The following is a 72,089-nucleotide window of genomic DNA, read 5'->3' as shown; positions in this document are numbered from 1 at the left end:
AGGTAATTACTGTAATGTAATTACTGTAATGTAATAAGAAATGTAATTAATTAAATAAGTACGAGTTCCAACAACAAGTTCCAACAACAAGTTCCAACAACAAGTTCCAACAGCAAGTTCCAACAACAAGTTCCAACAAGTTCCAACAGCAGGTTCCAACAGCAAGTTCCAACAACAAGTTCCAACAAGTTCCAACAACAAGTTCCAACAGCAAGTTCCAACAACAAGTTCCAACAACAAGTTCCAACAGCAAGTTCCAACAGCAAGTTCCAACAACAAGTTCCAACAAGTTCCAACAGCAAGTTCCAACAGCAAGTTCCAACAACAAGTTCCAACAACAAGTTCCAACAGCAAGTTCCAACAGCAAGTTCCAACAACAAGTTCCAACAACAAGTTCCAACAAGTTCCAACAAGTGCCAACAGCAAGTTCCAACAACAAGTTCCAACAACAAGTTCCAACAGCAAGTTCCAACAACAAGTTCCAACAGCAAGTTCCAACAAGTTCCAACAAGTGCCAACAGCAAGTTCCAACAACAAGTTCCAACAACAAGTTCCAACAAGTTCCAACAGCAAGTTCCAACAACAAGTTCCAACAAGTTCCAACAGCAAGTTCCAACAACAAGTTCCAACAAGTTCCAACAGCAAGTTCCAACAGCAAGTTCCAACAACAAGTTCCAACAAGTTCCAACAGCAAGTTCCAACAGCAAGTTCCAACAACAAGTTCCAACAAGTTCCAACAACAAGTTCCAACAGCAAGTTCCAACAACAAGTTCCAACAACAAGTTCCAACAACAAGTTCCAACAGCAAGTTCCAACAGCAAGTTCCAACAACAAGTTCCAACAACAAGTTCCAACAAGTTCCAACAAGTGCCAACAGCAAGTTCCAACAACAAGTTCCAACAACAAGTTCCAACAACAAGTTCCAACAACAAGTTCCAACAAGTTCCAACAGCAAGTTCCAACAACAAGTTCCAACAGCAAGTTCCAACAACAAGTTCCAACAGCAAGTTCCAACAAGTTCCAACAAGTGCCAACAGCAAGTTCCAACAACAAGTTCCAACAACAAGTTCCAACAAGTTCCAACAGCAAGTTCCAACAACAAGTTCCAACAAGTTCCAACAGCAAGTTCCAACAACAAGTTCCAACAAGTTCCAACAGCAAGTTCCAACAGCAAGTTCCAACAACAACAAAACTTTGAAACCACGTGGCAGTAACGACCACAGAACCCCCCTTCTATTTACATGCATGGTTCGGTCCATCCGCAGAGCCAAAGCGAACGACCACAGAACACGGCGACCACACCCTGGGACCCACCCGTCCGATTAATTTCAAACCTTGAAAAGGCACATCCTCGGGTCCCCACCAATATACCTGGCAAGTTTCAAGTATATCGGACCGGTAGTTGTTGAGAAACAGCGGTCGCATACAGACAGACCGACACACACACCGAGATTACTGGAATTATAGATAGATAAAATCCGATCTCATTAAAACCTTCAGACAAACCACTAGCATATATTATTCCTAGGACTAAAATCACCAGGACCATTATCAAACATTTATCAAAATATTAGGACCATCATCAAACCAATGAATGACTCAATCCTTTAATGACTCCATCCAAACCCAGACATTTTGAGTTCCGTAACTTTAATACTTCAAATTTTCCATTCCTTCCCTTCCTTATCCTTCGATGTAGGGATGGGTTCTTTTTAGGATCATGTTGCATCGAGCATTATTTTTCAAACAGTGTGACTATTAAGCCCACGCCAAAACCTCTGACATCCCACCATTAACACCTATTTTAAGCGTGCCGAATCAGTAAGCATCACCCCTTCTATGAGCCTCGACCAGAGGGTGGTTGTCACCCACAAACACTCGTCGCGAGCTGTTCCATTGTCTGTTGATTCCCATTCTGCTGTTTTTGTCTCATAATCAAGATAAATTTGGAACAGCCCTTAAACTAACACCAAGCAGATCAATTTTTATATTTAAATATAAAATCATTTCCTCATTAATTCATAATCATAAATTCATAATCATGCATCTATCTATAATTCCACTAATCTCTGTTTGTACGTTTGTCTGTGACCGCTGTTTCTCGACAACCACGGGTCCGATATACTTTTAACTTGCCAGGTATATTGCTGGGGACCCGAGGATGTGCCTTTTCAAGGTTTCATATTAATCGGACAATTACTTACCGAGCTATGTCCAAAAAACGATTCAACCAATCAGAGAGCAGCGAACTATCGCGTGTGCCGAACGTGGCGGACACACTCTGCCTCGGATGGCACATTTGAGAGCGTATTCATTTATTTCACGTTTGCAAACTATGTTGGCGTTAAACTATGTTTTAAAACTAATAAAAACGAATTTGCGATTCATTCGCTTTCCTGCGCGTTTGTGCACGCGATGGCGATTTCTTTACCAAACTCCGGAAGCCGTTCGCTTTGGACCAAACCATTTCATGTAAATAGAGGGGGGGGATATAATTTTAGATATAGATATAGTACGGGCAATGCCCTAGTAATCATAAAATCATTTAATCCGTGTCACCCATGCTATTTATCTAGCAAATTTCGTCAAAAAAAAATCGAACGAGTTTTAGTTATGGCGGGAAAACTGAAAAAAAATTCTCTATTTAAAACGGGTGTACACGATTGTACACGTGTACGGACCTTACCGAACCTTACCGACCCGGCAAACAAATCGCCTCATGGTGCACTTCATGAGCCGACTTGCCCGCAGACCAGAGTAAGGCTCTTAACACCCAGCGTATACCGTACGCATATGCAAGCACACGAATAATAGAATCATTTAAACCGTTCCATCCGTGACTTTTACCTTGGACGGTCGTGACAAAAATACTTTTACACTCCTTGGATTACCTACGGAATGCAAGTCCCACACACCAAATCCTCCATCTTCAGAATTCATATTTCATAATGGACAGATCCCCAAGACGTCATGCTTACATGCTCACCTTGGCGACGTCCACTCGAAATTTCAGCGGTGCCTCCATATTGTGGAAGAATTTCGTGTATGACTCACAGGACTCCAATGACCGGACTCAGGTTTACAAAAGGTCTTTTTTATTATTCACTTCATTCCATTTACCAAATAATACCGCATTATTCAATGGCTGAGATTAACTCTTTTCCATGGTCCTTTTCGTTCGGCTGATGTTCCTCCGCCATGGTCCCGTTCGTCAGAGCTCCTCGCAGCAAGTCCTCTCGACTCCAGCCGCAGCTCCCGCTTATATGGACCAACTCGACTTAATCCTCTGTCCGCTGAACTCGTAATCTCTTCTCCGCTGACGTTACTGGTCGCCTTCCTGGCGCCAGCTAGCCCCCCCTGTTGTGAGTTCCATTTATCAAACAATAGGGGGGTGCTCCAGCCTGGGGCTGTGACCAGGTGTTTCAAGAGATTATCATGTTCGTGCACATTCCTAACTCATTTACAAACTCGTCCTTCACAGAGTTTGCATGTAAAATGTATTTGCTTTGTTACCAGGTTAATTAATAAGTTACCAGTGCCAATTAATAAGTTACGCTGAGTTACACTTCCACAGTTCTAACAACCAAATTCCCATTGACCAAACTGTGGTGCTTCTCAATTTGGGGTCTCACTCCCCCGATTCATCTCCCGGTGCCCTCGCACAATTTCTGGGCTGCGACGTGTAGCTCTCCCAGCAGGTCTACCCACCTGCACACCTCCACCACTGTAGTTGCCACCCGAGCTTACCTAGCTCCTCACCCTAACCTAACTAACTGGGGACAGCCCCTCCTGGCTCTGTCACCCCACTCGGTGCCCTCTGGCACTGGGCTACCCGGGTCCGTCCTCCGGATCCTCGGGCCCCATCCACAACAACTACTACCGGCTCCCAGAGCCCACCTGCGGCCTCACCTGGCCGACATCCTCACAGTGGTGGAGCGCCCAACCAACTACACACACTAACAGGCTACACGCCCAGCCATTTCCACAACACTAATGCACCCATCCATAGACCATTCTTTCACCCGCACCACAGATGCCAATATCCAACCACAATTTACCTATACCCTCTACCTAACACTTACACTACCCGCCCCGGGTATCCGTGATGGGGGTCCACTCTTCCCCCATTCACACCTTCGCACCATCCACTCCACTCCACAATTTCCACCATACTCACTCCACGACCATCCATTCCAATACTCCATACCATTTATTCCATACACCTGTCCTCCATTCACCTGTCGTTGCACACCTGTGCAATCATACCTGGTGCCACCTGCACCCTCCTCCTCTTCCTGGACCAGTTGGTCAACACAACACACATCACCATCACTCACTCATACACTGCTCCACACACCTGTTCAGTTGCACACCTGTGCAATCACACCTGTTCAATCACACCTGTTCAATCCTCACACACACGGCATCATCTCATCTAACTACTCCCCTCTGAAACTTGCGCTTCCCAGTCGCCCCTTTAAACTATTGCGCTCCCACGTCATTATCATCCACACTAATCTACCTGCGTCCCCACTACGTGTATCCTTGTCACTAACTAACCTTAACGTCACCTAATGTCATCTTCGCTAGATCCCTACACACGATATATCCTAACCCACCCGGGCTAGTTTTCACTGCCATCAACCCCATAAACTATAGCGCATTTGCCCCACGTCTGTGAGGGATGGTGGATTTGCCATCCCACCACATCGGGGGTCTCTCACTATAAATTTTGTTCGTCCAAATTCCAACCAATTCAAAAATTTTCCATTTACTGCCAATTCTACCCACTATTATAAATTTCGTATCAAATCACTACCATCATCATCACAGTCCGCTATATCCTAGCCTCGGTGCGTCATGACATCATTAAACTCGGCTTCGCAAAGCCGAGCAATGAATTCGGGTGGTTTGGTCGCCTGCAGGTTGAATCCGTCCGGCTTTCGGTTCAAGGGAGGTGGTTTGGTTGGACCGAGGTTCCACGCACCATCTCGGCACGGCACCTTGCGGTCCCGGGCCCGATGGCTCAATCTCCCCCGGTCGGAACCCCGTCCCTGCGAGGGGGCACCGTACCGCTTCCTCCCACTCGCCCTTGAACCGGACCGGTCGCCTCGCCCGCCAAGGCCCGGACTCGACCGTGCGGGGCGGGGCCAAGCCCGAATCGGCAACGACGCTTCGAAGAGAAGCGACGCAGCATCGATCCGCGCCGGGCCTCGCACCCAACAAAGCACACCGCGCCCCGAGTGCTCGCATCGGCTATCCGTCGCCCTAACCACTAACCCGGTTACCGTCGATGCTTCACTTGCATGCTCACACGCATACGCTACCCCTTTCACCCTCACAAAACCCGGCGTTCCAACGCCGTCCGTACATTCCACCAACGCTCTCCCTGTTACACACCACACCTCTCGTGCACACTCTTGCGCACACTTTGGTCCACACCTCTCCTCCGTTACGTCCTCCGTAACACTCACCATGGGCGTGCACTCTTGCATCCACCCACTAACGCGCTCACATGGGCTCTCCCACACCCGCGCTACCACCAACTCAGGTGTGCTTCCTCGCACACGTTCCACCACCACCTTACTCTCCGTGTCACACTTCGTACACCCCGACGTGCATTCTCGCTCGCACTTGGTTTCACACTCGCGCTCCGATGTGCCCTCTCGCACCTGCGCCATCACCAACTCACTATTCGTGTCACACTCCGTACACCCCGACGTGCATTCTCGCTCGCACTCGGTATCACACTCGCGCTTCGTAACACGCTCACCCCTTGACGCACACTTTTTTTTCACACACGTGCCATTTCCACTCACACGGGACCCTTCACCAACGCCCGGATGCTTCCTCGATCCCAAGCGCGCGACAATTCTTTTGTCGCTAAACATCCTCTTACAAAATCTCCCAGCACAATACACAACAGCACGTCTCACCTTCGGGGTTCTTCTTCCTCCCTGCACCAAAACCTGCAAACTTCCATTTGGATTAGCGAGTAGCTACATCATCATGATTTGAGCAGGGACTTTGTACATTTTCCATTTCTCCCTGCAATTCCCGGGCTACCTCCGTCATCTCTTCAATTTCAATGCCCACTTCCGCTTTTTCTTTACTCACCTCGACAACCGTTGGCTTTAATAAAATTCCCTCTACCTCATCGGTCGCCGGCTTTTCCAAACCCCGTGTCGCGATTTCTACCCACGTCATTGTACCCGCGCTTTCCTCCGCTTCGCTCAACCAGCGCTTCTCGACCCGCGTTACCTCGTCGTGCACCCCTGGGACCCTTTCGCCCAACTTGCGGTCATTGGTCTCCCCACATTTTTGCATGCGGTCACCCATTCTGTTCGTTATTGCTTCCATTTTGTTTAACAATCGCTCACTATCAGCCCTCCTTCTGTCTTCCATTTTTTCACTATCAGCCCTTATTCTGTTTTCCATTTGTTCCATACTGTCGTTTTCTTTCTGCATTTCCACCATGAACTGGGCCATGAAGGCTTGCATTTGGGCCACCGTTGGTAGCACAAAGGGTGCGGCCGCAGCTGCCCCAACCTCGTGCGCAAGAGCGCCATTTTGTGCGTCTGAAACCTCCGCAACCACATTGCCATTTTTCTCCTCCTCCCTTTCCTCCACATACATTTCCCCGAGGTCCTGGGTCGATTCCACCCTGTCTATCTCTCCCACCGACATCCGATCGCCTTGATTGTCCATGGCGCGATCTCAAAATTCGGGTTTTATAAAACAAAATAAATTTCGGCAGCTTGTAATTTTGAGCGCGTTAAGCGCGCTTCGGGTCCGATCTCACTCCTCGACACCAATTGTTACGGCCAATAGTACAATTGGTGTCCAAAATTTGGGCTAAATAAATTTAGTCCCAGGTTCGAATCCCAACTCCTGACTACCAATTGTTACAGACGCGGTTTAGATGTTATGATGGGCCGAGCGGATGGTCCAACCGCGACCGTTACAGGATCCCCAATTGGCCCGATTCCACCCGACGTTGACCAGATCGCACCACAGATATTCAATCGGGAAACCTCTAAAGCGACCGAAAGAGAAGGAAAAAGAGAAGAAGAGAGAGTACGGAGGAAGAACAGATTTATTATACACACACAAGCAAAAAGAAAGAGCGACCAAAATTATTTACAGCAATGGATGGAAGAAGCAGTCACACAGTGCATCGTTAGCTTATTCTATTCAATTTACTTAACCCCAGGACAACGATTAGGACAGACGACGTTCACACTTACACGGGGGATATTGCAGGCAGGTATGGCTTGAGGTGGATTGCTGGAGAGGGAGGCAGGGTCGGAGGCAGCAGCTCTCAATTCCTCGCGTTTTTGGCGGGAAAACCCTCCGTCGCGTATCCGCTGCCGATGCCGTAGACGTCACGCGCTGGCTCAGTCACACCTGCTCCTCTCCTTCTGGTGGAGCCATCTCCCTCCTTTCAGCGCGTCTCTCCAAAGCTGGTTTCCTCTCTGAGTACCTCTCCTCTTTGGCTTGGAGCGTCTCGCATCTCACCGCTCACCGCTCACTGCTCCTCTCGTATGTCACCTCTTCGCTCATCTCATCTCTCGGGGCGGAATCAAGCCGCCGGCTGCGAGGGCACGCCTACCGGGTCGCTAACCGCGGTGCTGGTTGGCTGTTAGGGCTGTCCGATTCCTCCTTTGCTCATGACGACGTGCCACGCCTGTGAGTTGGCGGCTCCTACCCCCCTTCTTCTCCGAGATGAGCACATGGGCAATGGCGGCTTGCGGGATTGAACACCACTCGCACCCCTTTTGAAAGGAACTTTGGAGAGCGGAGATGTTTGGGGAAATTGAAAGGGCCTACGCTTATTTTGTTTGATACAATGCAAAGTCAATCTAGTGGGAAACACATATTTAGCCTACATGGAATAAGGAAATAAACTATTTAAAAAGATATATCGTGGCCTGTGTGTAAGTTTCATGGAATTAACTAGGAGGACGGCTGCGACCATTATTTACATTACGAGGGTGTTACACACAACAAAACCATACTTTTCACATTCGTTACACTTCCTCCAAAATCGTTACACTTCTCAAAAACCGTTACACTTCTCAAATTCGTTACACTTCTCAAAACCGTTACAATATCTTTGCGATCGGTTCAGCAGTTTTTGCGGTACCTTCGAACAGACAGACGGACATTTGGTGAATTATAGTAAGATGAGGCGTTTCCAATGCAATGGCAGATCAAACACGAGCGGGGGGAGGGGCGAGTTATGGGGGGGAGGGAAGGGGGGTTTGGGGGAGAATGCCACGGCTGACCCGTCGGTCTGACGGTGTCTTCACCCTGAAAATCAACTCAACCCGACGCGGATGTAAAATGTACAAATAGAAATATTTATTACGCGATGGAAGAACTAAAACCTTGATTGGGATCCCACTCACAGACTTCAAATACAGCACAGGGGAATGAAGAATAAAATAAAACGTTGTGTCCGTGTTTGTGTTGGGCTTATCTCGGTCTGTGTCTCGGGTCGATCATGCTCCGTCCGACGTGGCTCCGGTCGGCACGAATCGCTTGGCTCGTCTGCTGGTGTTCCACCGGCCCTCGCAACGACTAGAACGAGTCGAGTGCAGCTCGCTCCTCCGGCTGTGCCCGGACTCGTCTAGCGGAGTCGCCCCCTTGTCCGGAACCAAGATGAGAGGTCCGCCAGCACAGGAACGCGCAAAGGGCAACAAAATAAGAAAGGAATGGTCTCCATTGCGGGAAGGCAGGAAGAGGCAGAGGCGAAGAGGGAAGCGAGAAGAGGAAAAAATATCCGTCTCCGTTTACCTCTATCAGACGTCTTCTGATGTCAGCTCTCTATCTCTGCCAATCAGTGCATCGTTTCCTTGCAGCTTTTTGCGCCTTCCTCACGTCCTGGTCTTTTTCCTCTAATCAGCGCGTCGTTTGTTGGAAGCTCGTCCGACCGTGCAACGGTCGCACGTCCTTGTGGTGTCCAATCAGTGTTGCGCGTCCTTCATCCTCCCTATTCTCCAACCGGTGCTCAGGTTGTTGCTCGCCCCTCCCCCTCCTGTCAATCACGAGTTCTCCGAGGCGTGACTCTCAGCCAGCCTGTGCGATGTCTGCTTGCCATGGCGCCGTAGTGTGCGGTCGCTTGCTGTCTGCTCTTCCAGTCAGTTTTATCGTCTTGTGTCGGAGGGGAATTTAATTAGTGTGTGCACCAATGGATCTAATTAATGTATGTGATGGGTTGCTGTCTGCTCTCCCGGTCAGTTTTATCGTCTTGTGCCGGAGGGGAATTTAATTAGTGTGTGCACTAATGGATCGAATTAATGCATGTGATGTGTTGCTGTCTGCTCTTCCGGTCAGTTTTATCATCTTGTGCCGGAGGGGAATTTAATTTGTGTGTGCACTAATGGATCTAACAACACATGTGATGTGTTGCCATAAGGGACACCGAATGATCACAGAGGTTTGACATACCGGGGAGTTAGCCTCATCCCTCTTCTACCTATCACCCGATCATCCTCGCATGATCACAGCTGCACACTTAATCCGACATTCGGGCTACAGAACTTATTACATCGAGATTCCCTTTCCCGACAGGCGAAGCACCGACCTATGCAGATCTACCTGGATCTATATATGCCTGACCCAACCAACATAACACATGTTTATTTATTCCATATACTTATTTTGACATTTTGATTGATTTAATTTTCTATTTATTAAATTTATTAATGTAATTTTATATGATTAATATTATTTTTATGTACATTTGTAAGTTTTATGAAACAGTTTTATTATTGTAAACTTGACAAATTTCAGTATTCGAACTGCCTTGCCCAGTGTTTAAATATTTCAATAAACCGAAATGAATGAATGAATGGACTATTTAACTTTTAAAATCGTTGATGTAATGAATACCGTCCCTTGGACCTATAAATTATATGATTTGAATGGGGAAGAAATCTTAGGTTCATTTTATTGACAAGAATTACAAAAGCCCCAAATAAGCAGATAATGCCCTTGAAAGCAATGGGTTGGCGCTTCACAATCCTCTACTATACACCGCTATGGACACTCGAGGGCCAAGTTCAGGGCGTATAGTAGGGGGCATCTGCTGAGGTATTAAAAATAATAAATAAACAATCCATGTAATGGGGGACGTTCGCAGATCTGTGAACCCCAAACACAGAATCCTCAACTGAATAATCAGTCAAGGCTTAACTTCGAATCTATTTGACCTTGCCGGACCCCCAACCGGTCCCCGAAGTTTCGTCCAAATCCATCCACAACTTTTTGAGATACCCTGCCATGTATCGTTTTTGGCCCCATCTCCCAATGGTGAAGAATCACTTTAAAATTCTAGTCGCCGAATCCAGATATTCACCAAAATCTAATCATTTCGTCCTTGACACAAACGCTACATCTCTGCCTGCGACCGTTCACTTGAACTAGATTCTTATATTCTGATGTGAAAAGCGAAATGTGCAACATTTAACAACTAAACGCGGACGTCGTAGGAAACACCGTTTAGATTTCCTGCCCGTTGTGTGTTTTCTCTTGAACTTCTCCCGCCGCTGGTCGGGTCTTTTGACCAAGCAGGAGTTAAATTAATTGAAATGATTTAATCTGAAAGCTCCGGTGAGTAATCCTCAAGCGATCTCTTGTTATTATCTTCCACTGATTTTAAAATAACATTTACCTCAGCTGAGGAAGAAGCCAGGACGAGCATTTCATGCGATCCACAGGTGCTTGGAGTGCTGACCACGCCCAAAAGGTGAATTATTGTGTTATAGAGAAGTAAAGTCGTCCTGGTTTTAACAATGTTTCATTTATAATTCAGCCATTCTGCACTCTGTCTGCGGAAATATTCACATTTCTTCTTTGACCAAGTTGCACTTTCACCCCTGATCGTTTGCCCGCCACTTCCGCCTCTGCCGTTGCCGAGCAACGGGTTTTGAGACAGATCTTCGAAGGAATGAGGGAGAAGAGTGAAGGATGAAAGAATGAGGTGAGCAGCAGGGACGTGTTCCATCAGCAAGCCGCTTGTAATGTCGATAATAACAGGTGTCGAACACTCCGCTCTGTTACCTTGGAGTGCTTACTTGAGCGCTTTGAATCAAGCGAGCCGCTTGGCGAGCGGTAAGCGAGCTGCTTGCTAACGGAACACCCTGGGAATTGAGGCCCACATGGTCCGCCGGCTGGTCGTGCACCCCCACCCCCTGTACTATACCTGGGTGGCACCTTTTGATTCCTTTGGATGTCCTGCGTGAGTAATACGATGTTAACATAAAATATATTGGGTTGGATATTTGTACTTCAGGTACCTTGTTGATAGGTGCCCATAGTCACGTGACGTGAACTTCATACTCTGAAATTTCGGGAATATGGTTGCTCAGCAACCTCCTGCCTCAATTTGAATAAACCTTTCGTTGATTGTTGCATATCATTTGAAAGGTTAAATCAATTGTCATCTGAATATTCATCCGAACAGTCATGAAATCACAATAATAAACGAGATCATCACAAGGAAGGGCACACATACCTCCACCTGACTGTTTATTTTTTATTATTATTTTTTGTATACAAGATCGAGGTTCGTGTAAGAGCTAACATTGATCACAAAAAAACAAACTGACACATAAAACGTATGATAAAGGGAGCAGGAGACGACATGGAGAGCAGGGATATCGGGAGATCTGTGGGAGGGTGAGGGCTTGGGGGGAGGAGGCATGGGAAGGGGGTGGGGGAGGGGGTGGGAGAGGTAATAAAAAACACATGGACACTGCTAGGTCTTCCAGGAAAGAAGTCGGTATTTCAAAAAAGTGGGTATGGGGTGAATTAATGGGGGTAGAAAAGTTCAAGGTTTTGGATGGGGGAAGATAAGAGATGGTGGTGAACAGCTGTTTTAAAGACCTGGAGGGAGGAGTGGGATTGAAGAGAGTGAGTGAGTTTGTTCCAGAGGCGGGAGAAAAGAGGAGTGAAGGAGTGAAGGTGAGCAGAGAGTCTTGATTTTGGCAGTTTCACCAGAAGAGGGTTGATGGCAGATCTTCTGCGACCTGCAGGAATATTTGGGGGACAGAGCCCAGAGAGAGCTGGGGGAGCAAGGCCCGAGAGGAGTCGGTAGAAGATGGAAAGACCACCAACCTGCCTGCGGTGAGTAACTGAAAGGCCCTCGGAGATAGCGTCATCGCGGGAGATTCCAATGATTCTAAACGCTTTGATTTCAACAGCGTGAAGACGAGCTTGGTGTGAGGCAGGAGCACCAGCCCAGAGGGGAGAGCAGTATTCCATTGAGCTGCGGATGAAAGCCTTGTATGTGGTGAGGAGCTCAGGTGTGCCAAGGAAGGACTTCACACGACGGAGGATGCCCAGTCGGCGACTGGCTTTGGAGGCCAGCTTGGAAATGTAGTTTTTCAGGAAAGATCATGGCAGATAGTGAGACCCAAAAGCTTGAGTGACAGAACTTCTTGGAGAGGATTATTCAGAAATTAGATGGGAGGGTTGTCCAGTCGGTCTTTTCGGAAAGACATCGTAAGAGTGTGAGATTTGTCAGGATTGAAAGACATGTTCCACTTGTTTGCCCAGTCTGTGATTTTGTCCAGGTCTGCAGAGAGTGAGGAGGCTGCAGACTGCCGATCTGAGGGATGAGGAATGGAGCGGCAGAGAGTGGAGTCATCAGCAAAGAGATAGAGAGGATTTTCAAGAGAGTCAGAGAGATCATTGATGAAGACCAGAAAAAGCACAGGGCCCAGAACACTGCCTTGGGGAACTCCAGCCTGAACAGGAAGAGGAGATGAGAGAAACCCATTCAGGGCCACACGTTGACTACGACGAGAGAGGAAGTACGCCAGCCATGCGTGGAGATTTCCATGGATACCAAAGGAGGAGAGTTTGGTGAGCAGAGCGGGGTGCCAGACCGTATCGAAGGCACGTGATATGTCGAGGGAGACAGCTCTAATTTCCTGTTTGGCATTGAGGACCTCCATCCATTGTTGAGACAGCAGAAGCAGCATGTCCAGAGTAGAGTGACCTGGTCTGAAACCAAATTGATGATCAGAGATCAAGCCATTGGAGATGAGGAAAGATTTCATATCCGAAGCAATGATGGATTCCATGACTTTGCTGATAATTGGGAGAAGGCTGATTAGTCTGTAGTTGCTAGGATCAGTTTTTTCACCTTTTTTGTGCAAAGCTGTGATGTTGGCTGATTTCCAAGCAGATGGCAGTTGACCTTGAGCAAAAGAGAGGGTGAAGAGAACAGAGAGAGGGAGTGAAAGAGTGGAAGAACAGGATTTTAGGACCCGTCGGCTGATGCCGTCAGGTCCAGTTGCAGAATCAGAGTCGAGGGTTGACAGAAACTTTTCCACCTTGTCAGGAGGAAAGGACACAGAGTCCAGGAGCAGCTGGGTTTGACTGGGAAAGGTAGGTACAGAGAGAGATGGGTTCGGGACACAATATTGTGAGGCAAACACAGAGTTGAGGCATTCAGCTTTTTCACGTGCGGAATCAGCTGTGTATCCGTTTGAGGTAAGGGAGGGGATGGAAGGGGAACAAACACCAGAAACAGATTTGACCAGACCCCACCAGCATTTGGAAGAGGGAGACAGGTTTGAGAGTTCAGTCTTGAGAGTGGAGAGATATTGTTTCCTTGCTCTCCTGAGGGTGGACACACACTTGTTCCGGGATTTGTGAAAGGAAATGAGATTTCCTTCCTTTGGATTTGTCTTACAGGAGGCGAAGTCAAGTTGTTTCAGGGCAACTGCCTCACCACAAGATTCCGTGTACCATGGACGGGAGGAAGGGTATGACAACTGAAGACGAGATGGGATAAATCTGTGCATGAGAGAGAGCAATTTACTTTGGAAGAATTCCCAGGATGAGTTGATGTCAGAGGCAGTAGAGATAGGAGACCAATCCAGATGATTGATGGTTGCTTTAAGACTGTGCCAGTCGGCCCGAGTTAAATGCCAGACTCGTCGGCGCTGAGGAGGCTCTCTGGGAATGGCCAGAGAGATGTCCACTTTAACAAGCATATGGTCAGATGAACCGATTGGAGCAGAAGAAGAGCAGCAGACATTTTCAGGGAAGTTAGTCATAATCAAGTCCAGAAGAGAAGATGCTCCGTTGACTGAGATCCAGGTCGGGAAATTGACAGATTGTGTCAGTCCCAATGAGTTGCAGAAGTCCTTTGCTGAGGAGCTGTGGCTGGTGAGAGGGATACCCACACCCAGCCAGCTGGCATGATGACAATTAAATCACCACATATGATGAAAAGAGAGTTGGGATGAGTGGATAGAAGTTGGTCCATGTTATCAGACAGCGAGATGTAGATGGAGTCATCACTGTTTGGTGGATGTGTTACGGATTCATCACTTCCGTTGTTGTGGTTCTCATCCACTGCAAACATTTTTGGTTGCATGTACTATTATTGTTATCGTTTAAGTGAATTGGAAATAACTGTTTTCAAAAGGTTAAAAAAATTAATGTTTTAAAAAGAAACCGGAAACCGGATCGGGAACCGGACGAAGAAGAAGAGGAAGAAGAGGAGGAGGAAGAGGAGAAAAAGGAGGCGGTGCGAGTGAGGTCAGAGAAGGAGCCGAGCTGCGTTGAGGTTTTGAGCAAACGCTGGTGAACGGGGGTCACAAGTGAACTTTGAGTTTCCTGGGAAAGGGATTCCTGCGACAGAGTTGTTATCGCTGTGACAGTTAAACCTGCATGACCGGTTTTGCGGTTGATTCCGAAGAGAATCATTGGAGTGCCATCACGTCTCGAGAACGGACCGTTGGCCATTTTGCCTCCCGCCGGATTTCGCATCGCTCCAGGTTTTTAACCTCGCTTCAACCATTTCACCACATCCAGACGTAACCTGGTGTGTGTGTGTAAAGTGGATTTTGAGTGGGAATTTGCGGTTCGCCGATTGGGAGCCGTTGAACGTCCATACCCAAAGGTGTGATTTCCCAGCCGCCTCTTGAGGACACTTTTGCCTATCTTTGGCAGTGGTTGGCACGGAGCGGGATTCTGGTCTCGATACAACATCATTCTGACGATCACTGGAGCGTGGATCGACTTTGGCTTGATGCCGGGATAGAGACATTGGGAATGTTATTTTCACTCACTTGGAGCACAGTGAGTTATATTGTACGAAACTGATGGTACCATCATAGGAATGATATATTGGTTGTTCAATTGATTAATGTTGTTATTGTACTGTTATTCTTGTGTGACCTTAATACAACACTTGTTTGTTGGTAACAATTGGTGTGGTTTCACCATTGATCTTTGACAAACAGAATAACACATCTTTCTGCCGTGGCTCCTCTCGGGGCTCGGAGGTATAACGTGACCGGGGTTTGGGGAGGAGCACGTAACAGAAATTGGGGGCTCGTCCGGGATAGAATTCCTTAACATTCCCAAAATTCCCAAATTTGGAATTTTCTAACATTCCCAAATTTTTCTAAAAATTTGAAAATTTTTGTGTGAAGGTTAACAGGTGCTAACTGAGAGTCACCATGGTGTTTGACGCAGAAAGGTTTGCGGCGTCCCCTAATGAGGCACAGTTCCAGGCGTTAAAAAGATCGGAACTCATGATATTGGCCAAATATTTTAACTTGGAGGTCCGAGTTAGTATGAAGAAAGCAGAGATGCAGACAATGGTGGTGGAGAATCTATTGGGACAAGGAACATGGGAAGAGGTAGCCTTGGATTGGTTACCCGAGGAAAAAGGAAATGTGGAGCCCCGGAAAATGGAGATGCAACTGCAGAGCCAGGAAAGGTTAAAAGAGTTTTTGTTTTTTTTGTTTTTTTGTATACAGAATCGAGGCTCGTGAAAGAGCTAACATTTATCACACAAACAAATCAAACAGACAAACAAACAAAGTGTATAAAAAGGGGAGCCACAGACAAGATGGGGAAAGAAGGGGATGCACATAAACACAACATTTGTGAGGAACATTGGGAATGTGTGGGAGAGAGGGGCCTTGGGGGGAGGCGGCGTGGGAAGGGGGGGGGGGTGGGAGAAATAGAAACACAAGGACACCAAGGACTTCCAGGAAAGAAGTTGGCATTTCAAAAAAGAGGATTTGGGGTGAAATTAGCGGGGGAAGAACAGATCAAGGTTTTGGAAGAGGGAAGATAAGAGATGGTGGTGAACAGCTGTTTTAAAGACCTGGAGGGAGGCGTGGGATTGAAGGGAGTGGAGGAGTTTGTTCCAGAGGTGGGAGAAAAGTGGAATGAAAGAGTGAAGGTGAGCAGAGAGTCTTGATTTTGGCAGTTTAACCATAAGAGGGTTGCAGGCAGATCTTGTGCGACCTTTAGGAATATTTGGGGGACAGAGCCCAGAGAGAGCTGGAGGAGCAAGGCCGGAGAGGAGTCGGTAGAAGACAGAAAGACCACCAACCTGCCTGCGGTGAGTGAGTGAAAGGCCCTCGGAAGTAGGTTCATCACGGGAGATTCCAATGATTCTGAATGCTTTGGTTTCAACAGCGTGAAGACGAGCTAGGTGTGAGGCAGGAGCACCAGCCCAGAGGGGAGAGCAGTATTCCATTGAGCTGCGGATGAAAGCCTTGTATGTGGTGAGGAGCTCAGGTGTGCCAAAGAAGGACTTCACACGACGGAGGATGCCCAGTCGGCGACTGGCTTTAGAGGCCAGATTTGAAATGTGGTTTTCCCAGGAAAGATCATGGCAGATAGTGAGACCCAAAAGCTTGAGTAACAGAACTTCTTGGAGAGGATTATTCAGAAAGTGGATGGGAGGGTTGTCCAGTCGGTCTTTTCGGAGAGACATCGTAAGAGAGTGAGATTTATCAGGATTGAAAGACATGTTCCACTTGTTTGCCCAGTCAGTGATTTTGTCCAGGTCTGCAGGGAGTGAGCAGGCTGCAGACTGCCGATCTGAGGGATGAGGAATGGAGCGACAGAGAGTGGAGTCAACAGCAAAGAGATAGAGAGGATTTTCAAGAGAGTCAGAGAGATCATTGATGAAGACCAGAAAAAGCACAGGGCCCAGAACACTGCCTTGGGGAACTCCAGCCTGAGCAGGAAGAGGAGATGAGAGAAACCCATTCAGGGCCACACGTTGACGACGACTAGAGAGGAAGTCCGCCAGCCATGCGTGGAGATTTCCATGGATACCAAAGGAGGAGAGTTTGGTGAAATCGAAATTGGAAATTGGAATGGAAAGCCGAGGAAAGAAGAGCAAAGGAAAGAGCAGAACAGGAACGAGAACGCGAGGAAAGAAGAGCAGTGGAAAGAGCAGAGGAAAGGAGAGCCGAAAGGGAGTTAAAGGAACGTGACATGGAGTATCAGAAGGAACTTAAACTCAAGGAGCTGTAATTACTGGGAGAGCGGAGAGAAGTAGTATCCATACAACAACTAGTGAGAACTCTTGGGATGTTGGTAGGCATGTGAGGCTGGTTACACCCTTCAATGAAAAGGAGGTGCCCAAGTTATTTTTACATTTTGAGAAAGTGGCTCAAATGCTAAAATGGCCTGTGGGGTCCTGGACTATGTTAGTGCAAAGTGTTCTGGTGGGTAAAGCTCAAGATATCTATTCGGCTTTACCGATTGACCAATGTGCAGATTATGAGATAGTGAAGAAAGCCATTCTCAAAGCCTATGAATTGGTCCCTGAAGCTTACCGGCAGAAATTCAGGAATGCCAGGAAGAGGGAGAGTGAGACCCATGTGGAGTTTGCCAGAATGAAGGAAACCATGTTTGATAGGTGGTGTGACTCGAAGGAGATTGGGAAAGACTTCAACCTGTTACGACAATTGATCTTGGTGGAGGAATTCAAACAGTGTGTCCACGTGGACATTAAAGGACATCTGGATGAGAAGAAAGTACCAGAGTTGTATGAGGCAGCAACCATGGCAGATGACTATGCCTTGACACACAGGATGGGGTTCCACAAACCTAACTTCCCACCTAGAGTTTTACAGGGGAGTTATAGTAAATCAGGTTCGGAGAACAGATTTTCATGGAGGCGGCCTCGAGATGACTATGGGGACAAATCTGATACCACGACTTTTAGGGGTCAGAAGACTACAGTTCCAAGACAGACTTATCTTCCGGGGGTCCCGAGGCAGACCCCGAGTTTTTCCTCCTGGCCGACTTGCGCTTTTTGCACGAAACCTGGGCATTTGATGTCCCAATGTTATGCCCGGAAAAGGAAAAATCAGGAGCGGAGTCAAACTAGTGCAACTCCGAATGCATTGGCCAATGCGAGTAATCGTCCTTGGAGGACAGTGCCTTGTGAAGGTTCCCATGCCAAAGTTACGGCATCACATAATGACCTTGTTCAAGAGGGTTACAAACCTTTTATTTAAGAGGGGTTTGTGTCACTGGATGGAGACTTAACAAACCAGAGACCTATTAGGGTATTGAGGGACACAAGAGCACATCAATCTTTGATGCTTGAAGGCATTTTGCTATTGCCAGAGAAGACGGCAACTGGTGTTAGTGTTCTTTTACAGGGGGTTGGGGGCTATGTTAAAGCTCCTCTTCATGTCATCCATTTGAAGTCTGATTTGGTGTCAGTACCGGTCACTGTGGGGGTTACGAGCCACTCTTCCTGTAGAGGGAATCTCTTTTATGATCGGGAATGATTTGGCCGGTGGTCGAGTTTCTGGTAATCCGATGTTGGTTGAAAAGCCCAGCATGGAAAATAACACCGCACAGTTAGAGCAGGAGATTCCGGTTATCTTTCTATCCTCTGCAGTGACTCGTGCTATGGGTAGGAAGCGCTCTGAAGAGAAGGAAAAGGAAGGCGATGTGGATTTGTGTTCCTTAGGGGTATAGGAGGAAAATTCTGAAAGAGGTAATAGGAAAGGGAGTGATATTAAGGAGCCTAAGGAAAAGGTGGCATCTGGAACAAAAGAGGAAATGGAGTGTGCGTCGGAGACATCTGGGAACGAGGTTGAACAAACAGTGCTGGTCCGAAAGAGACTTGTTGAAGAACAACACGGAGATTCGGAGATCCGAAGTTTAATTGTTAAAGCCGTTCCAGAGGAAGAGGCTATGAAGATACCTGTTGGTTACTTCATGAAAGGGGAAATACTCATGAGAAAATGGAGACCACCGGAGGTGCCAGCAAACGATGATTGGAAAGTTCATGACCAAATTGTGGTGCCACTCCCGTACCTGAAGGAGATATTGAGTTTGGCACATGAGACACCTTTGGCCGGGCACCTTGGAGTGAACAAGACCTGTGACAGAATATTGGTACATTTTTTCTGGCCAGGATTGCGATGTGATGTTGCGGAGTTCTGTAAATCTTGCCACTCTTGTCAGCTGGTGGGAAAACCTAATCAGAAAGTCCCACCCGCACCTTTAAAACCAATTCCAGCTTTTGAAGAGCCATTCAGCCGAGTCATTATTGACTGTGTCGGCCCTTTACCTAAAACTAAGGCTGGACATCAGTATTTGCTGACCATCATGTGCGCTTCCACAAGGTTCCCAGAGGCTGTGCCTCTTAGAAAAATTACTGCGGCAGTTATTGTGAAGGCCTTGATTAAATTTTTCACTTTGGTTGGCCTACCTAAGGTCATCCAGTCTGATCAGGGTTCCAATTTCATGTCAACGCTTTTTCAGCAAGTGGTACACCTGTTGGGAGTGGAGCAAGTAAGATCAAGTACTTACCATCCCGAGAGCCAAGGGGCCTTGGAAAGGTTTCACCAGACATTGAAGAATATGATCAGAACATACTGTTTTGAATGTGACAAGGATTGGGATGAAGGAATACCCTTATTGTTGTTTGCTACGAGGGAATCTGTTCAGGAGTCATTGGGATTCAGTCCTTTTGAACTTGTGTTTGGACACTCAGTGCGAGGACCATTGAAATTGGTGAAAGAACAGTGGCTCCAGGAGGAGTCACAGTCAACAGTGGTGGAGTATGTGTCAACGGTTAGGCACAGATTGGCAAAGGTTTGTGAAGTTGCAAGAAGAAACTTGAAAGTGACACAGGATAAAATGAAAGTGAGACATGACAAGAAATCTCAGGTAAGAAATTTCAGTCCTGAGGACCGAGTGTTCGTGTTGCTTCCTGTTCCAGGTCAGCCACTACAGGCTAGATATTTTGGTCCCCATGCAATCGAAAGGAGGGTTAATGAAACAGATTACGTGGTGACAACTCCCGACCGACGGAAAAAGCGGCAGCTGGGTCATGTCAACCGACTGAAGAAATATTATGAGAGGAAGCCTGTGGGAAAAATGGTTCCTGTCTCACCTGTCGTGCCTGTAGTCGGGGTGCAAGAGAATCCAGAGGTTGAGGCCGGTTTGAAGTTTGATAACTTTGATGACCAGGCTTGTCCCAGATTGACGAACACGGAAGTGTTGAGTCATTTAGATGAGAAATTAGGTCATTTGACTAGGGAACAACAAGGACAACTATCCAGACTAATTTTTGAATTTGCAAATTTGTTCACAGATGTACCTGGTCGTACTGACTTGGTATATCATGATATTGAGGTTGGGGAAGCCACTCCTGTGAAGCAACACCCCTCTCGCATGAACCCTGTGAAGATGGAGTATCTTCGGAAGGAGGTTCAGTATATGTTGGAGAATGACATCATCGAACCAAGCAGCAGTGAATGGAGCTCACCATGTGTGTTGGTTCCAAAACCCGATTGCAGTTTTCGCTGTTGTACAGATTTAAAACGGGTTAATGGAGTGACCAAGACCGACTCATATCCCATCCCAAGGATTGATGACTGCATTTATAGAATAGGCCCAGCTAAATTTGTAACTAAATTTGTCTTGCTGAAAGGGCATTGGCAGATTCCTCTTACTGATAGAGCCAAGGAAATCTCGGCTTTAGTCGCACCAAATGGGTTGTATCAGCACAAGGTTCTTCCCTTTGGATTGAAAAACGGGCCTGCTACATTTCAACGGCTGATTAATAAGCTTATTGCAGACCTTGAGGGGGTGGAGGCTTATCTGGATGATGTCATCATCCACACCATGACCATGGAAGATCAAATTAAACAAATTCATGCATTTTTCAAGAAACTGACCGAGGCAGGGTTGAACATCAACTTAACTAAGAGTGAGTTTGTAAAGGCACAGGTCCTGGTCCTAGGCGGCCATGTAGTCGGTCAGGGTCAGGTGCAACCAGTGACAGCCAAGATAGAAGCCATTGATCACCTCCAAGTTCCAAAAGGGAAGAAGGAGCTCATGAGATTCTTGGGTATGGCTGGTTGGTACCGGCGGTTCTGCAGGAATTTTTCTGATGTGGTAGCCCCTTTAACGAATTTGCTGAGGAAAGAGACCAAGTTTATTTGGAATGACAAATGTCAAGCTGCCTTTGCCCACGTCAAAGCAATATTAATGAGCTCTCCTGTCCGAGCAGCCCCGGATTTTTATTTTATTTTTTTTTATTTTTTTTTGTATACAATATCGAGGCTCGTGAAAGAGCGAACATTAATCACACAGAAAGACAAACCGACACATAAAACATATAACATAGGGAGCGGTAGACAAGATGGGGAGAGAGGGGGAAGGACACAAACACAACATTTGAGAGCAGGGACCGAGAGACATGAAGACATCGAGAGATCTGAGAGAGGGCGAGGGCTTTGGGGGGGGGGGGCGTGGGAAGGGGGCAGTGGGAGAGGTATAAAACATATGGACACTGCCAGGACTTCCAGGAAAGAAGTTGGAATTTCAAACAAGGTGGATCTGGGGTGAATTAGCGGGGGTAGAAAAGATCAAGGTTTTGGATGGGGGAAGATAAGAGATGGTGGTGAACAGCTGTTTTAAAGACCTGGAGGGAGGAGTGGGATTGAAGGGAGTGAGGGAGTTTGTTCCAGAGGCGGGAGAAAAGAGGAATGAAAGAGTGAAGGTGAGCGGAGAGCCGAGATTTCGGCAGTTTAACCATCAGAGGGTTGCTGGCAGATCTTGTGCGACCTGTAGGAATATTTGGGGGACAGAGCACAGAGAGAGCTGGGGGTGCAAGGCCGGAGAGGAGTCGGTAGAAGACAGAAAGACCACCTACCTGCCTGCGGTGAGTGAGTGAAAGGCCCTCAGAGATAGCTTCATCGCGGGAGATTCCAATAATTCTGAAAGCTTTGGTTTCAACAGCGTGAAGCCGAGCTAGGTGTGAGGCAGGAGCACCGGCCCATAGGGGAGAACAGTATTCCATTGAGCTGCGGATGAAAGCCTTGTATGTGGTGAGGAGCTCAGGTGTGCCGAGGAAGGACTTCGCACGACGGAGGATGCCCAGTCGGCGACTGGCTTTGGAGGCCAGCTTGGAAATGTGGTTTTCCCAAGAAAGATCATGGCAGATAGTGAGACCCAAAATCTTGAGCGACAGAACTTCTTGGAGAGGATTGTTGAGAAAGTAGATGGGAGGGTTGTCCAGTCGATCTTTTCGGAGAGACATAGTAAGAGTGTGAGATTTGTCAGGATTGAAAGACATGTTCCACTTGTTTGACCAGTCTGTGATTTTGTCCAGGTCTTCAGAGAGTGAGGAGGCAGCAGACTGCCGATCTGAGGGAAGAGGAATGGGGCGGCAGAGAGTGGAGTCATCAGCAAAGAGATAGAGAGGATTTTCGAGAGAGTCAGAGAGATCATTGATGAAGACCAGAAAAAGCACGGGGCCCAGAACACTGCCTTGGGGAACTCCAGCCTGAACAGGAAGAGGAGATGAGAGAAACCCATTCAGGGCCACACGTTGACGACGACTAGAGAGGAAGTCCGCCAGCCATGCGTGGAGATTTCCATGGATACCAAAGGAGGAGAGTTTGGTGAGCAGAGCGGGGTGCCAGACCGTGTCGAAGGCACGTGATATGTCGAGGGAGACAGCTCTAATTTCCTGTTTGGCATTGAGGACCTCCATCCATTGTTGAGACAGCAGAAGCAGCATGTCCAGAGTAGAGTGACCTGGTCTGAAACCAAATTGATGATCAGAGATCAAGCCATTGGAGAAGAGGAAAGATTTCATATCAGAAGCAATGATGGATTCCATGACTTTGCTGATAATTGGGAGAAGGCTGATTGGTCTGTAGTTGCTAGGATCTGTTTTTGCACCTTTTTTGTGCAAAGCGGTGATGTTGGCTGATTTCCAAGCAGATGGCAGTTGACCTTGAGCAAAAGAGAGGGTGAAGAGAACAGAGAGAGGGTGAGATAGAGCAGCAGAGCAGGATTTTAGGACCCGTGGGCTGATGCCGTCGGGTCCAGTTGCAGAATCAGAGTCGAGGGTTGACAGAAACTTTTCCACCTTGTCAGGAGGAAAGGACACGGAGTCCAGGAGCAGCAGGGTACGACTGGGTATGGTGGGTACAGAGAGGGATGGGTTTGGGACACAAGATTTAGAGGCAAACACAGAGTTGAGGCATTCAGCTTTTTCACGTGCGGAGTCAGCTGTGTAGCCGTTTAAGGTAAGGGAGGGGATGGAGGGGGAACAAACACCAGAAACGGATTTGACCAGACGCCACCAGGATTTGGAAGAGGGAGACAGATAAGAGAGTTCGGTCTTGAGAACGGAGAGATATTGTTTCCTGGCTCTCCTGAGGGTGGACACACACTTGTTTCGGGCTTTGTGAAAGGAAATGAGATTTCCTTCCGTTGGATTTGCTTTCCAGGAGACGAAGGCAAGTTGTTTCTGGGCAACAGCCTCACCACAAGATTCCGTGTACCATGGACGGGAGGAAGGGTATGACAACTGAAGACGAGATGGGATAAATCTGTGCATGAGAGAGAGCAATTTACTTTGGAAGAATTCCCAGGATGAGTTGATGTCAGAGGTGGTAGAGATGGGAGACCAGTCCAGATGATTGATGGCTGCTTGAAGACCGTGCCAGTTGGCCTGAGTGAAATGCCAGACTCGTCGACGCTGAGCAGGCTCCCTGAGGATGGTCAGAGAGATGTCCACTTTAACAAGGACATGATCAGATGTTCCGATCGGAGCAGAAGAAGAGCAGCAGACATTTTCAGGGAAGTTAGTCATAACCAAGTCCAGAAGAGAAGATGTTCCGTTGACTGAGATCCGGGTCGGGAAATTGACAGATTGTGTCAGTCCCAGTGAGTCGCAGAAGTCCTTTGCTGAGGAGCCATGGCTGGTGAGAGAGGTACCCACACCCAGCCAACTGGCATGATGACAGTTGAAATCACCACATATGAGGAAGAGAGAGTTGGGATGAGTAGATAGAAGTTGGTCCATATCATCAGACAGCGAGATGTAGATGGAGTCATCACTGTTTGGTGGACGGTACAACACACATATGAACAAGAGGTGGGAGCGAAGGGGAAGCCGTAGCCAGAGGTATTCCTGGGGGTGAGGTGGAGAGAGTGCAGTGCAGGGCGAGTGAGGAAGAGAGTTTTTGATAAAGATAGCAACCCCACCTCCAGGACGAGGCTCAGGTCTCTCATACCGGAGGAGGGAGTAGCCCGGGAGAGATACTATGGAATCAGAGACATCATAAAGGAGGAAAGTTTCTGTTAAGCAGATCACGTCTGGTTTGACAGAAGCAACCTGTATGGAGAGATCGGTTAAGTTTGAACGAAGGCCCCGGATGTTTGAGGTCCATACCGTTAATGAAGAGGAAGGGGGAGCATCAGATACAGAACAGGGGGGAGGAGGGGTAGGGTAAGATGTGGAAGAGGTGGAAGAGGTAGGGAGAGCTGTTGAAGGTGTGTCAGAGATTTCAGAATAGCTCGGAGAAAGGGAAGGATGGGGCGGACAAAAGGTTTGATGGTGATTGGGTGAGCCACAATGAGGTGTTATTTGAGGAGGGGGAAGAGCGAGGCAGAAGGTTGGGGGAGATGGAGGTGAGAGTTTGAAGGGGGAAGAAGCGGGGAGGACGCTTTGAGGAGGGGGAGTGAGCGGGGGGAAATTGAGAAGCAATGAGGGTGGGGAGATTTGAAGGGGAGGGGTGAGGGGGGAGTTTGGGAGGGAAGGGACAAGGGGAGGGATTTGAAAGGGATGGGATATGGGGGAGATTTGGAGGGGAGGGGTGAGGCAGGAGTCTAGGAGGGGAGGGGCGAGGGGGCGTCTTGGCGGGGAGGGGTGAGGGGGTAGTTTAGGAGGGAGGGGGCAAGGGGGGAGATTTGAAAGGGATGGGTGATGGGGAAGATTTGGAGGGGAGGGGTGATGGGGAAGATTTGGAGGGGAGGGGTTATGGGGAAGATTTGGAGGGGAGGGGTGAGATTGGATTTTTGAAAGTGTACGATTTATGGGAAACGAACATTTATTGCAAAATGAGTTTCTTGTGACCTTCGAGTTAAAAATGCGTTTAAGGACGCTGGATGGAGGATGGAGTGCAGGAGAGTTTAGGGAATGTAGAACAAAGGCACTATAGGAGATGGATATTTTTTTGGGGATGAATTGATTTGGTGAGCAAGTCGAAAGCAGCCTTTTAAAGAAGAAGAAGAAAAAGGTGTTATAAAATATGACGGAATACATAACTTGAGGGGAAAGTGTAAACATTGAAGGTTAATGAGTGAAAACTATCTGGGGAAATGGGGGAGAAACACGTGGTCGAAGAACGAACGAACGAATAAGAATGAATAAACGAATGAGAACAGAGAAGGAAATGTTTTTTTTTTTTTTTTTTTTTTGAGTTGAGATATACACAAGGAAGTAGGCTATGGGTGAAAAGTCTGGGAATACAGAGAACGAAAGTTATTGGATCACAAACGACGGACCACTGAGAGAAAAACAAAGCCTCAAGGTTGTACAGTGCACACTGTACAAGGCCTTGCTCGCGACACGGCAAACAGACGATCAATTTATGAAAGATAAACACCGAGAAACAACCAAAGTTGCACACAATAACTTCACACACCGAAAGATAAATACAGTTTCGACAAAATACAATTGTGAACAGACTTAACTTCGAAAAACGTGGAGACCGTGTAGAGCTTCGAAAATCCCTGCCGCCGTCTCCAAGATTTTCAAGCACCTTTCAAGTTGGCCATTGATGCAAGTGATGTGAGGGCTGGGGCAGTTCTATAACAGGAAGATGAGGATGGAGTGGATCACCCGGTGTGCTACTATTCCAAAAAGTTTAACAAACACCAGGCAAATTATGCCACCGTGGAAAAAGAGACCCTTGCTCTCCTGCTAGCACTTCAGCATTATGAGGTGTATCTCGGAACCTTTCCTATAAAAGTCTTCACTGATCACAACCCCTTAACCTTCATTCACAAAATGAAAAATAAAAATCAGAGGTTGATGAGATGGAGTTTGGCTTTGCAGGAGTTCAACTTGGAAATTGAGCATGTAAAGGGCAGGGACAATGTCGTTGCTGATGCTTTATCCAGAGTGAACACACTTTGGAAATTCCTGTCGGTTATTTGGAAGTTTTGTTGCTTTATTTTGGGGAATATTAATTATTGTTGCTCACGTGAATTGATCATTTGGGGGTGAGTTTTACTTTTGTTTGTTAAAAGTGTTTTTGTATGCAAACAAAGTTTTCACTATGTTCCAACTTTCTTTCTTGAAGGGGGGGGAAGTGTTACGGATTCGTCACTTCTGTTGTTGTGGCTCTCATCCACTGTAAACATTTTTGGTTGCATGTACTATTATTGTTATTGTTTAAGTGAGATAGAAATAACTGTTTTCAAAAGGTAAAAAAGTTAGTGTTTTAAAAGAAACCGGAAACCGGATCGGGAACCAGACGACGAAGAAGAAGAGGAGAAAGAGGCGGAGCGAGTGAGGTCGGAGAAGGAGCCGAGCTGTTTGGAGGTCTGGAGCAAACGTTGGCGAACGGAGGTCACTAGCGAACTTTGGGGTTTCCTGGGAAAGGGATTCCTGCGGCAGAGTTGTAATCGCTGTGACAGATATACCTGCGTGACATGTTTTGCAGTTGATTCCGAAGAGAATCATGAGAGTGCCGTTATGTCCCGAGAACGGACTGTTGGCCATTTTACTTCACGCCTGATTTCTCATCGATCCAGGTTCTTCACCTCGCTTCAACCATTTTCACAACCATCCAGACGTTAATCTGGTGTGTGTGTGTAGCATGGAATTTGAGTGGGAATTTGCGGTTCGCTGTCTGTGAGCTGTTGAACGTCCATACCCGAAGGTTAATTTGCGGTTCGCCGTTTGTGAGCCATCGAACGTCCATACCCGAAGGAGTGATTTCCCAGTCTCGGCTTGAGGACACTTTTGCCTATCTTTGGCAGTGAGACTGTCAACCGAGCGGGATTCTGGTCTCGATACAACATTGTTCTGACGATCGCTTCAACATCGACTTTGGCTTGATGCCGGGATAGAGACATTGGGAATGTTCTTTTCGCTCACTTGGAGCACAGTGAGTTACATTGTACGAAACTGATGGTACCATCATAGGAATGATATATTGGTTGTTCAATTGATTAATATTGTTGTTGCTGTTATTCTTGTGTGACCTTAACACAATACTTGTTTGTTGGTAGCAATTGGTGTGGTTTCACCATTGATCTTTGACACACAGAATATCACATCTTTCTGCCGTGACTCCTCTCGCGGCTCGGAGGTACACCGTGAACGGGGTTTGGGGAGGAGCAAGTAACAAGCTGATATTTGGACATGCCAATGACCAGGTGAATTGGCTGCAAAGGCTATTTTTACTCACGCCAGGGAGTAATGCATTCACTCGTGTCCGTGTGTGTGTGTGTGTTCGTGTGTTGGTGAACAAGATATCTGGAAAAGTTCTGAACGGATTTGGATGAAAGTTGGTGGGATGATTGCCCTTCGGATAAGGATGAATTGATTAGTTTTTGGTAAAGCTCAGGATATTATTCCGGATACAGGAATTTTTATTTGGAAAATTTTTTGGGAAAGATTTTTTCTGTTTTACTGCATCAAAGCTTTTATTCTTATTCTTCAATGATGTTTTTCTCCTCTAATTCCGAGATATATCAAAATAAATTCTCTGACAGTTCGGGCTTATTTTCTTTTTCATTTATTGTTTTGGGGGAGAGGGGATGTTAAACAAAACGTATTATTCCAACTAAACCCACGGCGGGAGTATGCGCTCTGCTAAGTGGCGTTCTAGTTGATTCATTAATTAATCAATTAATCGATTAATTATTGAATTATTCGATTAATGACTAATTTTTTTTTTTTAAGTTACAGATTCTGATGAAATGGTGGTGGTTTATGTGTTCTATGACCGAATTGATTAATAATTTAATTTTTTTATGATTATTATTTATTTATTTTCATTATTAATCATTTATTAGGTTTACTCCATGAAATGGAGAGGAAACCTATTATTACTGCTGGAGTTTTCTTATTATTATTAATCCTCCGCCCTATTTTGCACCTCCGAAAATTTCATAATTAATGTTCTCAGCAACCGCTGGTCAGATTGACAGGAAATTTTCATCAAATGATCGTCTCGGCTCGTGTAATTTTTGAATGGTAATTATGACGTCACAGGTCACGTGGTATGGGCGCCATCTTGTAAAACACATTCAACTTCGTCCCTCTGTATCTCCGAAACAGCTCAATGGAAAAATTTGAGGAATGGCTCATTCTAAAGAACTCTTCAATGGGAACAAAAGACATGTGTATCGAGTATATTAAAAATGCTAACGTTAAGAGGTTAGAATTCGTCAAACAAAAAATGTTCTCCCCCGAAAATGGGATTTTTTTCCCCAGATGCTTCATTGAAAAAAACTCAGAATGAAAAAAATGTCGAAGTCATACGTCACATGGTTCGGCCGCCATCTTGTTTTTCGTGAAAAACCACAAAAACCCATTTTTCTCCGGAACGGTGAACGGATCGAGCCTAAACTTGGCATGCCTATTCGCATTCCCATGACGAACAAAAAATCCTCCAAGCTCAATGTCATCCGACAGATGGTTTCAGTGTTATGACATTTTTAAGCTCAAACTAGAAATGGTATCACCTCTATAATTTGTGAATATATCGAGTGGAAACTTTACACAAATGTTCCTCATGGGGGGGACGTTTCAATATTGCCTGAGACGTTTTGATAAGTCACATGGTTTGGCCACAATAAATAATGGAAGGTAAATTTTTAAAAGCTTGTAACTCTTGAACGACTGCATTGATCGACGTGAATTTTTAATGCAATGCATCTCTCATGAAGCGGAAGAAGTGTGCAAAATTTCAAGATGTTTGGATGTACGGTCTGGAAGCTAGAAGTTGTTATTGCGTGAAGAAGAAGAATCGTAACACTTGTTTTGACCAGGCCATGTGACATAACCACCTCACGAGCTAAGGGTAGCTCGAAATTAAATTGTCTTCGGATTGGGCAGTCGCTAGAGGGTGTTAACATTCGAATGCAACAAATCTGGGCAAATTCTGATGAATTTCCGTAAAACTACACGATATTGTCATTTACATTGGAAAATAACATTGTAAAACTCTCCGCCGCCTCGGCTTATTTCTCGCTCTGAAGTTCATCCTGTCTTCAATTTTAAGGAGAAAGAGAGGTATCTGCAAGCAATGGTGACCTTTATTTAGTGGAAATCCGATTAAAAATGACGAAGTTATTCAAAATCTAACATTTTAAATGGATCGCATTTCCAAAGTGAATTCTTCCTCAGGTAAAATATCCATGTGTGCAGGTAGACCTTGCGGCGTCCATTTTGCTCCGATTTCAAATCGGATTTCGATTGTCGTCTTGCCTCAGATGAGTTAACAAAATACCACAACAAATTTGGTGACAATCATGAAAAATTTGACCAAGTTCGATCGACGGGATACTTCGTTCTTACGCTGACATACGGCACGGGCCACGGATGACGTCATGCCACGGCATGACGTTCTTCCACGGGTGGCAGATATCGTTAATTAAACGAAAATATTTTAAAAAATGGATGGGGTGGGCGGATGTGTGTGTGTGGGGGGGGGGGAGGGGTGTGGGGGTGTTTGTGTGTAGGTGTGTGTGGGTGTGTGTGTGTGTGGGGGAGGGGGTGGATATGTGTGTATGTGGGGGGGGGGAGGTTGGGGTGTGCATGTGTTTGTGTGTGTGTTAGGGGTGGGGGGATGTGTGTGTGTGTGTGTGTGTGTGTGTGTGTGTGTGTGTGTGTTGGGGGCGGGGTGTCTGTGTGTGTGTGTGTGTTTGGAGGGGTGTGCGTGTGGGGGAGGGGTGTGGGGGTGTGTGTGTGGGTGGGGGTAGGGGGAATGTATGTCTGTGTGTGGGTGTGTGGGTGTGTTGGGGTGGATATGTGTGTATGTGGGGGGGGGGGGTGTTGGGGTGTGCGTGTGGAGGAGGGGGGGGGGGTTGGATGTGTGTGTGTGTTTGTGTATGTGTGTGTGTGTGTGTGTGTGTATGTGTGGAGGGTTGTGCGTGTGGGGGGAGGGGGGATGTGTGTGTGTGTGTGTCTGTGTGTGAATGTGCGTGTGTGTGGATGTGTGCGTGGGTGTGGGGGGGGTGGGTGGATATGTGTGTGTGTGGAGAATGGGGGGGTTGGGGTGTGCGTGTGGAGGAGGGAGGGTTCGATGTGTGTGTGTGTGTGTGTGTGTGTGTGTGTGTGTGTGTGTGTGTGTGTGTGTGTGTGTGTGTGGTATCGGGGTTGTATCCAAGGGGGTTGTGTCAAAGCATGTCCAATGAAAGTGGGGTTGTATCAAAAGTGGGGTTGTATGAAAAGTGGGGTTGTATCAAAAGTGGGGTTGTATCAAAAGTGGGTGCAAGTAAACCGGTCATCACCGATCTCTCTGACTGACATCTGACTGACTCTGACATCACCGAGTAAACCGATCTCTCTGACTCTCTTGAAAATCCTCTCGATCTCTTTGCTGATGACTCCACTCTCTGCCGCTCCATTCCTCATCCCTCAGATCGGCAGTCTGCAGCCTCCTCACTCTCTGCAGACCTGGACAAAATCACAGACTGGGCAAACAAGTGGAACATGTCTTTAAATCCTGACAAATCTCACACTCTTACTATGTCTCTCCAAAAAGACCGACTGGACAACTCTCCCATCTACTTTCTGAATAATCCTTTCCAAGAAGTTCTGTCACTCAAGCTTTTGGGTCTCACTATCTGCCATGATCTTTCCTGGGAAAACCACATTTCCAAGCTGGCTTCCAAAGCCAGTCGCCGACTGGGCATCCTCCGTCGTGCGAAGTCCTTCCTTGGCACACCACACCACATACAAGGAGCTCCTCACCACATACAAGGCTTTCATCCGCAGCTCAATGGAGTACTGCTCTCCCCTCTGGGCTGGTGCTCCTGCCTCACACCTAGCTCGTCTTCACGCTGTTGAAACCAAAGCGTTCAGAATCATTGGAATCTCCCGCGATGACGCTATCTCCGAGGGCCTTTCACTTAATCACCGCAGGCAGGTTTGCGGTCTTTCCGTCTTCTACCGACTCCTCTCCGGCCTTGCTCCCCCAGCTCTCTCTGGGCTCTGTCCCCCAAATATTCCTGCAGGTCGCACAAGATCTGCCTGCAACCCTCTTATGGTTAAACTGCCAAAATCAAGACACTCTGCTCACCTTCACTCCTTCATTCCTCTTTTCTCCCGCCTCTGGAACAAACTCCCTCACTTTCTTCAATCCCACTCCTCCCTCCAGGTCTTTAAAACGGCTGTTCACCACCATCTCTTATCTTCCCCAATCCAAAACCTTGATCTTTTCTACCCCCGCTAATTTCACCCCAAATCCACTTTTTTGAGGTGACTTTTGACTTCTTTCCTGGAAGTCCTTGGTGTCCTTGCGTTTTATACCTATCCTGCCTCCCACCCCCCCCCCCTTCCCATGCCTCCTCCCCCCGGGCCCTCTCCCTTCCACATATCTCCCTGCTCTCGGATATTGTGTTTGTGTGCCCAGTCGACGACTGGCTTTGGAGGCCAGCTTGGAAATGTGGTTTTCTCAGGAAAGATCATGGCAGATAGTGAGACCCAAAAGCTTGAGTGACAGAACTTCTTGTAGAGGATTCTTCAGAAAGTAGATGGGAGGGTTGTCCAGTCGGTCTTTTCGGAAAGACATCGTAAGAGTGGGAGATTTGTCAGGTTTGCAAGACATGTTCCACTTGTTTGAACAGTCTGTGATTTTGTCCAAGTCTGCAGAGAGTGAGGAGGCTGCAGACTGCAGACTGCCAATCTGAGGGATGAGGAATGGAGCGGCAGAGAGTGGAGTCATCAGCAAAGAGATGGGGAGGATTGCGTTTGTACTACACCCAATCGTTTTATTGCGTCCCCATCTATTCAGTCCTATGCTCAACAACTTCGTCATTCTGGTTTACAGTTGTTGAGCAAACGCAGGAATTGTCTTCTCTTGCGTTTTGGTCTTGGTCTTTTAAAATGTGATCGTCACCGTGACATTCTTCCTCCGACCCGACATTCCGTGTCTCGATATAATATGCAACTCAGGAATGCTCAACCTCTTGACCTACCTCGGTGTGAGACTCAGAGATACAAGAATTCAACAATTCCTTTTTTGATTGAAATGCTTAATTCTGTTACGTAGGTGCATCTTACTATAATTCACCAAATGTCCATCTGTCTGTTCGAAGGGAACCGTAAAAACTGCTGAACCGATCGCAAAGATATTTTGGGTGGGTAATCCTGGGACCCCTGGGAGTAAAATAGGCTATTTAGTTTTCCCAATTTCAGCTTTCGTCTCCAGCATTCTCAGGTTTGGACTCCCACATAACATTCGCGTTCGCGTAATGTTCATTGTGATGATGTTCTCATTGTGACGAAGTTGTGACGATGTATGTGTTCACGGTAGTGTTTGACGTGAAGGTGTGAACGTAATTTCGTAATGTTTTTCGTTTCGTAATCCTTTAATGAACGTTTAATGTTTAATGAACGTTTAATGTTTAATGAACGTTTAATGCCCTTCGATGTCCAGGGCTGCACGCGCGCTACAGTGGACTTGCCAGCGTGTACCTTGCCCTTCGCCGTCAGGGTCGGGTAAACCGCTGAGCCCCATCTGTGATGGGGACTGGGGCTTGAGACAGTGTACTTCATTAAAAGTATAACAAGGCGGCCATCTTGGATTTTGACGTGGCGACCCAATTTTCAATAGCGTTCTCCCTTGTGTATAGATACACCCACACACCAGATTAGAAGTTGGTACTTCGCTTATTTTTCAAGATATTCCGCTCACAAGGTTCAGACATACATGGGGTCAGACATAAATGGCGGCGGCCATCTTGGATTTTGACGTGGGTTGCACCCACACACCAAATTAGAATTCTGTCCTTCGCCTACGCACGCACGCATGTACATACGCACGCATGGACGGACACACGGAAGGAGGGGAAAACCATAGTACCCCTTTCGCTCCGTGGTGCGACGGAGGACAATAAACGCTGTCTCCAGCGATCTTGCCAAGGCCGTAACAGCTATCGGCTCAAAATCCTTTTAACTGTTGATTTGGTACAGTTACACGTATCGGGAATTTGGTAGACGTATCGGGAGTACATATGACATCGCGATTGTGAACACTCTTATCGAGCACGATTCACGATCACGATCATCACGATCATAGTGTATCGATCACGATTTGAAACACCATGGAATAATATTTACCGATATGAACAGTGATGTGGCTTTTATTGAAATTCTAAAGATACTGTTAAATTTTTGATGATTTACGTGTGATATGATTCAACGGATGTTTACATGAATCGTTTAAAATAAAATAAAACCTTCAATTTCTGATAATTTTTTTCCTTTTCATTTGGCCTTCCCAATTGAAGCCCCGCCCATTGGGCGGGTACCGTTGCCAGTTCATATAAACATCCGTCAAATCATATCACACCTAAATCATCAAAATCAAAACAGTATATTTAGAATTTCATTAAAAGCCACATCACTGTTCATGTCGGTAAATATTATTCCATCGTGTTTCAAATCATGATATTGTGGCGGACACAAAAGCCCACTGGCGTGGTGACATCATTCCGGGCACCAAGTGGGCGGTGGCCACGCCCGAGGGGTAGGCGTGGCCTCATGATATACACCGGGCGCGCAGCCCGGAGCGCGCCAGTGTTACAGTGAGCTCCTGAAATAAAGACGCTTATAAGTTACCGCTTGTCCGCTTCCTCCTTGCTCGCAAGCAGCGCGCGTAACGCCGCGCTTTACTGGTGACCCTCGACGTTGGATCTGCCGGAGCGATCCTTCCACACGCGACGCCATTGCCATGGCCAACTTCATCAAACTTCCCGAATTTTGGGAGGCTCAGGCCGAAGTCTGGTTCGTCCAGGCCAAAGCCCAATTTCAGCTTCGGCGCCTCACCGGCGATGACACGCGCTATTGCCACGTCGTCGCCTCCCTCGGGCCCGGCACGGCCGCTCGAGTTGTGTCCGTCCTTCGCCACCCACCGGATGGCCACAAGTACGAGGCACTCAAGCGGCTACTCCTAGCCACGTTCGGCCTCACGGACGACGCACGGGCCGACCGCCTCCTGGATCTCCCCGAGCTCGGTGACACGTGCCCGTCGGTCCGAATGGACCATATGCTGTCACTGTTGGGCGACGAAGCCCCCGGTTCTCTATTCCGGGCGCTTTTCCGTCGCCAACTCCCAGTGCAGGTTCGCCTCGCGTTGGCCGGGACCGGGCTAACGGAACCCCGAGCATTGGCAGCCGAGGCGGACAAGTACTTCGCCGCTTCGGACATGCGGGCGAGAGTCGGCATGGCCGTCACGGCCCTCGTGGCTGATGCTGCTGATGCTGCTGCTGATGCTGCTGATCCACAGCATCAGCTTATACAGCATACGCAGCATGCTGATACGCACCTCGTGACCGCCGCCACGCCCCGCCCACCGCTGCGGCGAAAACCGCCACCGCGGGGAAACCCGCCAACTCCACCGGCCTGGCGGAGCCAGCCGCGTTCCTCCAGCTCCACCACCTGGTGCTGGTTCCACGCCAAGTTCGGCCACGAAGCTCGGCAGTGTCATCCGCCATGCTCCTTCAACAGGTCGGGAAACGCCCGGGCCGGCGCTCAATAGTGGCGATGAGCGCCGGCCGTTCGAGCAGCCTGCTGTTCATAACCGACACCTTCTCCGGGCGCCGTTACCTGTGCGACACGGGAGCGCAGGTGAGTGTCGTTCCCGCCGGCACGTCAGACAAGCACGCCGCGGGTGGGGGCCCCGCGCTGCTTGCCGCGAACGGGACGCCCATCCGTACGTACGGAAAACGCTGCCTCTCTCTGCGGTTTGGAGGGCAGGTTTTCCGATGGACGTTCGTCACCGCCGACGTGCCCATGGCACTGCTTGGCGCGGACTTCCTGTGCGCTAATGGGCTCCTGGTCGACGTCAAGCGCAGACGTCTTGTCCAGGCCGAGACGTTCAGCTTGCTCGCTTGTGCGTTGCCCAGCTCAACGAGCGGCTTGCCAAGCGGCTTGCCGAACGGTTCGGTTCCGGCCATGTTGGTCTGTACGCTTCCGGCAGCGGATGCATTCACCCGCCTCCTCGCCGGCTTCCCGGCCCTCACGCGGCCCACCTTCTCGGCGGGGGCCGTCAAGCACGGGGTGGCCCATCACATCCCCACCGTCGGGCCACCGGTCTACGCCCGGGCACGCCGCCTCGAGCCGACGAAGCTGGCGGTGGCAAAAGCGGGGTTCGCTACCCTGGAGCGACTCGGCATCGTTCGGCGCTCAGAGAGCGCTTGGGCGTCACCGCTGCACATCGTGCCGAAGCCCGGCGGGGGATGGCGACCGTGCGGGGACTATCGCCATCTCAATGACGCCACGACTCCCGACCGCTACCCCGTCCCCCACATTCAGGACTTTTCCGCCCATTTGGCGGGCATGTCCTTCTTCTCGAAGGTGGACCTCATACGCGGCTACCATCAGGTCCCCGTCAGGCTGGAGGACGTCCCGAAGACGGCGGTCATCACGCCATTCGGACTCTTCGAGTTCCTGCGCATGCCCTTCGGTCTGAAGAATGCGGCTCAGGCGTTCCAGCGACTGATGGACAGCGTCCTGCGTGACTTGGATTTTGTCTACGTCTACCTGGACGATATCCTCGTCGCCAGCGCGTCCCGCGAAGAGCACCTACGCCACCTCCGCACGCTCTTCGAACGCCTGGGCCAGCATGGCCTGATCGTGAACCCCGCAAAGTGCCGGTTCGGCGCCACCATAATCGATTTTCTGGGGCACCGTGTCACCAGGAACGGAGCCGTCCCCCTGCCGGCCAAGGTGGAGGCAGTGAAGGGGTTTCCGTGCCTCCGCACGATCAGAGGGCTGCAGGAGTTCCTGGGCATGGTGAACTTTTACCATCGGTTCCTGCCCCGTATCGCCCAGCTCCTGCGCCCCCTGCACGAAGCTCTCCGAGGTAAGCCGGGCAAAGGCGACGTTACCTGAACCGAGCAGATGGACACGGCGTTCACGGGCGCGAAGCTCGCCTTGGCTAATGCCACCATGCTCGCGCACCCGGCGCCCGATGCACCGATCGCCCTCACCACCGATGCCTCGGACTACGCGGTGGGCGCGGTGCACGAGCAATGGGTGCGTGGAGCTTGGCAACCGCTGGCGTTCTTTAGCCGGCAGCTTCGCCTGCCCGAACGCCATTACAGTACCTTCGACCGCGAGTTGCTCGGGCTTCACTTGGCGGTCAGGCACTTCTGCCATCTGCTCGAGGGCCGTGCGTTCACTGCCTTCGTCGACCACAAGCCGATGATCTTCGCGATGGGCAAGGTCACCGAGCCGTGGTCGGCCCGGCAGCAGCGTCACCTCTCGGCCGTGTCCGAGTACACGACGGACATCCAGAACGTCGCGGGGAAGGACAACCCGGTGGCGGATTGCCTTTCCTGGGCCGTCGCCCACGCAGTCCACCTCGGCATCGACTATGCCCGGATGGCAGCGGACCAGGCCGCTGACCCCGACGTCCAGGCCTTGCGGACCGCCGTCACGGGCCTCCGCATCACCGAGGTGGCGTTCGACGGCGCGGGCGCGGCCCTCTTGTGCGACGTCTCCCTCGGGCGTCCTCGCCCCATCGTGCCCGCGGGCTGGCAGCGCCAGGTGTTTGACGCCATCCACGGCCTGTCCCACCCGGGCGCGAGGGCCTCCCAAAGGCTGATCGCCGACAAGTTCGTCTGGCATGGCCTCCGGAAGGCCGTCCGCGGCTGGGCCAGGACGTGCCTCGCGTGCCAGCGCGCCAAGGTGCACCGGCACACCCAGGCCCCGTTGGCCCCGTTCACGGTGCCGGAACGCCGGTTTGACCACGTCCACGTGGACCTGGTGGGACCTCTGCCCCCCTCGCGGGGTTTCACCTACGTCCTCACCATGGTGGACCGCACCACCCGGTGGCCGGAGGCCGTGCCCTTGGCTTCGACAACGGCGGCCGATGTCGCGCAGGCTTTCATCACCACCTGGGTCGCCCGGTTCGGCACCCCCTCAGACATCTCGTCCGACCGCGGCCCCCAGTTCACCTCGGAGCTCTGGGGGGCGGTCGCGCAGGGGCTTGGGGTCCCGCTGCACCGAACCACGGCCTACCACCCCCAGGCTAACGGCCTGTGTGAGCGATTTCACCGCTCATTGAAGGCCGCGCTCCGGTCCACCTCGGCGACGGCGGCTGGGTCGACAGGCTCCCCTGGGTCCTGCTGGGCCTCCGGACGGCGCCCAAGGAGGACCTGCGTGCATCCGCGGCGGAGTTGGTCTTCGGGAAACCGCTGCGGGTGCCGGGCGAGTTCCTCCCCGACTCCACGGCACCATGGTCCGCGGCACAGCAGCGCTCCGCTCTGCAAGCGACCGCCCAGAGGTTCGCACCGGTGCCAACGGCATGCCACGGGCACCCACCGACGCACGTCGCCCCGGAGCTTCGCACGGCGGAGTATGTCTTCGTCCGCCACGATGCCCACCGGACACCACTGCGGCCCCCGTACGACGGGCCTTTCCGCGTGCTGGAGACCGGGGCAAAGCACTTCACCCTGGACATCGGCGGTACTCCTGACCACGTTTCGGTAGACCGCCTCAAGCCGGCCCACCTCGACGTGGACCATCCACCGCCAGTGGCCCGACCCCCACGTCGGGGCCGCCCCCCTGCGGGCGGACCCCCGGCACCGCCCAGCCCCGCCGCCACGCCGCCCCCCGTCCTGCACCCATCCCAGGGGCAGCCAGGGGCATCCCACCTGGCATCCCTGCACCCCGGACGCCGCCGATCGCCAGGGGACGCTTCGGCCGGGTCATTCGTCTGCCCCGCAAACTGGCCCTCCAGGTGCGCTGGAATTCTGGGGGGGGCGTGTGGCGGACACAAAAGCCCACTGGCATGGTGACATCATTCCACGCACCAAGTGGGTGGTGGCCACGCCCGAGGGGTAGGCGTGGCCTCATGATATACACCGGGCGCGCAGCCCGGAGCGCGCCAGTGTTCCAGTGAGCTCCTGAAATAAAGACGCTTATAAGTTACCGCTTGTCCGCTTCCTCCTTGCTCGCAAGCAGCGCGCGTAACGCCGCGCTTTAATATCAACTGTACGCTTTTCTTTAGGGAAAATAATTGAATGATTTTGTACCTCTTCTTCAGCTTAGAACTTCAGGATAGATGACATTGCTGATAAAAGTTCCTTTTCTCGAATTGCACGAATATGTGAATTGTGATTGTTTCATTGTGATGTTTGTGCGGCGACGGGCGGTGTGTATAAGGGGCAGGGACTTAATCAACGCGAGCTGATGACTCACGCTTACTGGGAATTCCTCGTTCGTGGGACACTGTCTCATTGTCTCAAGCCCCAGTCCCCATCACGGATGGGGCTCAGCGGTTTACCCGAGTCTGACGGCGAAGGGCAAGGTCCACACAGGCCCGTCCAGTGTAGCACGCGTGCGGCCTCGGACATCGATGGGCATTATATGTTCATGAAACATTAAACGTTCATTAAAGGATTATGAAACGAAAAACATTGCGAAATTACGGATTGCATGAATATGTGAATTGTGATTGTGTTTCATTGTGATGTTTGTGCGGCGACGGGCGGGGTGTACAAAGGGCAGGGACCTAATCAACGCGAGCTGATGACTCGCGCTTACTGGAAATTCCTCATTCGTGGGACACTGTCTCAAACCCCAGTCCCCATCACGGATGGGGCTCAGCGGTTTACCCGAGAGCAAAATACACGCTGGCCCATCCAGTGTAGCGCGCGTGCGGCCCCGGACACCGAAGGGCATTAAACGTTCATTAAACATTAAACGTTCATTAAAGGCTTACGAAACGAAAAACATTATGAAATTACGTTCACACCATCACGTCAAACACGACCGTGAACACATACATCGCCACAACATCGTCACAACGAGAACGTCGTCACAACGAACGTTATGTGTATGTTATGCGGGAGTCCAAACCTGAGAATGCTGGAGACGAAAGCTGAAATTGGGAAAACTAAATGGTCTATTTTACTCCCAGGGGTCCCAGGATTACCCACCCAAAATATCTTTGCGATCGGTTCAGCAGTTTTTGCGGTACCTTCGAACAGACAGACGGACATTTGGTGAATTATAGTAAGATGAGGCGTTTCCAATGCAATGGCAAACACGAGCGGGGGGAGGGGTGAGTTATGGGGGGGAGGGAAGGGGGGTTTGGTGGGAGAATGCCACGGCTTACCCGTCGGTCTGACGGTGTCTTCACCCTGAAAATCAACTCAACCCGACGCGGATGTAAAATGTACAAATAGAAATATTTATTACGCGATGGAAGAACTAAAACCTTGATTGGGATCCCACTCACAGACTTCAAATACAGCACAGGGGAATGAAGAATAAAATAAAACGTTGTGTCCTTGTTTGTGTTGGGCTTATCTCGGTCTGTGTCTCGGGTCGATCATGCTCCGTCCGACGTGGCTCCGGTCGGCACGAATCGCTTGGCTCGTCTGCTGGTGTTCCACCGGCCCTCCCAACGACTAGAACGAGTCGAGTGCAGCTCGCTCCTCCGGCTGTGCCCGGACTCGTCTAGCGGAGTCGCCCCCTTGTCCGGAACCAAGATGAGAGGTCCGCCAGCACAGGAACGCGCAAAGGGCAACAAAATAAGAAAGGAATGGTCTCCATTGCGGGAAGGCAGGAAGAGGCAGAGGCGAAGAGGGAAGCGAGAAGAGGAAAAAATATCCGTCTCCGTTTACCTCTATCAGACGTCTTCTGATGTCAGCTCTCTATCTCTGCCAATCAGTGCGTCGTTTCCTTGCGGCTTTTTGCGCCTTCCTCACGTCCTGGTCTTTTTCCTCCAATCAGCGCGTCGTTTGTTGGAAGCTCGTCCGACCGTGCAACGGTCGCACGTCCTTGTGGTGTCCAATCAGTGTTGCGCGTCCTTCATCCTCCCTATTCTCCAACCGGTGCTCAGGTTGTTGCTCGCCCCTCCCCCTCCTGTCAATCACGAGTTCTCCGAGGCGTGACTCTCAGCCAGCCTGTGCGATGTCTGCTTGCCATGGCGCCGTAGTGTGCGGTCGCTTGCTGTCTGCTCTTCCGGTCAGTTTTATCGTCTTGTGGCGGAGGGGAATTTAATTAGTGTGTGCACCAATGGATCTAACTAATGTATGTGATGTGTTGCTGTCTGCTCTTCCTGTCAGTTTTATCGTCTTGTGCCGGAGGGGAATTTAATTAGTGTGTGCACTAATGGATCTAACTAATGTATGTGATGTGTTGCTGTCTGCTCTTCCAGTCAGTTTTATCGTCTTGTGGCGGAGGGGAATTTAATTAGTGTGTGCACTAATGGATCTAACTAATGTATGTGATGTGTTGCTGTCTGCTCTCCCGGTCAGTTTTATCGTCTTGTGCCGGGGGGAATTTAATTAGTGTGTGCACCAATGGATCTAACTAATGTATGTGATGTGTTGCTGTCTGCTCTCCCGGTCAGTTTTATCGTCTTGTGTCGGAGGGGAATTTAATTAGTGTGTGCACGAATGGATCTAACTAATGTATGTGATGTGTTGCTGTCTGCTCTTCCAGTCAGTTTTATCGTCTTGTGTCGGAGGGGAATTTAATTAGTGTGTGCACGAATGGATCTAACTAATGTATGTGATGTGTTGCTGTCCGCTCTTCCAGTCAGTTTTATCGTCTTGTGTCGGAGGGGAATTTAATTAGTGTGTGCACGAATGGATCTAACTAATGTATGTGATGTGTTGCTGTCCGCTCTTCCAGTCAGTTTTATCGTCTTGTGTCGGAGGGGAATTTAATTAGTGCGTGCACTAATGGATCTAACTTTTACGGATTAGGCCCTCATTATGGTTGTTGTTATCATTGTTGGTTCTAGATATTATGCTTATTGTGACTTAAGGGAAAGCGTTGTTGTGGTGAAAAGATTTAAAAGCGTTCCTGGTAAAATGTGGCCGGAAATCCGAATCGTGTCCGGAAGAGGTGGAGCGAGGAACATAGAGGTGGGAGGACATCGAAAGAGACTTTTTGTTGAAGCTCCGGCCCGAGCGTTCGACGTACAGTGCGAGTGAACTTTGCGTCCTTGAAGGGAAGTTCGGTCGATGAGAAATATCGCCGGAGTGCATGGAGCCTGTGTCGTCGGGTATTCTCATTGAGGTTCCGGAGGATCCAGGTCTCAAAGTCCAGGTTGGAGCGAAAGCCGTCCGCCATCTTCGCCATGCGAGCAACCTGCAGTGGACAGGCTTTTGTCGTGTCGGCTGGGCATTATTCCCTGGTGGTTTGCCGGGGACGGCTGTGCAAGAAAGGGGCACGTGAGAATTATACGGAGGCTCACGGATTGAACCGCAACGTGTACGTCGGAGGGCGTCTTTGTGAGGTTCCTCTCCACCGCTGTGTTGCTGGGGGCTGAGCATGTGATCTCGGGGTCGTCTCGCTCATCTACGCCTCAATTGACCATCGGGCTTTGACTCCCCGATCGCGGGAACGCACAGAGACATTGGAACTTCGCCTTGGAGGGGCGCAGAGACATTGGGGGAGGTGTCGTGAGTGTGGGGTTAAGGGGCTTGACAAGGATATTATCGTAAGATTTGAAAGTCGGGGTGATTGCCCCCATTGTTGTATGGCTCTTTGGGGGTGATCTACAATATATTATGGTTTGTTTATTACCTGGTGTGGTTGCATTATTGATTCGACTGTTTCATTCGCTGGTTCCATTGAGGGACATTATTTGCTAGGTTTCAACCAAGGATAACACATCTTTCTGCTGGGGACCCTCTCGGGGTTTGGAGGTCCACCGAGACCAGGGGCAAGGGGGGGGGGGGTAGCCCGTAGCACTAACTAATGCATGTGATGTGTTGCTGTCTGCTCTTCCAGTCAGTTTTATCGTCTTGTGCCGGAGGGGAATTTAATTCGTGTGTGCACTAATGGATCTAACAACACATGTGATGTGTTGCTGTCTGCTCTTCCAGTCAGTTTTATCGTCTTGTGCCGGAGGGGAATTTAATTCGTGTGTGCACTAATGGATCTAACAACACATGTGATGTGTTGCCATAAGGGACACCGAATGATCACAGAGGTTTGACATACCGGGGAGTTAGCCTAATCCCTCTTCTACCTATCACCCGATCATCCTCGCATGATCACAGCTGCACACTTAATCCGACATTCGGGCTACAGAACGTATTACATCGAGATTCCCTTTCCCGACAGGCGAAGCACCGACCTATGCAGATCTACCTGGATCTATATATGCCTGACCCAACCAACATCACACATGTTTATTTATTCCATAGACTTATTTTGACATTTTGATTGATTTAATTTTCTATTTATTAAATTTATTAATGTAATTTTATATGATTAATATTATTTTTATGTACATTTGTAAGTTTTATGAAACAGTTTTATTATTGTAAACTTGACAAATTTCAGTCTTCGAACTGCCTTGCCCAGTGTTTAAATATGTCAATAAACCGAAATGAATGAATGAATGGACTATTTAACTTTTAAAATCGTTGATGTAATGAATACCGTCCCTTGGACCTATAAATTATATGATTTGAATCGGGAAGAAATCTTGGGTTCATTTTATTGACAAGAATTACAAAAGCCCCAAATAAGCAGATAATGCCCTTGAAAGCAATGGGTTGGCGCTTCACAATCCTCTACTATACACCGCTATGGACACTCGAGGGCCAAGTTCAGGGCGTATAGTAGGGGGCATCTGCTGAGGTATTAAAAATAATAAATAAACAATCCATGTAATGGGGGACGTTCGCAGATCTGTGAACCCCAAACACAGAATCCTCAACTGAATAATCAGTCAAGGCTTAACTTCGGATCTATTTGACCTTGCCGGACCCCCAACCGGTCCCCGAAGTTTCGTCCAAATCCGTCCACAACTTTTTGAGATATCCTGCCATGTATCGTTTTTGGCCCCATCTCCCAATGGTGAAGAATCACTTAAAAATTCTAGTCGCCGAATCCAGAACTTTACCAAAATCTAATCATTTCGTCCTTGACACAAACGCGACATCTCTGCCTGCGACCGTTCACTTGAACTAGATTCTTATATTCTGATGTGAAAAGCGAAATGTACAATATTTAACAACTAAACGCGGACGTCGTAGGAAACACCGTTTAGATTTCCTGCCCGTTGTGTGTTTTCTCTTGAACTTCTCCCGCCGCTGGTCGTGTCTTTTGACCAAGCAGGAGTTAAATTAATTGAAATGATTTAATCTGAAAGCTCCGGTGAGTAATCCTCAAGCGATCTCTTGTTATTATCTTCCACTGATTTTAAAATAACATTTACCTCAGCTGAGGAAGAAGCCAGGACGAGCATTTCATGCGATCCACAGGTGCTTGGAGTGCTGACCACGCCCAAAAGGTGAATTATTGTGTTATAGAGAAGTAAAGTCGTCCTGGTTTTAACAATGTTTCATTTATAATTCAGCCATTCTGCTCTCTGTCTGCGGAAATATTCACATTTCTTCTTTGACCAAGTTGCACTTTCACCCCTGATCGTTTGCCCTCCACTTCCGCCTCTGCCGTTGCCGAGCAACGGGTTTTGAGACAGATCTTCGAAGGAATGAGGGAGAAGAGTGAAGGATGAAAGAATGAGGTGAGCAGCAGGGACGTGTTCCATCAGCAAGCCGCTTGTAATGTCGATAATAACAGGTGTCGAACACTCCGCTCTGTTACCTTGGAGTGCTTACTTGAGCGCTCTGAATCAAGCGAGCCGCTTGGCGAGCGGTAAGCGAGCTGCTTGCTAACGGAACACCCTGGGAATTGAGGCCCACATGGTCCGCCGGCTGGTCGTGCACCCCCACCCCCAGTACCATACCTGGGTGGCACCTTTTGATTCCTTTGGATGTCCTGCGTGAGTAATACGATGTTAACATAAAATATATTGGGTTGGATATTTGTACTTCAGGTACCTTGTTGATAGGTGCCCATAGTCACGTGACGTGAACTTCATACTCTGAAATTTCGGGAATATGGTTGCTCAGCAACCTCCTGCCTCAATTTGAATAAACCTTTCGTTGATTGTTGCATATCATTTGAAAGGTTAAATCAATTGTCTGTTCAATGATGCAGCAAATATTCATTTCTGATGAATATTCATCCGAACAGTCATGAAATCACAATAATAAACGAGATCATCACAAGGTGGAGCACACATACCTCCACCTGACTGTTTATTTTTTATTATTATTTTTGTATACAAGATCGAGGTTCGTGTAAGAGCTAACATTGATCACAAAAAAAGAAACTGACACATAAAACGTATGATAAAGGGAGCAGGAGACGACATGGAGAGCAGGGATATCGGGAGATCTGTGGGAGGGTGAGGGCTTGGGGGGAGGAGGCATGGGAAGGGGGTGGGGGAGGGGGGGGAGAGGTAATAAAAAACACATGGACACTGCTAGGTCTTCCAGGAAAGAAGTCGGTATTTCAAAAAAGTGTGTATGGGGTGAATTAACAGGGGTAGAAAAGATCAAGGTTTTGGATGGGGGAAGATAAGAGATGGTGGTGAACAGCTGTTTTAAAGACCTGGAGGGAGGAGTGGGATTGAAGAGAGTGAGGGAGTTTGTTCCAGAGGCGGGAGAAAAGAGGAGTGAAGGAGTGAAGGTGAGCAGAGAGTCTTGATTTTGGCAGTTTCACCAGAAGAGGGTTGCTGGCAGATCTTCTGCGACCTGCAGGAATATTTGGGGGACAGAGCCCAGAGAGAGCTGGGGGAGCAAGGCCCGAGAGGAGTCGGTAGAAGATGGAAAGACCACCAACCTGCCTGCGGTGAGTAACTGAAAGGCCCTCGGAGATAGCGTCATCGCGGGAGATTCCAATGATTCTAAACGCTTTGGTTTCAACAGCGTGAAGACGAGCTTGGTGTGAGGCAGGAGCACCAGCCCAGAGGGGAGAGCAGTATTCCATTGAGCTGCGGATGAAAGCCTTGTATGTGGTGAGGAGCTCAGGTGTGCCAAGGAAGGACTTCACACGACGGAGGATGCCCAGTCGGCGACTGGCTTTGGAGGCCAGCTTGGAAATGTAGTTTTCTCAGGAAAGATCATGGCAGATAGTGAGACCCAAAAGCTTGAGTGACAGAACTTCTTGGAGAGGATTATTCAGAAATTAGATGGGAGGGTTGTCCAGTCGGTCTTTTCGGAGAGACATCGTAAGAGTGTGAGATTTGTCAGGATTGAAAGACATGTTCCACTTGTTTGCCCAGTCTGTGATTTTGTCCAGGTCTGCAGAGAGTGAGGAGGCTGCAGACTGCCGATCTGAGGGATGAGGAATGGAGCGGCAGAGAGTGGAGTCATCAGCAAAGAGATAGAGAGGATTTTCAAGAGAGTCAGAGAGATCATTGATGAAGACCAGAAAAAGCACAGGGCCCAGAACACTGCCTTGGGGAACTCCAGCCTGAACAGGAAGAGGAAATGAGAGAAACCCATTCAGGGCCACACGTTGACTAAGACGAGAGAGGAAGTACGCCAGCCATGCGTGGAGATTTCCATGGATACCAAAGGAGGAGAGTTTGGTGAGCAGAGCGGGGTGCCAGACCGTATCGAAGGCACGTGATATGTCGAGGGAGACAGCTCTAATTTCCTATTTGGCATTGAGGACCTCCATCCATTGTTGAGACAGCAGAAGCAGCATGTCCAGAGTAGAGTGACCTGGTCTGAAACCAAATTGATGATCAGAGATCAAGCCATTGGAGAAGAGGAAAGATTTCATATCCGAAGCAATGATGGATTCCATGACTTTGCTGATAATTGGGAGAAGGCTGATTAGTCTGTAGTCGCTAGGATCAGTTTTTTCACCTTTTTTGTGCAAAGCTGTGATGTTGGCTGATTTCCAAGCAGATGGCAGTTGACCTTGAGCAAAAGAGAGGGTGAAGAGAACAGAGAGAGGGAGTGAAAGAGTGGAAGAACAGGATTTTAGGACCCGTCGGCTGATGCCGTCAGGTCCAGTTGCAGAATCAGAGTCGAGGGTTGACAGAAACTTTTCCACCTTGTCAGGAGGAAAGGACACGGAGTCCAGGAGCAGCTGGGTACGACTGCGTACGGTGGGTAAAGAGAGGGATGGATTTGGGACACAAGATTTAGAGGCAAACACAGAGTTTAGGCATTCAGCTTTTTCACGTGCGGAGTCAGCTGTGTAGCCGTTTGAGGTAAGGGAGGGGATGGAGGGGGAACAAACACCAGAAACAGATTTGACCAGACGCCACCAGGATTTGGAAGAGGGAGACAGATAAGAGAGTTCGGTCTTGAGAACGGAGAGATATTGTTTCCTGGCTCTCCTGAGGGTGGACACACACTTGTTTCGGGCTTTGTGAAAGGAAATGAGATTTCCTTCCGTTGGATTTGCTTTCCAGGAGACGAAGGCAAGTTGTTTCTGGGCAACAGCCTCACCACAAGATTCCGTGTACCATGGACGGGAGGAAGGGTATGACAACTGAAGACGAGATGGGATAAATCTGTGCATGAGAGAGAGCAATTTACTTTGGAAGAATTCCCAGGATGAGTTGATGTCAGAAGTGGTGGAGATGGGAGACCAGTCCAGATGATTGATGGCTGCTTGAAGACCGTGCCAGTTGGCCTGAGTGAAATGCCAGACTCGTCGACGCTGAGGAGGCGCCCTGAGAATGGTCAGAGAGATGCCCACTTTAACAAGCACATGATCAGATGAGCCGATTGGAGCAGAAGAAGAGCAGCAGACATTTTCAGGGAAGTTAGTCATAACCAAGTCCAGAAGAGAAGATGCTCCGTTGACTGAGATCCGGGTCGGGAAATTGACAGATTGTGCCAGTCCCAGTGAGTCGCAGAAGTCCTTTGCTGAGGAGCCATGGCTGGTGAGAGAGGGACCCACACCCAGCCAACTGGCATGGTGACAATTGAAATCACCACATATGAGGAAGAGAGAGTTAGGATGAGTAGACAGAAGTTGGTCCATATTATCAGACAGCGAGATGTAGATGGAGTCATCACTGTTTGGTGGACGGTACAACACACATATGAACAAGAGGTGGGAGCGAAGGGGAGGCCGTAGCCAGAGGTTTTCCTGGGGGTGAGGTGGAGAGAGTGCAGTGCAGGGCAAGTGAGGAAGAGAGTTTTTGATAAAGATAGCAACCCCACCTCCAGGACGAGGCTCAGGTCTCTCATACCGGAGGAGGGAGTAACCCGGGAGAGATACTAAGGAATCAGAGACATCATGAAGGAGGAAAGTTTCTGTTCAGCAGATCACGTCTGGTTTGACAGAAGCAACCTGTATGGAGAGATCAGTTGAGTTTGAACGAAGGCCCCGGATGTTTGAGGTCCATACCGTTAATGAAGAGGGAGGGGGAGCATTGGATACAGAACAGGGGGGAGGAGGGGTAGGGTAAGATGTGGAAGAGGTGGAAGAGGTAGGGAGAGCTGTTGAAGGTGTGTCAGAGATTTCAGAATAGCTCGGAGAAAGGGAAGGATGGGGCGGACAAAAGGTTTGATGGTGATTGGGTGAGGCACAATAAGGTGTTATTTGAGGAGGGGGAAGAGTGAGGCAGAAGGTTGGGGGAGATGGAGGTGAGAGTTGGAAGAGGGAAGAAGTGGGGAGGACGCTTTGAGGAGGGGAGTGAGAGTGGGGAAATTGAGAAGAAATGAGGGTGGGGAGATTTGAAGGGGAGGGGCGAGGGGGGAGTTTAGGAGGGAAGGGACAAGGGGAGGGATTTGAAAGGGATGGGATATGGGGGAGATTTGGAGGGGAGGGGTGAGGCGGGAGTCAAGGAGGGGAGGGGCGAGGGGGAGTCTTGGAGGGGAGGGGTGTGGGGGGAGTTTAGGAGAGAAGGGGAAAGGGGGGAGATTTGAAAGGGATGGGTGATGGGGAGGATTAGGAGGGGAGTGGCAAGGGGGAAGATTTGGGGTGGAGGGGTGATGGGGAAGATTTGGATGGGAGGGGTTATGGGGAAGATTTGGAGGGGAGGGGTGAGATTGGATTTTAGAAAGTGTACGATTAATGGGAAACGAACATTTATTGCAAAATGAGTTTCTTGTGACCTTCGAGTCAAAAATACGTTTAAGGACGCTGGAGGGAGGATGGAGTGCAGGAGAGTTTAGGGAATGTAGAAAAGAGGCACTGAAAGAGATGGAATTTTTTTTGGGGATGGATAGATTTGGTGAGCAAGTCGAAAGCAACCTTTTAAAGAAGAAGAAGAAAAAGGTGTTATAATATATGATGGAATACAGAACTTGAGGGGAAAGTGTAATCATTATAAGGTTAATAACAGTGAACGTTAACAGTGAACAGTAATAACTGTTATTACAGTAACAGTAATAACAGTGAACGTCGTTCGAAGAACGAACGAACGAATAAGAATGAATAAACGAATGAGAACAAAGAATAAGAACAGAGAAGGAAATGTTTTTTTGTTTTTGTTTTTTTAGTTGATTTTAAACAAGGAAGTAGGCTGTGGGGTGAAAAGACTGGGAAAAGCAGAGAACGAAAGTTATTGGAGCACAAAAGACGGACCGCTGAGAGAAAAACGAAGCCTCAAGGTTGGACACTGTACAAGGCCTCAAAAGACACGGCACGATTTCACACGATTTTCTATACAGGTATGAAAGATTTGCACCGAAAATCTTCCTCGGGACACACGATACGTACAACACCATAAAATAAATACAGTTATAACGAAAATACAAATGGGAACAATTACTTAACTTCGATTTCGATGGAGAGTGTGGACAGCTGCGAATAAACGAAAACCTCGCCGGCAAGACCGGAAGCGGCAAAATGTGATCGTCACCGTGACATTCTTCCTCCGACCCGACAATCTGTGTCTCGATATAATATGCAACTCAGGAATGCTCAACATCTTGACCTACCTCGGTGTAAGACTCAGAGATACAAGAATTCAACAATTCCTTTTTTGATTGAAATGCTTAATTCTGTTATGTCGGTGCATCTTACTATAATTCACCAAATGTCCACCTGTCTGTTCGGAGGGAACCGTAAAAACTGCTGAACCGATCGCAAAGATATTTTGGGTGGGTAATCCTGGGACCCCTGGGAGTAAAATAGGCTATTTAGTTTTCCCAATTTCAGCTTTCGTCTCCAGCATTCTCAGGTTTCGACTCCCACATAACATTCGTGTAAGCGTAATGTTCATTGTGATGTTCTCATTGTGACGATGTTGTGACGATGTATGTGTTCGCGGTAGTGTTTGACGTGACGGTGTGAACGTAATTTCGTAATGTTTTTCATTTCGTAATCCTTTAATGAACGTTTAATGTTTAATGAACGTTTAATGTTTAATGAACGTTTAATGTTTAATGAACGTTTAATGCCCTTCGATGTCCAGGGCTGCACGCGCTACAGTGGACTTGCCAGCGTGTACCTTGCCCTTCGCCGTCAGGCTCGGGTAAACCGCTGAGCCCCATCTGTGATGGGGACTGGGGCTTGAGACAGTGTACTTCATTAAAAGTATAACAAGGCGGCCATCTTGGATTTTGACGTGGCGACCCAATTTTCAATAGCGTTCTCCCTTGTGTATAGATACACCCACACACCAGATTAGAAGTTGGTACTTCGCTTATTTTTCAAGATATTCCGCTCACAAGGTTTTTTTTTTTTTTTTTTTTTGTTTTTTTTTGTATACAAGATCGAGGCTCGTGAAAGAGCGAACATTAATCACACAGAAAGACAAACCGACACATAAAACATATAACATCGGGAGCGGTAGACAAGATGGGGATAGAGGGGGAAGGACACAAACACAACATTTGAGAGCAGGGACCGAGAGACATGGAGACATCGAGAGATCTGAGAGAGGGCGAGGGCTTTCGGGGGGGGGGGGGGGGCATGGGAAGGGGGCGGTGGGAGAGGTATAAAACATATGGACACTGCCAGGACTTCCAGGAAAGAAGTTGGAATTTCAAACAAGGTGGATCTGGGGTGAATTAGCGGGGGTAGAAAAGATCAAGGTTTTGGATGGGGGAAGATAAGAGATGGTGGTGAACAGCTGTTTTAAAGACCTGGAGGGAGGAGTGGGATTGAAGGGAGTGAGGGAGTTTGTTCCAGAGACGGGAGAAAAGAGGAATGAAAGAGTGAAGGTGAGCAGAGAGCCGAGATTTCGGCAGTTTAACCATCAGAGGGTTGCTGGCAGATCTTGTGCGACCTGTAGGAATATTTGGGGGACAGAGCACAGAGAGAGCTGGAGGAGCAAGGCCGGAGAGGAGTCGGTAGAAGACAGAAAGACCACCTACCTGCCTGCGGTGAGTGAGTGAAAGGCCCTCAGAGATAGCTTCATCGCGGGAGATTCCAATAATTCTGAAAGCTTTGGTTTCAACAGCGTGAAGCCGAGCTAGGTGTGAGGCAGGAGCACCGGCCCATAGGGGAGAACAGTATTCCATTGAGCTGCGGATGAAAGCCTTGTATGTGGTGAGGAGCTCAGGTGTGCCGAGGAAGGACTTCGCACGACGGAGGATGCCCAGTCGGCGACTGGCTTTGGAGGCCAGCTTGGAAATGTGGTTTTCCCAAGAAAGATCATGGCAGATAGTGAGACCCAAAATCTTGAGCGACAGAACTTCTTGGAGAGGATTGTTGAGAAAGTAGATGGGAGGGTTGTCCAGTCGATCTTTTCGGAGAGACATAGTAAGAGTGTGAGATTTGTCAGGATTGAAAGACATGTTCCACTTGTTTGACCAGTCTGTGATTTTGTCCAGGTCTTCAGAGAGTGAGGAGGCAGCAGACTGCCGATCTGAGGGAAGAGGAATGGAGCGGCAGAGAGTGGAGTCATCAGCAAAGAGATAGAGAGGATTTTCGAGAGAGTCAAGGCGGCCATCTTGGATCATCTTGGATCGAGAGAGTCAAGTCATTTTCGAGAGGTTCAGACATACATGGCGGCGGCCATCTTGGATTTTGACGTGGTCACCCAATTTTCAATAGCGTTCTTCCTTATGCCAAGATACACCCACACACCAGATTAGAAGTTGGTACTTCGCTTATTTTTAAAGATATTCCGCTCACAAGGTTCAGACTGTCGGAGAATTTGTAGCTGAGAGACACACAGGACTCCAATGACCGGACACAGGTTTACAAAAGGTCTGGTTTATTAACTGGTTATTCACTTCATTCCATTTACCAAATAATACCGCATAATATAATGGATCAGGTTAACTCTTTTCGCATGGTCCTTCTCGTTCGGCTGATGTTCCTCTGCCACTCCCGTTGGTCAGAGCTTCTGGTAGCAAGTTCTGTCGACTCCACGTTTGCTCTCGTTTATATGGACAAACTGGACTTAATCCCCTCTCCGCTAATGCCCCGAGGTCATGCATGTACCAAGTCCTGGTATCAGCTCGCTCCCCTCCTGTTGTGAGTTCCGTTTACCAAACGATAGGGGGGTGCTTCAGCCAGGGGCTGTGACCAGGTGGACAAGAGATTATCATGTTCGGGCGCATTCCTGACACTCATTTACAAACTCGACTTTCACAGAGTTTGCATGTAAAATGTATCTGCTTCGTTACCAGGTTAATTAATAAGTTACCAGTGCCAATTAATAAGTTACACTGAGTTACACTTCCACAATTCCCTCATCTTTTTGTTTTTGTTTATATTAACCATTAATCTAAACATCAATATAAGTAAACAATCAATCACTACAAGTAAACATCATTACAAGTATAAGTAAATAATCAGTCACTTTGGTAATCAAATTCCCTTGGGCATACACCGTCATCCTGCAAGAATCACAAAACATTTCGTTGGTCATTGACTCCTTCCATATCGTTCAATCTATTGCATTTGCATCACAAATATATTTTCAAAACAACACTTCACCATCACCAAGATACAACAATTTCACTTCATTATCAAGTTTTATAAAGCATCTGCACCATCTGGCAATAAACGTTTGCCTCCACACAAATGTTGACTTTGTTTGAAAGGAAGGGCTGATCACTTGTGTTTGAATCCTGGTATGAAACATTTTCTCCTAATGTCTTCATAGCTCCTGCACTACTTCGTGTAGGATTTCGCTGTTGTGGTAACATTTCGGAGTCATAGCTTGCCACTTTTTGCTGTAAACCATAGTAATTCCTGAACAAGGCCTTCACCCAGTTGTAGTCGACTTGCCTCCTCCCTCATTGTGAGTGGGCAGCAAGTATTGGTGTGACGTTGATTGGCCAGCAAGATGTGGAACAGGGATGCCGGATGCATCCACAATGATGTTGGGACCATGGTGTTCAGGTCATTCATGGTCCATACCAGGAGCAACCAGCAGAATCGTGCACAGCTGTTGTGACAAGGGCACAGCCGTTTTTTGCAGCTCCATGCTGGTTCCCCGGACGTTGGTGAAGTAATAACATATGTCCCCGCATTTCACAGAGGTTGCAGGTAAAATGTTGTTGTCCTGCAACTTCTGATGTGGTGAATGTTCGAAGCCTTCGAACAAGAGTAAGTGATCGCCTTTCTTTCATATGTTGCAGTGTGATCCAGGCAAATGGTCACATAAATTTCCTTGGTGAAGGTAAGCATTCATCTCCAAGTTACACGGGAGAATGTCTTCATCATTCTTTGAGAAAGAGGGTGTATGCCACGATTAACTTCATTTTTTAGCCACAAATTTTCTTTCTCGAACTTCTTCCCAATTCCGTTAGCAATCCCTCCAAAATGTGATCTCGTCTTATCCTTATGCTCAGTCACATCTGAATCTGCTTTCCGCACACACTGAATCAGATAGGGTACATCTTACCATGAAATCAGCATAATCATGTATATCTTCCGACAGTTTCACATTCAACAATTTGTTGTTTTTTCCTTAACACAAAAGTTATATTCATTTATATGCGTCACACAAATAATATTCAATCAGGTATGTATTTTATTACTAAACTAAGAATAGCATTGTATATGATTACAATCACAAACGGGAATACCTAATTCCCAACAACAATTTTTTCAAACCAACAAATTAAACATAATGTATTATTACCATAATTCCTCTCCACTTTTTCTTTTCCCTCTTTTTCCTAACAGTGTGTCACTCGTGGTGATATGAGTTCACTGATATTGTAATTGACACAACTCATAACATTGTCGTTATGCCATTATCTTAATTATACTGTTTCATTTGCAACATCACTTGATTTAATCTTTTAATCTCAGTATTTATTCATATCATCATAACAATCTTTCTATTTTAGGTCCATATTTGTTTCTATTCTTATCAACCTCCTACGGTTTATCAATTTGTTCCAGAACACTGCAACCAAAGGTTTTAACCAAAGCTCTACCAAACTATTTCCAATTTGAACTCAAAATGCTAATTAAACAACAATTCAAAGAATTAACTTCAATGGGTCAACAAACTCATTTTATAAACAGATCTAATTTTCCCATCCAATAATTTTCCTTGCCAAATGTCATATTGCAACACTTTAATAAACCTTCGAAAAATGTCTCCCAAATCAATAAATTCCCTTTTTACTTCCCAAATACTCATCTGTAAATTACATATTCAATTACAGTTTTTCCCTATTTGTTCGGCCTAAATGGCCACTGAAGTGGCTGCCAACATGCAGTACCGTTTTTATCTACCAAGCAAGTATTCGTCCACATAAGATCTCTACCAAAATGTTGTTTGTAAAAAAAAAATCTGGGATTTCTGATTACATGGATGCACACTCTCAGGACATTTCAGGCTGCTTGTTAACAATCCACTACGATTAATTAATTCCTTTACCCACAATCAAATAATTAGTACAAATTGAGGATATTATCCCTATCACATTCATTTATAGATTCATTATGTTGGATCTAAATTTTCTCCCACTGCTGCAAGGAAGAACAATAGCTCTAATAAGTCTTTGTAATATCTCACTTCATTTACCCAGCATCGAAGAATTTATTTACTATCCATTCCCATCTGTTAACCAGTGACTTTGTTTGAACTCCAAAACTTAATTTGATGAATCCCATGTGTATGGTACCACTTATTGAAACCCCTACTTTTGTAGAAAATATCCAAGTAAGTGTTTTTTTTACACCCCCTTTAACTGTTGCTCATCCATTTCTATGCACCCAGTGAGTACTACTGACACCAGTATGCCAATATAGGTGTGCGAGATTAACAAATATGTTGCAGGTACACGTAACAGCGCGTTCTGAGTATAAATAACGTAACAGCGCGTTCATGTCTGCCCCTTGGTTTAAGATGCACAATGCATTCCGTTTTAAAACTCACAATAGTTCCAATCAGCAAGATTTTCTTTACTATTTTCCCATATCATCTATGCCTAATACACATCCATACATGCAGCACAATTTATATGCTGATAAAATTCAAGTTTATATATATATATATAAATCCATGAGCAGAGTATTCTGGGAAGTCAGTGTAAGACCTCTCCCAAATTTGGATAATTTTGTACTCCCTCATTTCTTTTTATGAAGCTCATATCCATAAATAGCTGTTATTCTCATATAAATTCTATCAAAAATGGAATCCCCAAATTACTCACAATTTTACTATTTAATTAATGGCTGCTCATAACCCAGCACATCAAATCTTTATATTCCATCTCCCTTGACAAAAGAGATAATGTTAATAATCAAATTATATTTCTATTTTATTTTACGGATTCTCTGCATATTCAATCCCATCCACATAAAACTATCCATTTCCAGACAGGCACACTGTCGGTGTCAACAATCTTGTAAGATTGATACACAAAACAATAAAAAACACTAACATTGACACACAAAAAATACACACACACATGCATTATGCGTATTTGTTTGCGTTGGAACTATTATTTACAGATCAAGATGGGTGTCAATTTTATTTCAATTTCATAAAATTTGTCCTTCAATTTTAGAAATGCTAATACACAAATGGGCCAAAAGCTTATTCTTAGAAAACCCCTATGATGTCACATTGAAATTACCCTTTCAGTTCCCACAATAATTTATCCAAATTTGACTACACACCCATTTACATGTCAGTCGACCACTGACTTATCAATCGTGTGGAACAATAGTCCGAAATTCCCACCTGATCATCATGTGACCCTTGTCCCTTGGTTTAAAATTTGCAAAGCAATTGTTCCAACTTTGTAAATTTAAAATTGTGTGCCCAACATAAAAGATCCAATTTCGGCATTTGATCAATTAATTATCAATTTGCTTACAAGCAAAAGAAAAAATGAATAATTCTTGCTCCGAAAACTTTTCAGACCCAAGAATCATCGACAGTTATTCATGTTTGTCCAGTAATCTAATTTGTTGAGGCCAATCGTCATTTGGGATTTGTCGCAATGAAGGCCTAATCATTGTCTGAGGTATCGGTACGCACTGGTACCCTTGATCTTGGTTTGCCCCATGACCTTGTCCTCCTGTTGACATACGGACATCTTCTTCTCCAATGTCCCATCTTTCCACACTCGAAACACCGGTTTCTGTCATTTCCTGGTCTGTGCACCTGTGCATTTGTATTGCTGGGTTGCATCTCTACATCCCTGAGTTGCCACTGCAATCTCTCGTTGTCTCCTGAAACACGAAAAAATTCTCTGTACCGTCCTTTTTGGGGAGACAACTGGAAATCAGATGGGACAACCGTCACTTTCATTCCTAATTTCGAGGGCAGTTGTGCATTTGTCTCCTCCACTGTATCCTGTATCCTTTTTATTTTAAGTTCTAGATCCGTTATCCGTTCTTGCTGTTCCCGTTGTCTGGATTCACCATCCCAAAGATGGAATGCAAGCCAGTCTACCGTTAGATTCTGTCTCTTCCTGGCTTTCAATCTTTGTTCCAATCTTTCCAATCTACTTCGCTCAAATGTACCATCTCTTGGAAACTCCTCATCATGTCCCTTTGTCCACAAATACCAATTCTCGACCTGCCTTATAGCTTCTGCACCATAACGGTCGTACATATGATGTGTACAAGTACCTTTTTGTGGAATCTCTGGTTGCCCTTGTGTATTCTTGCAGGCTCCATTTCCCATTCTGCCTTTTATCAAAGTAGCGTTGGATGTGTTGTAGTTTGTTCCTCTAAAGCTTCACTCGTACCTCCAGGAAGGGTCTCTCCACCTGTTCACACGGTGATTTCCAGAGAACCTCCCTCAGCCATGGCTTTTGCACAATCCAATCTCACAGATCAGCATTTGCAGATGAGCCGGAGGGTCAGTATGAAATGGGTGAATCCTCAGGTGTCCGCTCTGTTGACGGGGAAATCACACAATGGTAACCGCACATATATATCTGTATATAAACTCACCACCTTGCTCAATTTTCCCAGGTTGTCTCCACATTGTTAATATCTCGCAAAGATATCAAAGCTTCTTTCTTGAGACCGCATTTTCATCAATCAAACAATCAATATATTCAATTCAATTTATTCAGTTCAATTTATTCAGTTAAATTTATTCAGTTAAATTCAATCAATTAGATTCAATCAATTAATAATTCAATCAATTATTCAATTTCAATTAATTCATCAATATTCATCAATAAATCAAATTAATCATTTTGGATGACTCCTTGCATAAGCCCTTTCCCCAATGATGTCAGGACAGGTCCATCCATTGACCGTCACCTCTGGTTCGTACCTCATGTTAATTGATGAATCACCGTCCTGTCCTAGGGTCATATCTGACATATTTCCCCATTTTGCCTGGTCTCCACAAATTTTCTTTGCAACCACTAAAGGCAACTCATCCTTCATTCGTGAGACAGCCAAAATGGATGGCAGATATTAAAGTTCTTTGGGAAAAATATCTCATCATTTTTCTTTTAATAGTACCCAAAATCTCTTGGCAATATAAATTTCGTAAAACTCCTGAAATGGGACTGTCAAATTCCTTCAATCATGCTAAATTTTGAAACTCCATCGCTTGTAATACCCAATTTATCCCATAGGGCTTGAAAGTTCTTTCCCAAGTTCATGCAGCATTCTGCATTTGAACCCTATGATATCATTCATAATAATCATCATGATTTTATAGTCATGGTCCTATCATAATCATCTATTTAAACGAACATTTCCTTTATCACCACAGCTATGTGGTATAATCAACAATAGAATAAAACTGTACATAGCAACAGGCTACCTCATGGCCACTTAGTATACCTATTGACAATAAGTCATAACAATATCGAATAATCATTGAACAATTCAAAAATCGCTTCCACTGCTCTAGCCGCAGCATTCGTTATTTTGTTTGCTCATTCACTATTCCTGATTCGTCATCAAGGATCTCCATCATCACACAGCGTACTTAATTCCGCATTTTAATGAGAATTCAACAGGAATTTACGACTCAAAGGAAAAAGAACGAGCAGACCTTTTGCAGGATGATCGTTACAAAAATCGTTACATATATTAAAGTATTTATAATGTCGACAAATCATATCTTAATTCTTACAAGATTTTTTTTTTTTTTTGGTTCTTTGAATAAATCACAGCACCGGGAGAACCAGCTCCAAAAAATGGATCTTTGTGTTTATTCAGCACCCTAGTAATTGGCTCTTTGTGTACTAATTACACAGCACCCAGGCCCCGCTCATATGGATCTTTGTGCAGCGCTACACAGCACCTGAGCAAAAGGGGTTTCATCTACATTTTCCCTATCCGGTGTACCATCCGTGATATTTGTTTGCTCATTCACTATTCCTGATTCGTCCTCAAGGATCTCCATCATCACACAGCGTACTTAATTCCGCATTTTAATGAGAGTTCAACAGGAATTTACGACTCAAAGGAAAAAGAACGAGCACACATTTTGCAGGACGATAACTGGAATTAGTCGTGAAAATATATCCAAATACACAAAAATACACACCCACACAAATAAACAACATTTATTCCGTTTAACAGAACAAACATTTCCTCTATCATGACATGCATGTCTTCAAAATTATATGACCAAGAGAAAAAAGTAAAACTAATTAAAACTGCGGGCAGTGATGATCCGGGGACCATACCGCTCCATCCTGATTGGACGAGTGCATGCTAGAGTCGTTAACAGCGACAGTCCAGATCCGAGTGTTCAAAATTTCAACTCAATCGATCGAAAAATGAACGCAGGGATGCATTTTAAAGGTGCAGTGGCACTAACTGAGTTGCCACGAATATGGCCACGAAATTGCCAATATGGCCATCACAAAATATTTTTCTTAATCAATTGGCTCATAGCATAACCAATCTGTAAGTATTTCATCCGAAGATGTATTTCTGAGGACTTTTAATTAAATAAGTCATTTATAAATCAACGAGTTAATTTATTAAATGATTAATCAATAAATCAATATTTTCCTTGACAGCCACATCACTTGGTCAGTGTCATGTCCAAATATCAGCTTCCTTACTCAAAAGGTGCCTGAGTTAATGTAATGTAATTACTGTAATAAGATTACTGCAATTACTGTAATGATTACTGTAATTACTGTAATTACCGGAACTGTAATTACTGTAATTACCTCAGGTAATTACTGTAATGTAATTACTGTAATTTAATAAGAAATGTAATTAATTAAATAAGTACTTCTATAATCGCTCATAATTAAATAACTCGTGAATTCTTATCCGGTTTATTTAACATTTGAGTGTCCCCAAAACGTTGGAGCAAAACGTTGCAACAACGAAAGTAAAACGTTGTAGCGACGTTGTGGAAACGTCAGCAAAACCCAACATTTGAATGTTCCCAAAACGTTGGAGCAAAACGTTGCAAAAACGAAAGTGAAACGTTGTGGCGACGTTGTGGAAACGTTAGCACAACCCAACATTTGAATGTTCCCAAAACGTTGGAGCAAAACGTTGCAACAACGAAAGTAAAACGTTGTAGCGACGTTGTGGAAACGTTAGCAAAACCCAACATTTAAATGTTCACAAAACGTTGGAGCAAAACGTTGCAACAACGAAAGTGAAACGTTGTGGCGACGTTGTGGAAACGTCAGCAAAACCCAACATTTAAATGTTCACAAAACGTTGGAGCAAAACGTTGCAACAACGAAAGTGAAACGTTGTGGCGACGTTGTGGAAACGTCAGCAAAACCCAACATTTAAATGTTCACAAAACGTTGGAGCAAAACGTTGCAACAACGAAAGTGAAACGTTGTGGCGACGTTGTGGAAACGTCAGCAAAACCCAACATTTAAATGTTCACAAAACGTTGGATCAAAACGTTGCAACAACGAAAGTGAAACGTTGTGGCGACGTTGTGGAAACGTCAGCAAAACCCAACATTTAAATGTTCACAAAACGTTGGAGCAAAACGTTGCAACAACGAAAGTGAAACGTTGTGGCGACGTTGTGGAAACGTCAGCAAAACCCAACATTTAAATGTTCACAAAACGTTGGAGCAAAACGTTGCAACAACGAAAGTGAAACGTTGTGGATTATCCCAATGGATAATCCCAATGAATCACAATGCAATCCCATTAAAATCCCATTAAAATCCCATATCTTGTCACCCTTTGCATTGTTGAAAGCAATTAATTCCATAACTCAATATTACCTCTATTTATATATACTGGGGCGTGCCCGCACGTACGTGCTTGCCCGTACGTGCTTGCAAAAAAAAAACATGCGTGCAAGCAACAACAAAAACTTTGAAACCACGTGGCAGTAACGACCACAGAACCCCCCTTCTATTTACATGCAATGGTTTGGTCCATTCGCAAAGCCAAAGCGAACGACCACAGAACCCCCCCTTCTATTTACATGAAATGGTTTGGTCCATTCGCAAAGCCAAAACGAACGACCACAGAACCCCCCCTCTATTTACATGAAATGGTTTGGTCCATTCGCAGAGCCAAAGCGAACGGCTTGCGAGTACGGTGACCATACCTTGGGACCCACTTGTCCGATTAATTTCAAACCTTAACAAATTTTCCATTCCTTCCCTTCCTGATCTCTCGATGTAGGGATGGGTTCTTTTTAGGATCATGTTGCATCGAGCATTATTTTCCAAAACAGTGTGAACATTAACCCACACCAAAACCTCTGACATCCCACCATTAACACCTATTGTAAGCGTGCCGAATCAGTAAGCATCACCCCTCCTATGAGCCTCGACCAGAGGGTGGTTGTTACTCACAAACACTCGTCGCTAGCTGTTCCATTGTCTGCCGATTCCCACTCTGCTGTTTTTGTCTCATAATCACCAAACAAGAACAGTACACATTTCCTGTAATTATCTCTCATAATCAGGATAAATTTGGAACAGCCCTTAAACTAACACCAAGCAGATCAATTTTTATATTTAGGTTGAGGTTTCACACAAACTGGTTAACTAAATAATACAAAATTATTATTATTATGCTATTTATCTGGCAAATTTCGTCAAAAAAAACAACAGCACTGGTTCCGTGTCACCCATGCTATTTATCTGGCAAATTTCGTCAAAAAAAACAACAGCACTGGTTCCGTGTCACCCATGCTATTTATCTGGCAAATTTCGTCAAAAAAAACAACAGCACTGGTTCCGTGTCACCCATGCTATTTATCTGGCAAATTTCGTCAAAAAAAACAACAGCACTGGTTCCGTGTCACCCATGCTATTTATCTGGCAAATTTCGTCAAAAAAAACAACAGCACTGGTTCCGTGTCACCCATGCTATTTATCTGGCAAATTTCGTCAAAAAAAACAACAGCACTGGTTCCGTGTCACCCATGCTATTTATCTGGCAAATTTCGTCAAAAAAAACAACAGCACTGGTTCCGTGTCACCCATGCTATTTATCTGGCAAATTTCGTCAAAAAAAACAACAGCACTGGTTCCGTGTCACCCATGCTATTTATCTGGCAAATTTCGTCAAAAAAAAACAACAGCACTGGTTTTGTTTCCTGGAAGCGTCCTGCAAAACGCTTTGCTTCTCGCAAAACGTCCGCCAATGGGAAGTAAAGGGAGGGAAAGAGAGCGGGAGCAAGAGACAGGGTGCCAGAATGGACATGAGGGACAATGAGGGACAGTGAGGGAGTGTTGGTATGCAATTTTTATCCAATCGCCATCTTTCACAGTAATTCTGGACCGGCATGAGGTGGGATTGTCTGTCATGAATTTATTTGTTGATCGAACGAGTTTTAATTTGTCTAAATCCGACCAGTCGTTCCAAAGATATAAGCCTTTTTGTCGCAATACCATAAATTGGAATGAGGTAAAAATATATATATATAAATATAATTCCCTTTCCCGGTTCCCTGTCGCTCGCCGAGCGCCGAGCAAGTCGCTCGCTCGCCGAGCAAGTCGAGTGCTTTGAACAAGTGCAAAAAAAAGAAGTACTTTATACGTGTACGGGTGGGTAAACGAGTGTACCGGCCTTACACGTCCTGGAAGCAAATGGTCGCAAGGTGCACGCTTGCTCCGTTTGCTCCCAGGTCACAGTAAGACCCTTAATGACCAGCGCAAAAATACGTATTTACAGAAATCATTTAGAAAAAAAAAAAAACACGAATAAATAGAATCATTTAACACGTTTCATCCTTGTATTACCTATGGACAATCGCCAGTCCCACACAAATCCTCCATGTATATACAACATAACTATTCCCAAGTTCGTAAATCATACTGGACAAAACAAGACATACTCACCTTTCAAAGACTTGTTTGTGTCCAGTTGATGTCAGCGGTGCCTCCAAATTGTCGGAGAATTTGTAGCTGAGAGACTCACAGGACTCCAATGACCGGACACAGGTTTACAAAAGGTCTGGTTTATTAACTGGTTATTCACTTCATTCCATTTACCAAATAATACCGCATAATATAATGGATCAGGTTAACTCTTTTCGCATGGTCCTTCTCGTTCGGCTGATGTTCCTCTGCCACTCCCGTTGGTCAGAGCTTCTGGTAGCAAGTTCTGTCGACTCCACGTTTGCTCTCGTTTATATGGACAAACTGGACTTAATCCCCTCTCCGCTAATGCCCCGAGGTCATGCATGTACCAAGTCCTGGTATCAGCTCGCTCCCCTCCTGTTGTGAGTTCCGTTTACCAAACGATAGGGGGGTGCTTCAGCCAGGGGCTGTGACCAGGTGGACAAGAGATTATCATGTTCGGACGCATTCCTGACACTCATTTACAAACTCGACTTTCACAGAGTTTGCATGTAAAATGTATCTGCTTCGTTACCAGGTTAATTAATAAGTTACCAGTGCCAATTAATAAGTTACACTGAGTTACACTTCCACAAGACATACATGGAGTCAGACATAAATGGCGGCGGCCATCTTGGATTTTGACGTGGGTTGCACCCACACATCAAATTCGAATTCGGTCCTTCGCCTACGCACGCACGCATGTACATACGCACACACGGACGGACACACGGAAGGAGGGGAAAACCATAGTACCCCTTTCGCTCCGTGGTGCGACGGAGGACAATAAACGCTGTCTCCATCGATCTTGCCAAGGCCGTAACATCTATCGGCTCAAAATCCTTTTAACTGTTGATTTGGTACAGTTACACGTATCGGGAATTTGGTACACGTATCGGGAGTACATATGACACAGCGATTGTGAACACTATTATCGAGCACGATTCACGATCACGATCATCACGATCATAGTGTATCGATCACGATTTGAAACACCATGGAATAATATTTACCGATATGAACAGTGATGTGGCTTTTATTGAAATTCTAAAGATACTGTTTAGATTGTGATGATTTGCGTGTGATATGATTCAACGGATGTTTACATGAATCGTTTAAAATAAAATAAAACCTTCAATTTCTGATATTTTTTTTCCTTTTCATTTGGCCTTCCCAATTGAAGCCCCGCCCATTGGGCGGGTACCGTTGCCAGTTCATATAAACATCCGTCAAATCATATCACACGTAAATCATCAAAATCAAAACAGTATATTTAGAATTTCATTAAAAGCCACATCACTGTTCATATCGGTAAATATTATTCCATCGTGTTTCAAATCGTGATATCAACTGTACGCTTTTCTTTAGGGAAAATAATTGAATGATTTTGTACCTCTTCTTCAGCTTGGAACTTCAGGATAGACGACATTGCTGATAAAAGTTCCTTTTGTCGAATTGCACGAATATGTGAATTGTGATTGTTTCATTGTGATGTTTGTGCGGCGACGGGCGGTGTGTACAAGGGGCAGGGACTTAATCAACGCGAGCTGATGACTCGTGCTTACTGGGAATTCCTCGTTCGTGGGACACTGTCTCAAGCCGCAGTCCCCATCACGGATGGGGCTCAGCGGTTTACCCGAGTCTGACGGCGAAGGGCAAGGTCCACACTGGCCCATCCAGTGTAGCACGCGTGCGGCCTCGGACATCGAAGGGCATTTAACGTTCATTAAACATTAAACGTTCATTAAAGGATTATGAAACGAAAAACATTGCGAAATTACGGATTGCATGAATATGTGAATTGTGATTGTTTCATTGTGATGTTTGTGCGGCGACGGGCGGGGTGTACAAAGGGCAGGGACCTAATCAACGCGAGCTGATGACTCGCGCTTACTGGAAATTCCTCGTTCGTGGGACACTGTCTCAAACCCCAGTCCTCATCACGGATGGGGCTCAGCGGTTTACCCGAGAGCAAGGTACACGCTGGCCCATCCAGTGTAGCGCACGTGCGGCCCCGGACACCGAAGGGCATTAAACGTTCATTAAACATTAAACGTTCATTAAAGGATTACGAAACGAAAAACATTATGAAATTACGTTCACACCATCACGTCAAACACGACCGTGAACACATACATCGCCACAACATCGTCACAACGAGAACGTCGTCACAACGAACGTTCTGTGTATGTTATGCGGGAGTCCAAACCTGAGAATGCTGGAGACGAAAGCTGAAATTGGGAAAACTAAATGGTCTATTTTACTCCCAGGGGTCCCAGGATTACCCACCCAAAATATCTTTGCGATCGGTTCAGCAATTTTTGCGGTACCTTCGAACAGACAGACGGACATTTGGTGAATTATAGTAAGATGAGGCGTTTCCAATGCAATGGCAGATCAAACACGAGCGGGGGGAGGGGCGAGTTATGGGGGGGGGGAGGGAAGGGGGGTTTGGGGGAGAATGCCGCGGCTTACCTGTCGGTCTGACGGTGTCTTCACCCTGAAAATCAACTCAACCCGACGCGGATGTAAAATGTACAAATAGAAATATTTATTACGCGATGGAAGAACTAAAACCTTGATTGGGATCCCACTCACAGACTTCAAATACAGCACAGGGGAATGAAGAATAAAATAAAACGTTGTGTCCGTGTTTGTGTTGGGCTTATCTCGGTCTGTGTCTCGGGTCGATCATGCTCCGCCCGACGTGGCTCCGGTCGGCACGAATCGCTTGGCTCGTCTGCTGGTGTTCCACCGGCCCTCCCAACGACTAGAACGAGTCGAGTGCAGCTCGCTCCTCCGGCTGTGCCCGGACTCGTCTAGCGGAGTCGCCCCCTTGTCCGGAACCAAGATGAGAGGTCCGCCAGCACAGGAACGCGCAAAGGGCAACAAAATAAGAAAGGAATGGTCTCCATTGCGGGAAGGCAGGAAGAGGCAGAGGCGAAGAGGGAAGCGAGAAGAGGAAAAATGTCCGTCTCCGTTTACCTCTATCAGACGTCTTCTGATGTCAGCTCTCTATCTCTGCCAATCAGTGCGTTGTTTCCTTGCGGCTTTTTGCGCCTTCCTCACGTCCTGGTCTTTTTCCTCCAACCAGCGCGTCGTTTGTTGGAAGCTCGTCCGACCGTGCAACGGTCGCACGTCCTTGTGGTGTCCAATCAGTGTTGCGCGTCCTTCATCCTCCCTACTCTCCAACCGGTGCTCAGGTTGTTGCTCGCCCCTCCCCCTCCTGTCAATCACGAGTTCTCCGAGGCGTGACTCTCAGCCAGCCTGTGCGATGTCTGCTTGCCATGGCGCCATAGTGTGCAGTCGCTTGCTGTCTGCTCTTCCGGTCAGTTTTATCGTCTTGTGGCGGAGGGGAATTGAATTAGTGTGTGCACCAATGGATCTAACTAATGTATGTGATGTGTTGCTGTCTGCTCTTCCTGTCAGTTTTATCGTCTTGTGCCGGAGGGGAATTTAATTAGTGTGTGCACGAATGGATCTAACTCATATATGTGATGTGTTGCTGTCTGCTCTCCCGGTCAGTTTTATCGTCTTGTGTCGGGGGGAATTTAATTAGTGTGTGCACTAATGGATCTAACTAATGTATGTGATGTGTTGCTGTCTGCTCTTCCAGTCAGTTTTATCGTCTTGTGCCGGAGGGGAATTTAATTAGTGTGTGCACTAATGGATCTAACTGTTACGGATTAGGCCCTCATTATGGTTGTTGTTATCATTGTTGGTTCTAGATATTATGCTTATTGTGACTTAAGGGAAAGTGTTGTTGTGGTGAAAAGATTTAAAAGCGTTCCTGGTAAAATGTGGCCGGAAATCCGAATCATGTCCGGAAGAGGTGGAGCGAGGAAAAAAGAGGTGGGAGGACATCGAAAAGAGACGTGTTTGTTGAAGCTCCGGCCCGAGCGTTCGACGTACAGTGCGAGTGAACTTTGCGTCCTTGAAGGGAAGTTCGGGCAATGAGAAATATCGCCAGAGTGCATGGAGCCTGTGTCGTCGGGTATTCTCATTGAGGTTCCGGAGGATCCAGGCCTCAAAGTCCAGGTTGGAGCGAAAGCCGTCCGCCATCTTCGCCATGCGAGCAACCTGCAGTGGACAGGCTTTTGTCGTGTCGGCTGGGCATTATTCCCTGGTGGTTTGCCGGGGACGGCTGTGCAAGAAAGGGGCACGTGAGAATTATACGGAGGCTCACGGATTGAACCGCAACATATACGTCGGAGGGCGTCTTTGTGAGGTTCCTCTCCACCGCTGTGTTGCTGGGGGCTGAGCACGTGACCTCGGGGTCGTCTCGCTCATCTACGCCTCAATTGACCATCAGGCTTTGACTCCCCGATCGCGGGAGCGCACAGAGACATTGGAACTTCGCCTTGGAGGGGCGCAGAGACATTGGGGGAGGTGCCGTGAGTGTGGGGTTAAGGGGCTTGACAAGGATATTATCGTAAGATTTGAAAGTCGGTGTGATTGCCCCCATTGTTGTATGGCTCTTTGGGTGTGATCTACAATATATTATGGTTTGTTTATTACCTGGTGTGGTTGCATTATTGATTCGACTGTTTCATTCGCTGGTTCCATTGAGGGACATTATTTGCTGGGTTTCAACCAAGGATAACACATCTTTCTGCTGGGGACCCTCTCGGGGTTCGGAGGTCCACCGAGACCAGGAGTAAGGGGGGGTAGCCCGTAACACTAACTAATGCATGTGATGTGTTGCTGTCTGCTCTTCCGGTCAGTTTTATCGTCTTGTGCCGGAGGGGAATTTAATTAGTGTGTGCACTAATGGATCTAACTAATGCATGTGATGTGTTGCTGTCTGCTCTTCCGGTCAGTTTTATCGTCTTGTGCCGGAGGGGAATTTAATTAGTGTGTGCACCAATGGATCTAACTAATGTATGTGATGTGTTGCTGTCTGCTCTCCCGGTCAGTTTTATCGTCTTGTGGCGGAGGGGAATTTAATTAGTGTGTGCACCAATGGATCTAACAACACATGTGATGTGTTGCCATAAGGGACACCGAATGATCACAGAGGTTTGACATAACGGGGAGTTAGCCTAATCTCTCTTCTACCTATCACCCGATCATCCTCGCATGATCACAGCTGCACACTTAATCCGACATTCGGTGCTGCAGAACGTATTACATCGAGATTCCCTTTCCCCACAGGCGAAGCACCGACCTATGCAGATCTACCTGGATCTATATATGCCTGACCCAACCAACATAACACATGTTTATTTATTCCATATACTTATTTTGACATTTTGATTGATTTAATTTTCTATTTATTAAATTTATTAATGTAATTTTATATGATTAATATTATTTTTATGTACATTTGTAAGTTTTATGAAACCGTTTTATTGTTGTAAACTTGACAAATTTCAGTATTCGAACTGCCTTGCCCAGTGTTTAAATATTTCAATAAACCGAAATGAATGAATGAATGGACTATTTAACTTTTAAATCGTTGATGTAATGAATACCGTCCCTTGGACCTATAAATTATATGATTTGAATGGGGATGAAATCTTGGGTTCATTGTATTGACAAGAATTACAAAAGACCCAAATAAGCAGATAATGCCCTTGAAAGCAATGGGTTGGCGCTTCACAATCCTCTACTATACACCGCTATGGACACTCGAGGGCCAAGTTCAGGGCGTATAGTAGGGGGCATCTGCTGAGGTATTAAAAATAATAAATAAACAATCCATGTGATGGGGGACGTTCGCAGATCTGTGAACCCCAAACACAGAATCCTCAACTGAATAATCAGTCAAGGCTTAACTTCGAATCTATTTGACCTTGCCGGACCCCCAACCGGTCCCCGAAGTTTCGTCCAAATCCGTCCACAACTTTTTGAGATATCCTGCCATGTATCGTTTTTGGCCCCATCTCCCAATGGTGAAGAATCACTTAAAGATTCCAGTCGCCGAATCCAGATCTTCACCAAAATCTAATCATTTCGTCCTTGTCACAAAAGCTACATCTCTGCCTGCGACCGTTCACTTGAACTAGATTCTTATATTCTGATGTGAAAAGCAAAATGTACAACATTTAACAACTAAACGCGGACGTCGTAGGAAACACCGTTTAGATTTCCTGCCCGTTGTGTGTTTTCTCTTGAACTTCTCCCGCCGCTGGTCGTGTCTTTTGACCAAGCAGGAGTTAAATTAATTGAAATGATTTAATCTGAAAGCTCCGGTGAGTAATCCTCAAACGATCTCTTGTTATTATCTTCCACTGATTTTAAAATAACATTTACCTCAGCTGAGGAAGAAGCCAGGACGAGCATTTCATGCGATCCACAGGTGCTTGGAGTGCTGACCACGCCCAAAAGGTGAAATATTGTGTTGTAGAGAAGTAAAGTCGTCCTGGTTTTAACAATGTTTTATTTATAATTCAGCCATTCTGCACTCTGTCTGCGGAAATATTCACATTTCTTCTTTGACCAAGTTGCACTTTCACCCCTGATCGTTTGCCCTCCACTTCCGCCTCTTCCGTTGCCGAGCAACGGTGTTTTGAGACAGATCTTCGAAGGAATGAGGGAGAAGAGCGAAGGATGAAAGAAGGAGGTGCGCAGCAGGGGTGTGTTCCATCAGCAAGCCGCTTGTAATATCGATAATAACAGGTGTCGAACACTCCGCTCTGTTACCTTGGAGTGCTTACTTGAGCGCTTTGAATCAAGCGAGCCGCTTGGCGAGCGGTAAGCGAGCTGCTTGCTAACGGAACACCCTGGGAATTGAGGCCCACATGCTCCGCCGGCTGGTCGTGCACCCCCACCCCCAGTGCCATACCTGGTTGGCATCTTTTGATTCCTTTGGATGTCCTGCGTGAGTAATACGATGTTAACATAAAATATCTTGGGTTGGAAATTTGTACTTCAGGTACCTTGTTGATAGGTCCCGATAGTCACGTGAAGTGAACTTCATCTATCTATAATTCCAGTAATCTCTGTGTGTCTGTGTGTCTGTGTGTCTGTGTGTCTGTGTGTCTGTGTGTCTGTGTGTCTGTGTGTCTGTGTGTCTGTGTGTCTGTGTGTCTGTCTGTGACCGCTGTTTCTCGACAACCACGGGTCCGATATACTTGAAACTTGCCAGGTATATTGCTGGGGACCCGAGGATGTGCCTTTTCAAGGTTTGAAATTAATCGGACAAGTACCTACCGAGCTATGTCCAAAAAACGCTTCAACCAATCAGAGAGCAGCGAGCTATCACGTGTGCCGAACCGTTAATGCAATGCAAGCGTTAATGCGTTAATGCAAGGCTTTTCTTTTTTTCCCTCTTCTCTTTCTACTTTTCCTTGCGATTAAATTGCAAACAGCCAAAATACGTTGGCGCTAATTGAATAATTGGCCATTAACACTAAAATAATCGTAACTGCGATATGCCAACTTCCGGACAGTGCAGCCTTCCCTGTTGTTGTTGTTTGCAGCAGCTGTTTGCAGCAAGGCAAGGCTTTTCTTTTTTTCCCTCTTCTCTTTCTACTTTGCCTTGCGATTAAATTGCAAACAGCCAAAATACGTTGGCGCTAATTGAATAATTGGGCATTATGTTTTACAACTAATAAAAACGAATTTGCGATTCATTCGCTTTCCTGCGCGTTTGTGTACGCGATGGCGATTTCTTTACCAAACTCCGGAAGCCGTTCGCTTTGGACCGAACCATTGCATGTAAATAGAGGGGGGGGATTGTCACCACTCGCAAGCCGTTCGCTTTGGACCAAACCATTTCATGTAAATAGGGGGGGGGGATATAATTTTAGATATATATATAGTACGGGCATGCCCTAGTACTCTGAAATTTCGGGAATATGGTTGCTCAGCAACCTCCTGCCTCAATTTTTTTTTTTTTTTTTTTATATACAGAGTCGAGGCTCGTGAAAGAGCTAACATTTATCAAACAAACAAATCAAACAAACAAGTAAACAAAGCACATAAAAGTGGGAGCGGTCGACAAGATGGGGAGAGAAGGGGAGGAAGCACACAAACACAACATTTGAGGGCAGGGACATCGGGAGATGTGTGGGAGGCAGAGGGCCTGGGGGGAGGCAGGATAGGTATAAAACGCAAGGACACCAAGGACTTCCAGGAAAGAAGACAAAAGTCACCTCAAAAAAGTGGGTATGGGGTGAAATTAGCGGGGGTAGAAAAGTTCAAGGTTTTGGATGGGGGAAGATAAGAGATGGTGGCGAACAGCCGTTTTAAAGACCTGGAGGGAGGAGTGGGATTGAAGAGAGTGAGGGAGTTTGTTCCAGAGGCGGGAGAAAAGAGGATTGAAAGAGTGAAGGTGAGCAGAGAGTCTTGATTTTGGCAGTTTAACCATAAGAGGGTTGCAGGCAGATCTTGTGCGACCTGTAGGAATATTTGGGGGACAGAGCCCAGAGAGAGCTGGGGGAGCAAGGCCGGAGAGGAGTCGGTAGAAGACGGAAAGACCACCAACCTGCCTGCGGTGAGTGAGTGAAAGGCCCTCAGAGTTAGCTTCATCACGGGAGATTCCGAATAATTCTGAAAGCTTTGGTTTCAACAGTGTAAAGACGAGCTCAGTGTGAGGCAGGAGCACCAGCCCAGAGGGGACAACAGTATTCCATTGAGCTGCGGATGAAAGCCTTGTATGTGGTGAGGAGCTCAGGTGTGCCAAGGAAGGACTTCGCACGACGGAGGATGCCTAGTTGGCGACTGGCTTTGGAGGCCAGCTTGGAAATGTGGTTTTTTCAGGAAAGATCAGGGCAGATAGTGAGACCCAAACGCTTGAGTGACAGAACTTCTTGGAGAGGATTGTTCAGAAAGTAGTGGGAGGGTTGTCCAGTCGGTTTTTTCGGAGAGACGTAGTGAGAGTGTGAGATTTGTCAGGTTTGCAAGACATGTTCCACTTGTTTGAACAGTCTGATTTTGTCAAGGGCTGCAGAGAGTGAGGAGGCTGCAGACTGCCGATCTGAGGGATGAGGAATGGAGCGGCAGAGAGTGGAGTCATCAGCAAAGAGATAGAGAGGATTTTCCAGACAGTCGGAGAGATCATTGATGAAGACCAGAAAAAGCACAGGGCCCAGAACACTGCCTTGGGGAACTCCAGCCTGAACAGGAAGGGGAGATGAGAGAAACCCTTTCAGGGCCACACGTTGACTACGACCAGAAAGGAAGTCCTCAAGCCATTTTTGGAGATTTCCATGGATTCCATTGGAGGAGAGGTGGTGAGCAGAGCGGGGTGCCAGACCGTATGGAAGGCACGAGATATGTCAAAGGAGACAGGTCTAATTTCCTGTTTGACATTGAGGACCTCCATCCATTGTTGAGACAGAAGAAGCAGCACGTCCAGAGTGGAGTGACCTGGTCTGAAACCAAGTTGATGATCCGAGATCAAGCCATTGGAAAAGAGGACGGATTTGATGTCAGAAGCGATAATTAATTCCATGACCTTACTGATTATTGGGAGCAGGCTGATTGGTCTGTAGTTGCAAGGATCTGTGTTTGCACCTTTTTTGTGTGAAGAGGTAATGTTGGCTGATTTCCAAGCTGACGGCAGATGACCTTGAGCAAAAGAGAGGGTGAAGAGAACAGACAGAGTCTGTGAAAGAGCGGAAGAGCAGGATTTTAGGACCCTTGGGCTGATGCCGTCTGGTCCAGTTGCAGAATCATCGTCGAGGATTGACAGAAATTTATCCACCTTGTCAGGAGAGAAGGACACAGAGTCCAGGAGCATCTGGGTTTGACTGGGAAAGGTAGGTACAGAGAGAGATGGGTTCGGGACAGAATATTTTGAGGCAAACACAGAGTTGAGGCATTTAGCTTTTTCACGTGCGGAATCAGCTGTGTATCCTTTTGAGGTAAGGGAGGGGATGGAAGGGGAACAAACACCAGAAACAGATTTGTCCAGACGCCACCAGCATTTGGAAGAGGGAGACAGGTTTGAGAGTGGAGAGATATTGTTTCCTTGCTCTCCTGTGGGTGGACACACACTTGTTCCGGGATTTGTGAAAGGAAATGACATTTCCTTCCATTGGATTTGTCTTACAGGAGGCGAAGTCAAGTTGTTTAAGGGCAACTGCCTCACCACAAGATTCCGTGTACCATGGACGGGAGGAAGGGAATGACAACTGAAGACGTGATGGGATAAATCTTTGCATGAGAGAGAGCAATTTACTTTGGAAGAATTCCCAGGATCAGTTGATGTCAGAGGCAGTAGAGATAGGAGACCAATCCAGATGATTGATGGTTGCTTTAAGACTGTGCCAGTCGGCCCGATTTAAATGATAGACTCGGCGACGCTGAGGAGGCTCTCTGGGAATGGCCGGAGAGATGTCCACTTTAACAAGCATATGGTCAGATGAACCGATTGGAGCAGAAGAAGAGCAGCAGACA

The sequence above is a fragment of the Myxine glutinosa genome, chromosome 6, assembly GCF_964187855.1.
Source record: "Myxine glutinosa chromosome 6, kmMyxGlut1.1, whole genome shotgun sequence".
In the NCBI taxonomy this organism is placed as follows: Eukaryota; Metazoa; Chordata; class Myxini; order Myxiniformes; family Myxinidae; genus Myxine; species Myxine glutinosa.
The sequence above is the reverse complement of the archived record's forward strand: the minus strand, read 5'-3'. Positions refer to the sequence as shown.